Source organism: Pelophylax lessonae (assembly GCF_965119305.1).
Source record: "Pelophylax lessonae genome assembly, chromosome: 3".
NCBI lineage: Eukaryota > Metazoa > Chordata > Amphibia > Anura > Ranidae > Pelophylax > Pelophylax lessonae.
The window spans coordinates 415057568-415129656 of record NC_138770.1 but is presented as its reverse complement, the minus strand read 5'-3'; positions in this window follow the sequence as shown (position 1 = coordinate 415129656).

Below are 72089 nucleotides of genomic sequence, written 5' to 3'. Positions count from 1 at the left end.
GCTACATTTGTCATCCAATAGGAAGTGGTGGGGATGCCTACTGATTTGGAGTAATTGAGTTATGAGCAGGAGGAAGTCAGAAAAGACATGCTACAAATACACTTCCACAACCCCTGCTGCATGGTGGAGGAAGTAGAAGCTACTACATAAAATTAATAATAAATATTTTTCAGCATAATCTATAGAGATGTAGCACACTGTAGCTAGTGTGTTAGGTGTACATAGTTTAGTTATTAGTGTAGGTAAAATTGGATTGGCCCGAGAGCCAGGCCTTGGTTGAATCTAGGTCAGGGGTTATCTGGGTCAGGGGTTAATGGGAGGCTGGATGACGCATTCGGACAGCTGTTTTCTGGAACCTTGGAGAAGCTTCAGGGTTTGCCCCCCCCCCAATTTTTTGCTTGTTTATTATGTATTCGGTCTGACCAGACTTTTGAGGTTGAGCATCCCACCCCCCACACACACCTGTACTCTATCAGTGTCCGCTATCAAGTAGATATAGGAGGAGTCCTTTGTAGTGCATTAGCACATTTATCCCAGCAAGGAGTGTTGTCCCTAAGGGTTAGAGAGGCTGGATTCACCCCTTTTTTATTGATAGTGTAGGACCCACTGATAATGGGGTACTTTGACGCAGTGGTGGGCTGGAGCACGATATGGCCATATGGTGGAACTAAATCCCCATTTTTATTTATGGATTGTCTCCATATTTGATATTCATTTCTTTTGCATGTGTGCGCTATTCTTTTTTAATATACATGTTGCTTGGTCCATAGCTGCACCGGCTTTAGATATACATGTTCAGGGTTTGCTCCCCCAATTTTTTGCTTGTTTATTATGTATTCGGTCTGACCAGACTTTTGAGGTTGAGCATCCTACCCCCCACACACACCTGTACTCTATCAGAGTCCACTATCAAGTAGATATAGGAGGAGTCCTTTGTAGTGCATTAGCACATCTATCCCAGCAAGGAGTGTTGTCTCCAAGGGTTAGAGAGGCTGGATTCACCCCTTTTTTATGGATAGTGTAGGACCCACTGATAATGGGGTACTTTGACGCAGTGGTGGGCTTGAGCACGATATGGACATATGGTGGGACTAAATCCCCATTTTTATTTATGGATTGTCTCCATATTTGATAGTCATTTCTTTTGCATGTGTGCGCTATTCTTTTTTAATATACATGTTGCTTGGTCCATAGCTGCACCGGCTTTAGATATACATGTTCAGGATTTGCTCCCCCAATTTTTTGCTTCTTTATTAAGCTTCCAGATGTAGTGGGTGGAGGTTAGGAGGGGCTGTTTGTAATAAATATGAGTGCCCCAGCCAATCACCAGCAAATGGGCTGGCAGAGGGCAGACCACCTCATAAATAGAAATGAGTCATGCCAGCAGGGGCAGTCGGGTGGCAGATGCACAAGTGAGCGGACAGCACGAGCAGGTCAGCACATCCAGAAGATCTACTGAGAGTCAGTCGGGTGGGCTAGTTAATGTCAATCTGCAGGACTGTGGAGAGAGTGTCAGTCTGAAGCACTGTGGGGAGAAGTTAACCTGGAGGGCTAGTGAAAGGGGCAACTGCAGCCAGGTGGGTTGGCAGTGCCTAGTGCTTGGATCAGTGACCACAGAGAGGAAGTGCTGTGTCGTCCTTCCAATTTTCAAGTATAGGGGCTGAGAGTCCTTGCCGGTAATGGGCCTTTGCTACCAAATTGCAACAGGGTGACAGAGCTGGGTTCTGCAAGCAAGAGTGTGCTGGAGCAAGAAGAGGAGTTGTATAAAGTACTATATAGAGTGGTGATCGAAAGTTTGGGCACCCCAGGTAAAAATTTGTATTAATGGGCATAAAGAAGCCAAGGAAAGATGGAAAAATCTCCAAAAGGCATCAAATTACAGATTAGACATTCTTATAATATGTCAACAAAAGTTAGATTTTATTTCCATCATTGACACTTTCAAAATTTCAGAAAACAAAAAAATGGCATCTGCAAAAGTTTGGGCACCCTGCAGAATTTATAGCATGCACTGACCCTTTGCGAGGCTGAGACCTGACAGTGTCATGGATTGTTCTCAATCATCGTCTGGTAAGACCAGGTGATGTCAATCTCAAAGGTTTTAAATCTCATCTGACCTTGCCCCAACAATCAGCACCATGGGATCTTCTAAGCAGTTGTCTAGAAAACTGAAACTGAAAATAGTTGACGCTCACAAAGCTGGAGAAGGAAAAGCGTTTTCAGATGTCAATATCCTCTGTTTGGAATGTAATTAAGAAATGGCAGTCATCAGGAACAGTGGAAGTTAAAGCAAGATCTGGAAGACCAAGAAAAATATCAGACTGAACAGCTCGCAGGATTGTGAGAAAAACAATTCAAAACCCACGTTTGAGTGCACAATCCCTCCAGAAAGATCTGGAAGACACTGGAGTCATGGTACACTATTCCACTATAACTAGATACTTGTACAAATATGGTCTTCATGGAAGAGTAATCAGAAGAATACCTCTTCTACGTCCTCACCACAAAAATCAGCATTTGAACTTTGCAAATGAACATATAGACAAGCCTGATGCATTTTGGAAACAAGTTCTGTGGACCGATGAGGTTAAAATTGAACTTTTTGGCCAGAATGAGCAAAGGTACGTTTGGAGAAGAAGGGGCACATAATTTAATGAAAAGAACCTCTGTCCAACTGTGAAGCATGGGGGTGGATCAATCATGCTTTGAGGTTGTATTGCAGCCAGTGGCACAGGCAACATCTCATGAGTAGAAGGAAAAATGGATTCAATAATATTTCAGCAAATTTTGGATGCAAACTTGATACCATCTGTGAAAAAGCTGAACTTAAAGAGAGGATGACTTCTACAAATGGATAATGATCCTAAACACACCTCGAAATCCACGGGGGAATACATCAAGATGCGTAAACTGAAGGTTTTGCCATGGCCTTCACAATCTCCTGACCTCAACATTATTGAAAATCTATGGATAGACCTTAAAAGAGCAGTGCGTGACAGACAGCCCAGAAATCTCAAAGAACTGGAAGACTTTTGTAAGGAAGAATGGGCAAAGATGCCTCAAACAAGAATTGAAAGACTCTTGGCTGGCTACAAAAAGTGTTTACAAGATGTGATACTTGCCAAAGGGGGCAGTACAAGATATTAACTCTGCAGGGTGCCCAAACTTTTGCATACGCAATTTTTTGGTTTTCTGTTATTTTGAAAGTGTAAATGATGGAAATAAAATCTAACTTTTGTTGACATATTATAAGAATGTCTAATCTGTAATTTGATGCCTTTTGGAGATTTTTCCATCTTTCCTTGGCTTCTTTATGCACATTAATACATATTTTTACCTGGGGTGCCCAAACTTTCGATCACCCCTCTATATAGTACTATATACAACTCCTCTTCTTGCTCCAGCACACTCTTGCTTGCAGAACCAAGCTCTGTCACCCTGTGTATGTGTTGTGTATAGGGGAAGTAGACATAGGTTTTATTAAACCATGCCCCTTTAATCTCCTCCCACTGCACAATTTGGCACAATGCACTGCGAAAGCTGCTTTATTGCTTTGGATATGCTAAGTATGCCACTACTCTGATGGCATAACAGTCTTCAGTGGCAGTCTTTTTGGCAGAGCTACTGAGGTTCAGCCTTCAAACCCAGCTAATGCTCCCTGAATGATGGACAAAAGATCTGAATTCAGCACCTCATATCTACCCCTTCATATTTTTACACATGGCAGTCTCTGGTAACAAACTTCCATGGCAGTCTGTAGGGTAACATAAGATTCTGAAACTTTTAACATAACGGTAACCGTAACAATAGCTTCGGCAGTTTTAATACAATATTAATACAATTAACATAATACAATTAAATACAGTTATTGGTAATGAGAATTTAAATACAGTGTTTAGTAATGAGCATGAGTAAAACAATAAGACATTTTTACTACAGCATTTTGCAAACATTTACTGACTTGGAAACACAACTGTTTATCCTTAGTGATGGACAATAAACTTTTCTCCTACTGTTTCGTAAACTGGTAGTAAGTCAGCCTTTGTTCGTACGTGCTTGCTTCCTACCGGGAAGGTCCGAGAATTGTTAAATCAGCTCATTTCAAGGCAGGTCATTGTCAGATAGGGAATGAATCATGGCAGAGTTATAGTCATCATTACGTGGCATGTGACGTGACCTTTTTCAAATTTATTTCATGCAAGGCAGCTAATCAAGAGTAATATTTCCTGAAATACTTTAAGATAGTACACTCACGTGCAGTGTTTTTACTGAAAAAGACGTGCAATTATACATATCTGTTTTTATCTAGCAGTTGCAAAATAACAGGACAAGAGGTAACAGCATTTCTATGTAATCCCACAGTCATTTCTAAGCACTTATTCCACAGAACAAAAGTGTCAACTGCTACAAAAGTTTAAAATTTACTAATACATTTTTTAAACAGTCAGGACATGATTTTTAGATTGAGCTTTGTGTTAGAGAAAAGCCTGTTTGTAAAAACCCATCACCTTCTGTGAATTCCTATTGTGGGCTGTACATATTTGAATTTTCTTCTGGTGTTTTCTAACATCTAGAATTTTGGATCATCCATGAAATGATTCTGAAATGGAAGACAACAAACCACAATTTGCTAGGGATAAATGGGTTATGTCATGGTTCCTTCAACTCTGTTGGCAAGGAGAAGAAAACTTCATGATTTATTTTCAATTCTGCTTACTAAGAAGGTCCAAAATTGGTCAGAGAAGTACCCTGTGGTCAAACGGTTGTCCCAAATTGCTCAGATAAGTTCCCTAGGAGAATGGTGCCATCAATATGGTGGAGCAATTCTATGTTAAGTTATATCAGTAGAGAGAAATTAACCCCCCTTTCTTTGACAGCTCCTCCTTAAATAACTAGCCCCCCCCCCCCCCCCAAAGCATACAAAGGTTGAATATGAATTGGTCATATAATAAAGCAGTTACTAAATAAACTGTTTCTACAGGTAGATAGTAGATGATCCAGTGTAAAATTGCCTATTAGTTTCTTATATCTCTGAGGAACTCTAGTGGCAAAATCTCTGCACTTTGGTTCCCAGTTCTGCCAAGACAAAACAAATCCTACTTTCCCTGATGGAATTTTAAAACATTTTGTGGTATGCAAATGTGACAGAGCAATGTACATAATTGAATGAAAAAAGCCAAAATTTCAGCAACATCACTAGAACTATGATAGGGATATCTCACCATATCTCACCACTGGAGTCTGCAAGAGAAGACCCAAAACTCCAAGAAGAGCAATGGGACTTTGACAGTGATATCTCAAAATGGGTTATGGGTAAATTATCTTCCATCTTGAATTATGTGTATATGTTTGCTTAATTCTAGCTCCTGCTGGTTTCTCCCACTAGTGGTATTGTCAAGTCTGTCCCCCTTAAAAACCTGAGTGAGGGGATGGGCTGCTGCATATAAAGGTGAAAAGGCACCATTGGGGGCCTCCGAAACGCGTAGTCATAGATTTCAAGAAGTGTGATGTAATGTCGGGAGGTTTCCCTCTCTGAAGTCCGCCTGCCTGTGGTCTCCGATAGCCTTCCCATCATCTGGCGCATGCACAGTGCAGGCTGGTCCGGGCGCAGGTGCCCTCCGAGCTGCTGACCCTGAGTCGGATGTCATCATCTCCAGGATTCTTGGTTCGCAGGAGATTGAGAGTGAACGGAAGGTGAGCGGGAGTGCGGTCATTCACAGGAGATGTTTTTAACATTCATCTTCCATATGCAAGTGTATCATCTACAGCTTTTATTTTCATCTGCAATAAACGGTGTTATGCTAGGGCGGTCGTGCGCTCTTTTCCTTTTTTTCTTTATATCTCAAAATGGGATAGGCCAAGGGAACTAAGTTGATTGCTTTTGGCTGCTCTGGTTTCTGCTGGTTGCTTCCCATAGGTGAGTGACCAGAGTGTCACAGTAAACCAACAACCGTGCACCCCCTTGTGAATGGGTGCTCACCTTAGAGTATATACGATAGAGCGTATATACAGGAGAACTTAATATATATCCATCCGGATCCCAATGACTCCTCTCATCCGAGACAACTTTGGCTGGTAAAACTCGTCCCTCAATGCAGCATCATATATGAATAGAAAGCTCACAATAGTGCATGAAATCCTTAAGAACTTTTATTAAATGAAAAAGTAAACAATCACAGTCACATGTGTAGGTGCATACATGCACCTTCAACAGGCCATAACAGCAAACAGTCCAAATGGAACAGAGATGAAATCGTGGTGGTATAGTGAGAGACGCCGTGCGCGTCTGCCTGCTAGTGTATAACAGCAGCCGACAGTGTCACCGAATACTGGCGAAGCGTTCTGTCTGTCCTTGCCCCTCCCCTACGCGTGACGACACAAGGGACCACATGACTTCCTCAGGGGGATATCCTATGGGAAGCACTAGCCACTTTCAGTTGGCCAGCTCACTGTCATAGGACTGCTATTTCAGCACTACTATTCACAGGAATTATTTATCACTGGACTCTCTTTGCATTTTTATACATATTACTATTTTGCACTTTTATATATTTGTATTTGATTGATTTATTATTGGAACTTTTTCAGCATTTGCACTCCATTATTTTGCACCTTTGTATTTATATGAATTTTTGCATGTTTTCACTTTATATATGTTATATTTATTTCATTGATCTTCTTCATTGTTTGGCAGTATATTATTTCTCTATTTATTTAGTTAATTGTGCAACACTATTTGTCTAAGTATTATAAGAAGTTTAGAAGAGGCCATCTAGGTCCAAACTCCAGTTAGAACTAGGGGACCCACATCCAAAGCTCCTGGGACCAGTTGCAAAAAGTTCACAGAGGATCTGAGCTGGAGGCATACAGTACAGGAGATGTCTGGTACTACAGGAAAGCATTAAAGTGCCCAGGGCACAGTGAGTACAAGCCTGAAAAGTTTGCAGAGAATGTCTTTTGTCTTTAGGGAAAGCTTTTTCAAGTTTACTGGCTCAGGTTTTAATTTCGCAATGGAGTCCATTGAGCTTTAGTCCACTAACTACTAACTTCAAGATAGTAGCTGTACCCTGAAGAGACAGAACAGTTAGATGTGTCCTCTGTTATCTTTTCTGCTAATCTTGGAGTATCCCAAAGTTCACCCCGCACCCTACCCCAGTTAAATCAGCATTAAACTACAAAATACATGCATTGCTTGTTTCTTGAGTTGAGAGACTGAGAATTGCTGTGTGCCTGGCTGCCATGTGCTTTACAGGGAAAAAAATCTGGGACAAAACAGCCAGCCCGGTCTGGGGTCTGTGCTACACCTAAAGACTAGAGTCCCCCAAGAAAATACCTAACACTCCAGAGAGAGAATCAGGACTAGGAGGATAAGCAAAAAAACATCCAAAACTCCAGGAACATCAATAGGACAATGATAGAGGTATCTCTTTTCGGAAGTCTCTAACAGAACACTAAAAACTCCAGGAACAGTACTAGGATTGTGACAGTGATATCTCACCTCTAGATTCTACAAGAGAAAAGGTAAATCTCCAAGATCAAAACACCAGGACTGTAACCGACATAACGGGTTGCTGGAGTCTCCAATAGAACAGCCAAACCTCCAGAAATAACACTAGCACTACGACATAGATATTTTACCACTGGGGATTCAACGCGGGTGCCTATTTTTACAGACAAACCTTTGGCACATCCTAATAGTGTTGAAGCTTTCTCATCTCTTCCTACCTTCTGTGCATTTCTAGTAGCTATTAACACTGCCCATCATAATGATGGAGCAAAAGCAATTTCTGGGATAGTGGCACGCCTAAAACTACTCAGATGTGTCAGAGCTTTACCTTTAAAAACAGGCTAGTGAAGTGTCTGTGTGAGTGTGTGGGGTGTTTCTATAGGTACCCCTTGGTGTCTACACTATATGCCTAAAGCTTATAGTGACAGAAGGCTCAATTCACAAATGTTTAACACAAGGATTAGGCATGTGTATTTTAGCTATGTGACGGTGAGGAGGAATGCAGTAGATATCTCATGCCCTGCCAGTTTAGAATGTTGATGCAGGGATATATATAGTTGGTGGCAGGAAAATTTTCGTTGACTGAGATGCATCCCCCCCTTTTTTTTTTATCTAGAACATGCCGGATAGGAATGATGTTTTCAGGACCTGGATCACCTGCTGGGGGTGGGGTGCTTCCCAGAGCGGAAGTCTGTAGTTCTGGTGTCCACCAGCGGGTGTCTACCAGCAGCCAGCAGATCCCAGTAATCAGTTTTCACCTGAGGCTGGCTGCTGGGAGGGTATTTAGATCCTCTCCTACCAGTGCCTCTCACTCCAGTGTTTTGTTCTGCTGCCAGAGACTGCATGCCATTTATTATGATCCTGACTCTGATCTTACTCCTACCCTGCATCCTGTGCCCTACTGACTCGTTTCTGCTCCTCTTGTTCCTGATTCCCAGTTTTGGTTCCCCCTTCTCATCTGTTCCCTGCATCTCCTGTTTACTGAGTTGAGCTGTGTTCCCCATGTTGTGTATATATTAAATATAGTCACTTTGTTAGTTAGCATGTCTGTTACTCTCTTAGGTTGCTAGTTCGATTTTTTTGTCATTGGGGTATGGTTCACTTATATCTTTATGTTTGTTATGTTTTCTGTTTGCTGGATGAGTTATAAATCCCACCTAAAGCATACACAGCCTGATCTCAGTCTCCTAAATGTAACTACACAGATTTGGTCATCCCTGCTACTGATTCTTGACAGAGGTAACCAGGATGCCATTAAACATGTGCTCCTTCTTTGGGGAGAACTTATGAAATTCTTCTACAGGGGAGGCTAGTTGCATCCCTTCTTTGGAGGAATAGCAGGACTTTTCAAAACCCACTGCCAGGACTTTACAAGTCTTTCTCCTCCAGACATCTCCCTCTATGTGCTACTAAGAATGTTTGCTATTTGTTTGTGTGGTACTGCCAAATACCTCATATGGCTGTTTGTACATATGAACTTTGTCAGTAAAGACTGTTTGCTGCATTGAAAGAGCTTGATGTAGACTGTTATTCTTGCTATTATACCATAAGGGATTCTCAGTTTGGTCAATACTATGGAAGAGGCAAAACGGGCTTAGAATTCTCTGGCTAGGCCAGACTGGTGTATCCCTAGAATTTCTTAAAGAGTGTTGTCACTATGTTCTGCTTTGGTGTCCATAGTGGGGATCTTGGGGGACTCCACGCTAAAAGGACTACCAGTTACCATATGTGTGCCTGAGATAGACTAAAATGATACCTGGATACTGCCTCATGAGGACAACTATACAAAAATTAAAATTCATTAAAACTAATTGGACCCAACCAAAAATACCTGGCACTTATCCTAGCATAGTAGACACATACCCAAATCACCAACACAGCTCCAAACCTCCTCATTGTTCAAGAGCAGTTAGAAAGCTAGCTCCTATAGCCCAGCCATAAAATTTTAAAAAAAGGTAAGAGTTGCACTCCATCCTAAATTCTTCATGTTGTTTTTTCCATGAAAACCAAAGTGAATGCATACATTCTGTCTTCACCCAAGATACCAACATATCATACTTCCCAGGTGTATTTCACCTCTAAGGGCTTGCTCACAGCGATTAGATTAGGTACCCAACCTGTTGTTACTGTTATCGCTGTTAGCAAGCACTTAGGGCTAAAACCATCTGGGAAGTGTGGAATGTTGGATGGAGACAAAATGTATGCATTCACTTCGGGTTTAATGGAAAAAAAAACAATATGAAGATTTAAGATGGAGTGTGACTCTCACCTTCTCTTACACTTATTCTAGCATGTTAGTTTTGTAAATTGAGGTATTTTTAAAGAAACTACTAAAGGAAGCACTCTACTTTTTACTATAGCACTCCAGGAAAGATCTATGTTTAAAATGCACATTAAGCCAGCTTGGCTACCTGCAATTATCAATATTTCACATTTGAAGGGCTCCAGAAGAGTTTCAAAATTACTGTAGTAGTTTGTACTGCATACACAGAGATGTATAGTAACTAAGTAGAACTACTTCACTACTGTACTTAAGTACCGAAAGGCGGTATCTGTACTTTCCTGGAGTAGAATTTTTTTCTCCTACTTCCACTTTTACTTCACTACATTTTTTCGATGATTTCAATACTTCTACTCCAATATTTTTTTTTGTGCTGCATAGTTACTCGTTACAATTATAAAAATTACCACTGCCAGAACAGTAGATGGCAGGTTTCATGAAGCTCAAAAAAATGTGTATAATGTGTAAATCAGCGCATACGAAAATAAATGCTACTGTATGTATAAATAAAATGGTCTACATATCTGCTGTTAAGGGGAAAGAGAACCTCCCCCAACCAAGGAGAGTCACAAGCGTACATAGACCTTTTTTCTGGTAAAAGGCTGATTTTGCTTTTTTCACTGGAAGTTGAGAGCACAGGTTTTGCAGTTTTGTTTCACTGGAAGAGTCTATTTGGATATTATTTTGCACTTATGTTCATCCGCCGGGTAAGGGGGAAATCCACAAGGTGGTGGGATTCTGCACCTATTATTTGGAATAGCACCTGTTTGATTCCTGCACCTTTGAAAATATATTCATCTTGTTTTGTCACATATATATGGTATTATGGCATTATGGCATTATATATATGGACTTTTTATTGACTTTGATTTCATACACTCTTCCTTTATTTCATTATTGGAATATATTGTTGTATATCACATTGGTTTATATATGATTTTGCGCACCAATAAGCTGTGGGGAAAAAAAAACATGCAGGGAAGAGAAGGAGGGATGCTTTAAAGGGGGAAGGGAGGGACATACTTTATCTGTTTTTGTTTACAAAAAGTTACAGCCAAAGGAATTGTGATTGTCCTTTAGGTTAATCATTTGAAATAATAAAAAACAATATGATGTTCAAACTTTTGACTTCTTTCTTTAATAACTACATAACGCAGTACTTGTACTTTTACTTTCAGTACTTGAGTAGCAAATTTTTTTCCCCAAAACTACTGGTACTTTTACTTTCAGTACTTGAGTAGCAAAATGTAAAAAAAAAACTACTTGCAATACTTAAGTACAAAAAATGTTGAATACCTTAGTACTTCTACTCAAGTCACTTTTTGATAGAGCACTTCCACTTCTACTCAAGTCACTTTTTGATCGAGCACTTGTACTTTTACTCAAGTATGGGTTTTGAGTACTTTATACAAGTGTGTGCATACAGGAAACACTTGCATGAGTGATTTCTCTTCAGGGGTTGCTTGCTGGGCACCTCCTCCATTCAGAAAAAATATTTTATTATTTTAAGTGAATATAGGGTATTCACTTACTGGACAAGAGAAGATCATGATGTCAATAACCCCTCCTTATTTTCTGACAAAGAACATCTTGTACTTATTGAAAAGAATACAACAGCTTTACTGAATGGTGGAGGTGATGAGCAAGCGACTCACTATCTTCAGAAGGGAAGACTCTCTAGCACCAGCTTAACAGGAAAGTAGTTCCTGTATGTTGCATAGACTACGCCAGTGATTTTGAGACTCCCATGCAGCCCTCAACATATAACACACTAATATTTACAGGTAAATATCGATTTAGCGTGTACTATTGATTCAGCATAACATCTGAGTTCCGCATTGGGAGCCTACGCATTTCTCACAGCACAGATTTCCCTTAAAAATACAATCTCTGTCTATTGCCATTTATAATTCTACTAGCAGGTGTCTGTTGTTTGTCTGCCATCTAGGATGGCAGTTATAAAAACAGCAGATGAATGGTATGGGAAGCTGGGTGCTTGTTTGTTCACTGCTTTTGTTCTGATTCAGGATGTGTGTGTTAGAACAAGAAGAGTGCACCGAATGCAAAAAAGAGTGCTAAATTACCAGCAATGACCTTAGTCAGTCACGTCCTCAGGCTATTTATATAACTTGGAAGTGCATTTCAAATTACCTTGCTGTTTATTTTAAGGACAGGAAGAGTGAATCCACTAAAACAACTAAGATAAAAATGACTAAAAGTGTCAAAAGTGTCAAACATTTATATTTAGGCATTTTTCTTTAATTTAAAACATATATGGGCGTATTATTTAAATGTATTTTATTCTAAATTACATATTTTGTCTTTTTAGCCAAAAAATCCAAGACTCCGTTTTTTAAACATATTTTACTATGTGATCTTTATTCGATGATGTTAGTTGTAGGTAGAAAGAAAACTAAGCTATTCCCTTTTGCAAATTTTCCAAACAGATTCGTTAGATTTCACTTGTCATGTATAATGCGCAAACATCAGGTCTGGTTTCTATGGAAATGAATCTATGCTCAAGGTTTTGTGCTAATGTCCTTGTGCCAGTGTGTTGTCAAACTCTTCTCGATAAGGATTCTGCCGTCATTTGGCTCTAAGCCTTCACATTATGTCCATATTATATACAGTATATACACTGCTCAAAAAAATGAAATGAACACTTTTTAATCAGAGTATAGCATCAATTCAAGTAAATTCCTGGGATATCGATCTGGTCAGTTAAGAGGGGGTCATTAAGCAGTTTCAGCAGCTTTGGTGTTAATAAAATTATCAACAGGTGCACTAGATGAGCAACAATGAGACAATGTCCAAAAACAGGAATGGTTTTACAAATTGGGGCCACTGACATTTTTTTCCCTAATCATCTTTTCTGACTGTTTTAACTAGTTTTTGGCTAGGGTTAGTGTCACTACTGGAAGCATGAGGCGATACCTGGACCCTATAGAGGTTGCACAGGCAGTCCAACTCCTCCAGGATGGCACATCAATACGTGCCATTGCCAGAAGATTGGCTCTGTCTGTCAGCAGAGCATGGAGGAGATTCCAGGAGACAGGCAGTTACTCTAGGAAAGCTAAACATGGCAATAGAAGGTCCTTAACCCATCAGCAGGACCGGTATCTGCTCCTTTATGCAGGCCACAGATGTGAATGTCTCTGACCAAACAATCAGAAACAAACTTCATGAGGGTGACCTGAGGACTCAACAACCTCTAGTGGGCCCTGTGCTCACTGCTCGTCACCATGAAGCTCGATTGGCATTTACCATTGAACACCAGTGCCACCAGTTCATTTGCCACTGGAGCCCTGTGCTTTTAACAGATGAGTGCAAGTTCACACTGAGCACATGTGACAGATGTGAAAGGGTCTATAGAAGCTGTGGAGAATGTTATGCTGCCTGTAACACCATTCAGCATTACCTGTTTGGTGGTGGGTCAGTGATGGTCTGAGGAGACATATCCATGGAGGGATGCACATACCTCTACAGGCTAGACAATGGCACCATGAATGCTATTAGGTATTGGGTATTAATCCTTGGACCCATTGTCAGACCCTATGTTGGGTTCCTACTGGTGCATGACAATGCCTGGCCTCATGTGGTGAGAGTATGAAGCTAGTTCCTGGAAGATGGAGGAATTTATACCATTGAATAGCCTCCATGCTCGCTTGACCTAAATCCAATGAAACACCTCTGGGACATTATGTTTCAGTCCATTCAATGAGGCCAGGTTGCACCTCAGTCTGTTCAGGAAATCAGTGATGCTCTTGTCCAGATCTGGGAGGAAATACCCCAGGACACCACCTGTCGTCTCATTAGGAGCATGCCCCAACATTGTCAGGCCTGCATACAAGAGCATGAATGCCATACAAACTACTGAGTACCATTTTGAGTTGCTGCAATGAAATTTCAGCAAAATGGACTAGCCTGCTGTATCATTTTTTCACTTTGATTTTCGGGTGTCTTTAAATTCAGCCCTCTGTAGGATGATTATTTTCATTTCCATCAAATGATGTGGCATCCTTTCGTTTCTAACACATTACCCAGTCTGTATGAGTATAGATATCCAGCATACTATTTTCCCCATTGAGATCTGATGTGTTTTCAAAATATTCCTTTAATTTTTTTGAGCAGTATAGTAGATTATGCTTCTATCTTCTATGTAGAATTACTGATCTAATACATATTACTGATACTGTATCTGAGACATATGCTTGAAGTATATAAAAAAAAAACTTTTTCTGTGAAGTGTGATCATGAAATACAAAACTGTTAATAATAAGAACTGTTTCAGACAACTCTTAGCAACTTATCAGATTCATTCGTTTACTTTAAAATGACAACTGAAAAATGAGAGTTTGAAGCAAATTGGTTTATGTGAGTAACATTTTGTTCTATATAAAGATTTATACAATAGCCCCAGTATACAAGTATCTTAAAGTCTGTTTGGCCTGCAGTAGTTTCACATAACTCTTTTAGGAAAGAGAGTACTATTAATTTTAATGAATACTATACAAGTAATTTGTACACAGACAAACCACAAACATTTCCAAATTATTTTGGTATTGTTGGGATTTGGGCAGAACTGGCACTATGGAGAGGCATTAGGACCCAATGCTTCCCCAAAATAAATGATGTCTCTCCCATGCCTACTAGTGGCGCTACTGTTAGATGTAGTTCTTGCACTGCCCAGTTGGGGAAGGGTTAATGTTCTGCATTTTTCCAAAGCTTTTCTGGGTTCTGCCCTCCACCCTGTGCTGCATTAAAATAGGGGGGTGGCTAGGCTCAGAGGTGGGAAAAGGGCCTGCATGGGAAAGAAGCAAGAAGTCAACCAGTGAAGATATAATCACAAGCAACCTGCTAGCTCCCCGCACAGGAACCTACCTCATGAGGACTACCTGGGACTAGATAGTTAGAGAAATATTGTATGCACTTTGGAGTATATTGTTGCATAAGTAAAATTGTTAAATGTTTAAAAGCCTGGTCTGAAGCTATTGTAAAGGGGTGCATGGAGGTAAATGGCATATTAAAGAACAGGACCTGTAAACACATACAGGGTACAGAGGAAATAAAGGAAGGCCATCACAAAGGGTTAACTCAGCAAAGGTGTTGGAGAAAGTGTGTAGTTGCTACAGGTTACAATGAACTGGTGGGAGTATAATTGCAGCCAGACAGCGAAGAGTGGTACCATTCTGAAGTCTGACCACAAAAAAACTGCTGAACGCTCATAAAGGTGCATAAACTCTAAGCACATTTAGCACTTTAGCATTTTTTTTTTCAATGGCCAGAATAAATTACAATTCTGACCAATGAAATAAACTTCCAAACTCCAAACTCTGTTAAACTCTCCTAAAATCACCTAAACTCATTACAAAAAAATGCTACTTAGATGAGTTTACAACGCTGATTTTCTCCTGTCAGAAAAAAAAACAATGTTTACAAGACAGCAGTGTGCATGAGGCCTAAATGCTACATTCTGAAAGGTAAAAATTCAAAACAAAAGACTACATGATGTATACTTATACTGTAAGATAGGTTTTTACGTGGGAAATAATAATAGAAAAACATCAGCAGGGGGGCGCTGTACCCATGTACCAAACCCACTATGACCTAAAACTTCACTTTTATTTATAACTGTCTAAAAATCTATAATGTAGAAACTGAAAGGAAGTCAAAAGAATGCCAGGTGTATAACCTTATATGGCAATGCAGAATTAGTGCAAAAATACAAAATATTGTAACAAATATACAACTGCCCTCATTATAGCGAGATAACAACCAGACAGAAAATATGTCTTTAGCTCCTATTGGTCAATCTTTCTGTCTGAGTGGAGATGTGTATAGGGTAGGGTCAGTATCCTGGCCACATAACACAACTACAAGGCATGGATTTATAATAAGGGTTGCTGCAGTTACTAAATGGCTCAGATGCCCATCAAGATCAAATATTCCCCAGTACCCTTCCAGCCTGGGAAAATAATGTACTACTATCGATCCACTATCTCCACCAGTCCACACAAATTGTCATGTGCTTTTTTTTTTAAACACACTTTATGCACTGTACACCACTGATGAAGCCTTGCTTTTAGGCGAAACATGTTGGATTAACCACTTGCCGACTGCCGCACGACTATTTACGTCGGCAGTCAGCCCCTCACAGGCAGAGCGATGTAGGGCTATGTCGCTAGCCTGTAGGAGTTTTGGGAGCGCGCGTGCCGCCGGAGGCGCGCTACCGCTCCCGCTCGGTCACGGACCCCCCCCCCCGCGCGTGTGCCCGGCGGACCCGATGTCCGCGGGCACTCGCGATCGTCTGTGACAGCGGGAGAAAGGCAGGCGGCTAGTGTAAACAAAGCCGCCTGTCAGTTCTCCCTGTGTAAGAATGATAATCAAACGGTTCTACTATGTAGGACCGTTGATCACTGTCCTTACACATCAAGCCACAGCCAATCACAGTTAGAAGCACGCCCCTAGGACACACTTAACCCCTTCCTCTCCAATACAGTTAACTCCTTCACTGCCAGTGTCATTTTTACAGTAACAGTGCACATATATAGCACTGATTACTGTAGTAATGTCACTGGTAACCCCAAAAGTTTAAAAAATGTCAGTCAAGGGTCCGATCTGTCTGCCCCAATGTCGCAGTCCCGCAAAAAAATCGCAGATCGCCGCCATTACGTGTTAAAAAAACAAAAAACAAAAATGACATAAATCTTTCCCTTTGTTAGTAAACGCAATAACTTTTGCGCAAACCAATCAAAATACGCTTTTTGCGATTTTTTTTAAGAAACATATGGTAAAAAAAAATTGGCCTAAAATGTTAAAAAATGTTAATTTTTACATTTTTTTTCTTTGGGAATTTCATATAAAAAAATGTGAAAAATATTGTTATTTTTGCAAAATTTACGCTCTTTTTTTGTTTATAGCGCATGATCAAAAAATCGCACAGGTGATCAAATACCACCAAAAGAAAGCTCTGTTTGTGGGAAAAAAAGGACGCCAAATTCGTTTAGGTACAGCGCCGCACGACCGCGCAATTGTCTGTTAAAGGCACGCAGTGCCGATTCGCAAAATAGGCCCTGGTCAGGAAGGGGGTAAAATCTTCCGGGGCTTAAGTGGTTAAGAGATTTTTTTTTGTGGTTTTTAATTTTTTTCTTTACATTTCACTATGGGCACTTAAAATTTATTTGGGCAATGTGTATTTACTGTAATTGTAGGAGGAAAAGGGAGATTTTTGTGGACTGGTGGAGATAGTAGATTAATAGAAGTGCCTTATTTTCCCAGGCCGGAAGGGTACTGTGGAATATTTAAATTTGATAGGCATCTGAGCCTTTTAGACATGCAGCGAAATGGGATGGAGTGTTACACAGAAGGTATCTGTATGTTGCTTCACAGCTGCATGAGGTGTACAGCTCACTTCTAATCCAGGGGTCCGCTATAATGTTGACTTTCACATGGGTGCAGCCTGGTCTGGTCTAGGGCATTAGTGAGCATGTGCACAAGACAGGTACCCCTGTGTGCAGGACAAGTAGACCCCTCCAACAAACGCACACCCATTGGAGCCCATTCAGTCTATGCTTACCTTATTCCCCATGGTAGTTGTGCTTTACTCCCCCTTCCTACAATGCAAGTAGGCTGACTCAGTGCAACCCCTGCCTAGGTAATATTTCAGTTGTGGACTGTAAGTTGCACTGAGCTAGTAAGAGCCCCTGTAATGGCTAATCAACAAATCCCCACATTTAATAAAAAAGGGAAAGCAAAATAAGTAAAAGGCTAAAAAAAAGTTGTAAAAACTGCTATATAAACTCAAAATATGCAAGATAAAAAAATAAAAACTATACTGTAATTTATGTAGTAACATTTAAAAAATAGCAATTCAATTTCTTATTCCTAACCTTTCACAGCCAATCAGGACACAACTTCTCTATAAATGTATTACAGGAGCACAATTATCACTATTTTCTAAATGTTGTGGATTTGGACACTTCCTCTGAGTGTTGCTCAATTCTCCATTAGTCACTGTCATATACATGCTGCATTAAGGCTGCTCCTTCTTAGCTCAATAAAGTTATCATCATTATCATTTTTACCCTAAATTTAGTATGTATTACTATGCTGTGAGTGCTTCTTCTTGTGTCTTAGTTCTTCTCATTAAGTTACACATGGCATTTACACTGTTATTGTTTAACAAACACAACCAACGGGCATTGGGTGAGTCAGTTTTAAAGCTGTTAGCAAGCAGGAAAGAGCGGCGCCAGCTTAGTGTAGCATAAATTTATTTAGCAATAATTAATGTAGCAACTTACTCTGAGGTAAGGTTAGACAGGTACGATGGGTGCATGGGGCTCATCCATCTTCTTCTCCTGGGGAAGTGCCGTAGAGAACGGTGGTTTAGTGTCGGTGGGGTGGGGAGACTGTTGTTCGGCAGCCTGTCCGTAGGATTCAGCAGCAGCGGTGGAGCGTTCGCAGCAGGGCTCCGGCTACCTGCTTCTGGTCTGGCCAACGTCACTTCCTGGTGGGAAGAAGATAGGGGTTGCACGCATTCGGAGCATCCGTGCTCCTTCGTCAGGCAGTCACCCACATCCATTAAAGCTGTTAGCGACTGCAGGTGAGGTCAATATTGAGGGCTAAAACTAGAATTTATCGGGACAAAGTTAGTAGATGCACAGGGTCACTGTAGTAGTGGATCCTATGCTTCACTAGGCAAATAAAAGCGCTAAACACATCTGAGGCACAGAATCCAAGAAGCTGCCTGGTGGTCACCAGAAAACCCCAACAAGGAGTGATGGGTTTTGCTGCACCCTGGGTTTGGCTCCCAGATTGTGGTCCTTGGATACACCCAAACTGGCAACAACTAACAGGTGGCAGAAACTAGAAGGTAAGATCAAGATCAAACAAGTCAGAGGTCAGGACATGCAGATAATACAGATCATTGAAAAACAGGCAAAGGCAGAACATGGGTAACTGAGGTCACAGAAACAGGAGACTATGAATATAGTTTAATTGCAGTGAGCTAGTTTAAAGTGAACATTTGCCACAAATTGAGGAACCTGCAAGTAGGAAGATTTTTTATTGCAGAAGACATAAACTTTCCTCCTTGCATGATGCATGCGCCTCTCAGTGTACAATCTTAACTACTTCCGGCCCGCGTTATAGCCGAACGACGGCTACAGCGCGGGCTCTAATTTCCGGGAGGCCGTCTTTAAATGGCCTCCCAGTAACAGGCTCCCTGCACGCTCCCGGGAGCGCGCATCGGGGAAAATCTGTGTCGGCCGTGTCCCTTGGACACAGCCAATCACAGATCGTGGTGAATGGCCAATCACAGTGGCCATTTACCACGTGATCGTGCCGTGCAATGAGAGATGATCTCATATGTAAACATATGAGATCATCTCTCATCGCCAGCTCTCTTCCTCAGTCCTCACACGGAGACTGCAGTGTGAGGAAGAGGAGAGCAGATCACCGGTAAGGGGACACAAAGGAATGTAATCAGGGCACTGATCACCAGTGCCCTGATTACAGAAGAGGGGGAAAAAATGCCACAACTGCCCACAGTGCCCTCCATCAGTGCCCCCCATCAGTGCTGCCAGTCAGTGCCCATAGTTCTGCCAGTCAGTGCCCATCAGTGCCTGCTCATCTAGGCACTGATGGGCACTGACTAGCAGCACTATGGGCGCTGAATGTGGGCACTGATGGTTCTGCCTATCAGTGCCACCCGTCAGTATCCATCAGTGCCACCCATCAGTGTCCATCAGTGCCACCCATCAGTATCCATCAGTGCCGCCTCTCAGTGCCCATCAGTGCCGCCTCTCAGTGCCCAGCAGTGCCAGCTCTCAGTGCCCAGCAGTGCCACCTATCAGTGCTCATCAGTGCCGCCTATCAGTGCTCATCAGTGCCGCCTATCAGTGCTCATCAGTGCGGCATATTAGTACTTCCTCATCAGTAAGACCTCATCAGTGCCCATAAGTGCCACCTCATCAGTGCCCATCAGTGCAGCCTATCAGTGCCCATCAGTGCTGCCTCATCAGTGCACATCAGTGAAGGAGAAAAATTTATTTATTTTGTTGTATATACTCACAGAAAAATAAGAAAATCTTTTTTTTTTTAATTTTCTGTCTTTTTTTTTGTAAGAAATAAAAAAGCCAGAGGTGATTAAATACCACCAAAAGAAAGCTCTATTTGTGTGAAAAAAATGATAAAAATTTCATATGGGTACAGTGTTGCATAACCGCGCAATTGTCATTCAAAGCGTGAGAGCGCTGAAAGCTGAAAATTGGCCTGGGCAGGAAGGGGGTATAAGTGCCCAGTAGGCAAGTGGTTAACTCACCTCAAGAACTAAGCATGCAGCCCAAGAGAAAAACTGCAGACTGTTTTTGCAAGAACTCACTTGCAACAGGAACAGCTGTGGACAGCAGCACAGGTCAGTTCTGAAGACAGCGTACTATAGCCCATGGTTAGTTTCCTGCTTGTTGTGTGCATAGTACAGCAACCCTGAAAGCTGAAGTACAATAGCTCACAAAAGTGACTACACCCCCTCACATTTTTTGTAAATAGTTTATTATATCTTTTAATCTGACAGCACTGAAGAAATTATACTTTGCTTCAATGTAAAGTAGTGAGTGTTCAGCTTGTATAACAGTGTAAATTGGCTGTCCCCTCAAAATAACTCAACAAACAGCCATTAATGTCTAAACCTCTGGCAACAAAAGTCAGCACACCCCTAAGTGACAATGTCCAAATTGGGCTCAATTACCCATTTTCCCTCCTCTGTGTCATGTGACTGGTTAGTGTTGCAAGGTCTCAGGTGTGAATGGGGAGCAGGTATGGTAGATTTGGCGTTATCGCTCTCACTCTCTCATACTGGTCACTGGAAGTTCAACATGTCTCCTCACGGCAATGAACTCTGAGGATCTGAAAAAAAGAATTGTTTTTCTACATAAAGATGGCCTAGGCTATAGGAAGATTGCTAAGACCCTGAAACTGAGCTTCCGCATGGGGGCCAAGACCATACAGCAGTTTCATTTTTTAACTACCTGCTTTCATATCACCCTTACCCCATCTTGACTACTCACTGTCACATTCCCATTCTAAAATTTGCACACCTCATCTTTTCAACCACAATAAATTTTTACTCGTATACACCTGTACTACTATATATACTTAATTTTTACATATATACTCATTATACTCCTCTTACAAATATATGTATACGGTGGTATACTTATGGCTCATGTCATCTCTACTACTCAGCCCACACGTGCCGTGTGTGCGACATGTTCCACCTGGCTTACCTGCCTATGTTCCCTCAGCTCCCGTGGGAGGCATTTGGGGCCAGTTCCAGTCTCCATGCCATTCTGCATGCCGCTATGCAAGTCCCTTTTTCTCCTCCCCATTTTTTACATTTTTTTTTTTTTATATTTTTCATCTCTTGCATTATCCTCATATTTGCCTAATTTTCCCATTTTTATAGATTACTAAAATACATACATCTACTCCTGACGAAGTGGCGATTTGGGTCCACGAAACGCGTTGAGGCAATGATGATTGTAAAATATTGAATTACTCCATTACTTGGAACTTCAAGTTCTGTTATATCCTGCATATGTTTATTACTCTATATTATTGGAAATTAGCTTTGTCGGACATCATTCATTGTATTTGGGGAGTGTTCATCTGTATTGTATTATTTGATGTTATCCTTTTTGATCTGCCATGTATGTTTTATTTACATGTATCATTAAATGCTGCTGACATTTTCCCTGCCGACCCATTTATGTCTCTCATGTAAAGTCCCAACCTCTTTTTCTTTGCAACAAATATTAGGGATGGAGACGCACGGCAAATCCCACCGTGCGCCTCATGTAAAGTCCCACCACTCCCCCCTTCTTTCTACAGCAGTTTAACAGGACAGGTTCCACTCAGAACAGGCCTCGCCATGGTCCATCAAAGCAGTTAAGTGCACATGCTCAGTGTAATATCCAGAGGTTGTCTTTGGGAAGGAGACCTATGAGTGCTGCCAGCATTGCTGCAGAGGTTGATGGGGTGGGGAATCAGCCTGTCAGTGCTCAGACCATATGCCGCACACTAGATCAAAGTGAAGGAAGCCTCTTCTAAAGATGATGCACAAGAAAGCCTGCAAACAGTTTGCTGAAGACAAACAGACTAAGGACATGGATTACTTAACCATGTCCTAGGGTCTAATGAGACCAAGATAAACTTTTTTGGTTCAGATGGTGTCTAGCGTGTGGTGGCAACCAGGTGAGGAGTACAAATAAAAGAGTGTCTTGCCTACATTCAAGCAGGGTGGTGGCAGTGTCATGGTCTGGGGCTGCATGAGTGCTGCCGGCACTGGAGAGCTACAGTTCATTGAAGGAACCATGAACGCCAACATGTACTGTGACATACTGAAGCAGAGCATGATCCCTTCCCTTCGGATGACTGGGCTGCAGGGCAATATTCCAACATGATAACTACCCCAAACACACCTCCAAGACTACCACTGCCTTGCTAAAAAAGCTGAGGGTAAAGGTGATAGACTGGCTAAGCATGTCTCCAGACCTAAACTCTATTGAGCATCTGTGCGGCATCCTAAAATGGAAGGTGGAGGAGCGCAAGGTCTCTTAACATCCAGTGGCAACCTTTGAAGCTCTGGTCAACTCCATGCCCTAGAGGGTTAAGGCAGTGCTGGAAAATAATGGTGGCCACTCAAAATATTGACACTTTGGGGCCAATTTAGACATTGTCACTTAGGGGTGTACTCACTTCTGTTGCCAGCGGTTTAGACATTAATGGCTGTATGTTGAGTTATTTTGAGGGGACAGCAAATTTATACAAGCTGTACACTCACTACTTTACATTGTAGCAAAGTGTAATTTCTTCAATGTTGTTGTTGTCACATGAAAAGATATAATTAAATGATTTATAAAAATGTGAGGGGTGTACCCACATTTGTGAGATACTGTATCTATCTGCTGATGACTGGCATCTACTAGCTAGCAAATTAATTTATTTTGCAGTACGATCTGTACAACACACTTTAGTTTTCTTAGTAATTCAGACATTGGGCCCAATTAACTATGCATGGCACAGTGCTCTATATTTGTGCACACAAATATGCACACAGTGACACTATTAAGCAGAGGGACCTCTGTTTATTAGTTGCATATTGTACATTGACAGCACACACCTGGGGGGCTGTTATGGTGCAGGGAGCAATACAGCGGGTTAAAGCAGCTTGTAGGCAGGTGCAGTCTACTTTCTCCCCTGCAGCTGGTGCTCATCCACAGTGACCTTGTAGCTGGAGAAGTCAGGAGGAGCATGGTTCCTCTATGGTTTCTTGGGTCCCTGGGGAAGCAATCCGGTTGGATGCTGCTTCCCCATGTGACTTTGTCAGCCACTTGGGTCAGGCAGAGCCTATTTAAGGCATTGGCTCACCCGCTTGATGTGCTTTATACGAGTGGGTAGTGTAGGGAAAGGTGATCAGATGATCAGCGGATGCCGGCAGATATCGCTCCTGCTGTGTAGAATACACAGTAAAACAGCTATGGTGCAGTCAGCAATGTCATCCTTCACTGAATTCTGTATGAGGCTTGCTCTCAAAATGCATGCACGGACTGAGAAAGAAGGCAGGGAGCAGGGTTGAGTGTATTCTGTATGGGTATTTTTAATGACACCAACGATCTTTAAACATGGGTAAGGTTGTGTTGCCATTCATTTTATTATACAAACAAATTACTGAAGAATGTATATAACCACTACAATATCTCATATCAAGTATTGCTATAAAAATAACATTTGAGATTTCACAGGAAAAGTGAAGCACTTAAGGGATCCTCCTATTAACTTAGAAACAATTGAGGGGAAATGGTAGCACTTGAATGTCACATGCCTAAACCCAAGGACCACTGTGTGGTCGAATGAGAGTTGCTTTCCGATTCTGTAAAATGGACACAAAGCAAGGGTGGTCTGTGCTCTAGCCAGTTGCGTCGGCTTTAGAATGCCATCAGAAAAATAAATTGGTTGATTAAAAAAAGAAACAAACATGGCAGTGATAAATGAAAATAAGGACATTTTTGATTTTGAGAGTATTAATTACTAACAAAAATTTCCACCTATAAACAATCCACACCCTTTTGCAACACACACACATTAAACATTTCTAGCAATTTATGCAGTGTCTAAAAAAAAATCATTCTAAAAGCATTTTTACTCTATAAAAAAAACATATAGCATGTTCATTCTGTTAACGCATAAAGATTAAGGCCACACCTACTCAAATAAACAGAAAAATGCTAATGAAGCTCATTTAGAAATTTGACATTATAATGCTATTATTGCCATAAAACCTAGTGTACATATTCTACAGCAAAAGAGTTTACAGTCAGGTGTCCCTAACATAGTAAACATAAACACCCTAGGTCCAAATTACGTAGAAGCCAATAGACCTCTTGACCTATTTTGTATAGCTGAAAATAAGAACACCTAAAGAAAAGCACAATAACAAAGAGAACAAACAAACTATACACAGAAATGTCCTTCAGAAAAATAAAGCACTGGACTTTATGCAAGGCAGAAATGCTAACCACTTAGGCACCATGATAATTGGTTACATATGCTTAAAAAACTCAAAAAGTAAACATTGGCTATGTCATTTGGAACATATTATAGGAAACATTTAGAAATGTTAATTGTGTTTAGGTATTACCCTGAAAGATTTATTTTCTTCTGGAATTTTTCCTGAAAATTAGTAATGCACTTCCTGGTATGTGAGTGTGCCTAGGCACTTCTGTGTCTGCAACCTCATAGCTGTTTATCTGTAGTGTAAGACATAAGGCACTGCTGCCCTGACTGCTAGTCTCAGTAGATTTAGGTTGAGATTTGGTGATGTCACTACTGTGCTGCTCACCATTTTCATTGCTGGAAGCTCTGACATTAAGCAGCAAAATGCTATGGAAATACCCTAAACTGTTCAGGTACTGGCGCAACTTAGTGAACAATATTAATCATGTCTATCAAATACACATTGAGTAAGACCCTAAGATACAGTATCTCACGAAAGTGAGTACACCCTTCACATTTTTGTAAATATTTTATTATATCTTTTCATGTGACAACACTGAAGAAATGACACTTTGCTACAATGTAAAGTAGTGAGTGTACAGCTTGTATAACAGTGTGAATTTGATGTCCCCTCAAAATAACTCAACACAGCCAATAATGTCTAAACCACTGGCAACAAAAGTGAGTACACCCCTAAGTTAAAATGTCGAAATTGGGCCCAATTAGCCAAGGTCTCAGGTGTGAATGGGGAGCAGGTGTGTTAAATTTGGTGTTATCGCTCTCACTCTCACTTTCTCATACTGGTCACTGGAAGTTCAACATAGAACCTCATGGCAAAGAACTCTTTGAGGATCTGAAAAAAATGAATTGTTGCTCCACATAAAGATGGCCTATGCTATAAGTAGATTGCCAAGACTGAGCTGCAGCACGGTGGCCAAGACCATACAGTGGTTCCACTCAGAACAGGCCTCGCCATGGTTGGCCAAAGAAGTTCAGTGCACGTTCTCAGCATCATATCCAGAGGTTGTCTTTGGGAAATAGATGTACAAGTGCAGCCAGCATTGCTGCAGAGGTTGAAGGGGTGAGGGGTCAGTCTGTCAGCGCTCAGACCATGCACCGCACACTGCGTCAAATTGGTCCCCATGGTTGTTGTCCCAGAAGGAAGCCTCTTCTAAAGATGATGCACAAGAAACCCCGCAAACAGTTTGAGGAAGACAAGCAGACTAAGGACATGGATAACTGGAACCATGTCCTGTAGTCTGATGAGACTAAGATAAACTTATTTGGTTCAGATGGTGTTAAGCGTGTGTGGCAGCAACCAGGTGAGGAGTACAAAGACAAGTGTGCCTTGCCTACAGTCAAGCATGCTGGTGCCAGATACAGCTCTGTATCTGGCAAGTCCTCAGCTCCACTTCCAGAAGTTACAACTGGTGGATACAGCGCTGCAGCGGAACAGTCAATACTTCCTAATGTCATCATGCCACTACACTCTTCTAAACACCCCACCAATGGACAGCTAGTAAAAAGTCTCCTTGTATGAGGCAGTCCAAAAATAAAGTGCAGCGCCTATAAAACACACATTTAAGGTGATGAAAGAGTTAATGCAGGCATGCAAATGGCTGATACATAAAGTTGACAAAAATCAGTCTTGGCATATATAAATCTCTGGGATGAGAAGAAATAGTGATGATAGGAAGCCGCTCCCCACTGCAAGAGGATAATCAACCACCGTGTTGTAAACGAGCTAGGTACTCTTACCAACTGCAGTGGACCCTCAACTTAATGATGGGTCAATCAGGCATGCAAGACAGGGATCAGTTCAAAGGATCATCATCACCCATCGACTCTCCATACCGGATCAGATGTACTAGATTGTATATGAAAAAACTTCCCCAATTCCTCCACAGGCAGATCCAAGATCAGTGTTCAAATTCGAAAGCAGCTGTCTGAATTTTTCAAGACGTGTCTTTTCCCTTAATGTCATAGAAGGGGCTCCAGAAGCATTCTGATCAGAAATTCTAGCAACAAGTGGAATAATAGGCCAGAAAGGATGTGGTTGCAGTTTTTTCAGTGGTTTTCTAATTAAAGTGACATCTCTTATCTAGTGGTGGCTGCTGGGCACCATATACAGGCAGTATACGGTTGGCTGACATTTACACGACACACAGCTCACTGTAAACAAACCTTCCCGGTACTTTGGAACTCCTCTTCCAGAACTGCCACCTATTCTCTGACAGGGGAGCTTCCTATCATCACTAATTTATTGCATTAACTCTTTCATCACCTTAAATGTGTGTTTTATAGGCGCTGCACTTTATTTTTGGTTTGCATTTTCAGATTGGGTTTCTGTTGTGCTGGCTGCCTTGTTTGCTGAGCTTATCTAATTTATAGATTGCTTTTCTTCATTTATCTGATGTTTGGCTAGCGCAGTTTTTTTCTTGTGTTTGTATGAGGCAGTAAAGTGGGCATTCAAAGACAGACCTTCTTCCTTTGCAGGAAAGGAGGTACTACTACACAGCAATACTGTGATATTGATTTTAACATTAAAGGGGATTTATATACATGACATATGCTTTGATTTTTATAACATCAGCATTGTAATAGAAGTACAATAAATAGGTATTGTTGACATTCCAAAAAAGGTTTACGTTTTCTTACATTTCTTTGCTATGTGGGTAATATTGGGGGGACACACTGGACACCTTTGCTGCCATTGTGATATGTGCTGGGTGTCCATGGGGCCCTTCCCCTTTAAGCAGGACTGGGCTACCTTCAGGCCCACCTGCCCCTTATCTATCCATTAAAATGCATGTGCTTCCCTTGTGGAGACTCTCATTAGTAGGGATAGGACTGCAAGTAATACAGGGTGCCGTGAAGGGGCCTTGCAGCTTATGCATGCATTTGTAAATGTGTACTAACTAAACCCCCTGCTTTTAACACATACTCTTGGACAGGTTAATTGGGTTGGTAAGCAGACTGGTTGGTGAGTTGAGCTGGGAATTTTCTCTGTATTTGTCTTTTATGCGTTTGCCTTTCCATGTGCTCCTTGCTGTGAAGGCAAGTCATAGATGGGGGCAGGGGCCATTTCTTTGTTACTGGAGTAATATTGGTGAGGGGATACACTGGTCACCTTTGCTGCCATTGTGGTATGTGCTGGTTGCCCATGGTGCCCCTCCCCCTTTAAAGGAGGACTGGGCTACATCCAGGCCCACCTGCCCCTTATCTATCCATTAGAATGCATGTGCTTCCATTGTGGAGACTCCCATAAATTAGTAGGGCTAGGACTGCAAGTAAAACAGAGTTCCGTGAAGGGACCTTGCAGCTTACGCATGCATTTGCAAATATGTGCTAACTAAACCCCTGTTTTTAATGCAATCTGTTGGACAGGGTAATTCGATTGGTAAGTAGACTGGTTGGTGAGTTGAGCTGTGAATTTTATCTGTTTTTGTCTTTAATAATACAAGTCTCCAGTAGCTCATATTGTATAAGGAGCAAGGTCATGGTGGGAAACCCATTCAGGGATAGAGCTATGAGCGGCATATGTGAATGGTCCGATAGGTATATTTCTATAAACAAAACCCGGTCAGAACTTTAGTAAGTCAAAGAAAAACAATAAGAGAAAAATAAACCAAATAGGGCCAACAGGGCCACAAGCCATTACAGCATGGTAACAATCAGTCCACATGGGGCCTCCTTAAGGGGGGAAACAGTGGAAACTTTAGAAGATGGTATAAAGTTTCACTTTAGCAGTAGATTTAGTAAATACTACAGTGTGAATGGAAATAGTATCCTCTGAAATCTGCCTTGGCATAGTAAGAAGACAAAATGGGGTCAAAACCGAGACAGTTAAAAATCAGGGGATCAACAAGGCATCCCTGTTCAGGTTGCGGCAGAACGATGTGGCAAAGCTGCACGAAGAATCCTCTCCTCCCGATCCAACCATTGCGCAGCAGAGGCAGGATGGTCAAAAAAATTAACTTTTCCCTGGGCAACCACATGTAAACGAGCGGCATACCACATGGCATATTTCAGATTCAAATCTTGAAGTCTCTTCTTGACATATGTGAAATTTGCTCATTGCATTTGAAGCTCTGCAGAAAAGTCCAAAAATAAGGAAACTTTCGAGTTGGCAATTGCTAGGGTGCTGCCCATGCCTCTAGCTTTAGAAAGTATGGTATCTCTATCCTTGTAGTTCAGTAGCTAGAACGTGGTTGATTGTCCAGTGGTAAAAGGCATGCTGGAACTCTGTGTGCCCACTTTACTGCAAACATGTGTGAGAAGGTATCCTTGCCAAAAACAGAAAGAAGCCACTAGAGCACACACATTATTGCAACATAATCTATTCTCCAAGTCATCCAAGCAAATAGCATACTGAGCTACAAGATGGCTGTTTTATTTAACATCTCTTTGTACGGGCACCATGTTATCTTCTATAGTGCTTACTCGACCCTCCAGCGCTGCAGTGCGGTCCCGCAAACTTTTGCATGTCTCTGCCTCACAAATTAAATGTCTGTGTTAACTCCCTTAAGTTCATCTGTAAAGGCAGAGATGGACAAGTTGCATGAGGTAACAGCAGATAATATACCCGCAGAGGGAGCAGAGGGCATGGCAAAAATATCCCAAGGGGTACTCAATGTGTTCCACTTAATCGGGGATCCAGTTGCATCTTCCAAGTGGGCCATATTATCTGCCTCAGATTGACCCTCTGATGTATCCTCTGGGGCAGGGAAAGGTGTTTTATGTGCTTTGGAAACTGCCAGAGGAAAGAGTTTCTGAGCAGCCTCTTTGTACTTATCTTTTGAGAAGTGCTGTGGCAGGGCACCATCCTGACCTATGTCCTCCATGGGAGCTCGATGTTCCTTGAGCCATCATGGTAATGAAAGCTGAGTAGCAGGGGTGACAGCCGGGGAGTGTGGGAAGCCTGTGATATGTTTCTGGAGCCAGTCAGGTACTTAAAACAGATGCCCACAGGATAATTGCACAGAGTCTTGGCGGAGAGGAAGGTAGAAGCGTCCGGCTACATCTGCTGCTCAGCCACGCCCCCACCTTTTTGTACTTTGGAAAGAGGCCCTGGTGTACTGCTAAGACTTACTGAGGCTAAACAGTTTTACTTGTTGCACAAAGCAAATGAGGCAAGATTTTGACAGGCAGCAATTCTTAAGACTCCTGTGTGTCTGATGTCATCCCCTCTTGGGTTCAAAGTCAACTGCAACCTCTTTGACCCTCTATAATACTGTACTGCAGTCTTTTTTTAATCATATTTAACAATAACAATAACACCTGAAATACCTTTCAAGCCTAAAAGAACCCCCTATAAGAATTACTATAGCTACAAATCACAGATCATTAGTGTGAACAGAACATAGAGATAAAGGAATAATACAATGAGAAATTGAGAAATGTGGTATACTCAGTGTATTTGAAACCCGGGGTTGTTTTTAAGATTAGATCATTTTGAAATTAAACAATAAAAAATGAAAGGCCAGTAAAAAACACAGGGGATTAAAATTACAGTGTTTTACTCCACATCAGTAGTCATTCTAGTGCCCTCTTACATTGGTGGTCAGTGCTATGCACTCTTACATTGCAGGGTAATGGAGAAGTGCCCCCTTGGATTGTGATTAGTATTAGCAGGGTTCCATTACACTGGTGGTCAGTAGGAAGAATGCATCTTACATTGGTGCTCAGGGTGAAGAATGCCTCCCTTACACAAAAAGATCATTAGTGGCAATGCTCACTTATCTGAGAGGCAGAAATTGCTCATTGGTTAAAGAGGTAGTAAAGGTTAAAAAAAAAAAAACCCTGCAAAATAAAGGCAATGCATACTAGCACATTATGAAAGACTTACCTTGAAATTAAGCCCTCCTGCGGCACTCTGTCACCGCTGACAGGGCTTTTATCTTCATCCAGTCTTTCTTCCGACTTTGCAGGCCATTTGTATGGCCGAGCCGTGCGCGTGGGACTGACGGCTATAGAAAAGAGCTCTGAAGGAACAGGACAGAAATACCATTCCTTCAGAGTGCATACACTGGTGACGTCACCGGCTGCTGCTCCCTAGAATATCTACTAAACAGTTCACATTTAGGAGATATTCATTTACCTACAGGTAAAGTTTAATACAACCTTACCTGTAGGTAAAAATCAAAATACAGACTTTACTACTACTTTAAGGAACCCCTGGAAACTACTAGAGGAATCCTGGTTAGGAAAGGTTGCTCTATTTGATTTTTTTTTTTCTGTTTATTTTAACAGCCTCCAAGAAGGTAAGTAAAGCTAGGAAACATTTTTCCTCTTTCCTCACGTTTCTTTTTTTTTTTAAACCAAAGATTCATTTTAGCAGCTATAATTTAGAATTCTGAGAGATTCCCATGCTCTAGTAGGAAACATTGTAGCAAGCCCAAATTAAAAAAAGAAAAAGTGAGAAAATACCTATTGTTTGTGAACTTGGTGAAAGGAATTGTCCATTTCTCTCTACAGAGAGAATAAAGCAAAATTTATCTTTGACACAATGAACTGTTCTGCCTGAATTAGTTGTATGGTTTTGGACATTCTGCCATCATCACATAGGACTAAATGCTGCCGTGTGACGCATGCTAATAGGTGCTGCATAACTACAGATTTATACAATTCTATGGGACAGTGAATTCACATTTCTGTGCCTTTTTTCTTTCTTACCTTTTTTTTAAAACAGCAGTTTGCCTATTAGCTCTACAAACGGCCAGAATTGAACAACAAGATTCTCCACCACTTCAATGGGTTTGCCTCTAACTTCAGTTTTGCTGAATTTAGCATAAGATTTTCAAACTCTTGGCGAATCAAACCCCAGGCAAATTCACCCATCACTATATATAATAATCCAGCAGCAGATTGAAGAGGCTCTAACATCATCAATGTGTAACTTGTGGTGAGTTCGTAAGCCTAAATGTCAGAGCTTTTTTCAGTGGGAACACAGGGGAATGCAGTTCCGGGACCTCCAGCACTGAATGTATATAATGGTAAGGGGTGCTGGGATGTGCTGGAAGGTCTGTTGTTGCTGGCTGCTAGAGATCTATTTTTGCTTGGGGGGATCTATTTTTGCTGAAGTAGTCTATTGTTGTTGGGTAGGTCTATTGTTTCTGCTGGAGGATCTATTGTCGCTGAGAGGGTCATTTGTTGCTGGGGCATTGATTGTTGCGGTGGTGGATCTATTGTTGCTGGGGGAGATAGTATTTTGCAGGGGTCTATTACTGATGGGTGGGTATGTTGTTGATGGGGGGGGGGTCTATTTTTGATGGGGGGGGGTCTATTTTTGATGAGGGAATCCATTGTTGCAGGGGATCTATTTTACAGTTTTTCTTGCTATCATTAACACATTCCATACAAATTGCATAGCACCACAAAATTATACTTGGTTCTGTATTCTCTAGAAGGGGCAGTACTGGGAGGTGAAGACAAGGGGTGACTTGGAAGGGGGGAATACCTGCACCAATACTTTGAGGAAAAAAAGCCCTGCTAAATGATAACTATAATCAAGAGGTTTGCAGGCTTAAAATAATTATTACTAAGGGTTGAGGTAGACAGATTTGTTTTTCTGCATTTAATGTGGCTTTAAAGAGGTAGTAAAGCACAAAAAACAATAAAAAACAATCATTCCCCTGAAATTTAGAAGCATAATGTTCTAGTATATATCGCTAGTACATAATGAAAGACTTACCTTAAGACGAAGCCCTCCAGTGTCACCACTGGCAGGGCTTTTATCTTCATCCGGTCTTCCTCCCAGGTTCCTGGGCTCAGGCCATTTGAATGGCCGAGCCGCAATAACGTTACTCCCATACATGCACGTGGGAATGACGGCCCCGACACAGTAAAATGCACCTTCAAGTGACTAAAAATCTGATTTTGAAAAAGTACAGAAATACGATATGACACACACAAGTTCATATATATTTTAACAGAATTCCCGAAGGACTGCCCTTGGTGCAATAAATATGGGATGTGATTGTCAATAGGATAGTAAGGCCCAGGCAGTAATACAAACAATGGCTGCATTTCTAATCTGTCTTCACCCTGTTAAAATGTGGCTTTATCTGTTTCCCCCTTAGATAAATTCCCCATTTTTTCTGTCCTGAGAGGAAATGAGGGGGAATCTCCCCAAAATGGACACAGATGATGGTAAAAATCTGACAGGGGCTCTAACTCTTACCCACTCGATTCACTAATAAATGTCTGGAGTTGGGCTTTAAAAGAGAACTGAAGCAAAAAATTGATACATCATTTTTAATTTTGTCTGTAATTTTTTTGTTACCATGTGCTTAATTTTTTTAAAAAAAATATTATCCCATTGTTTTTCCCAGAACCCCGCACAAGGCTGTATCTACAGCTTAAATTATTTTTGGCAGGGTTCTATAGAGTAGAGGATAAATATATATATATATTTTTTTAATTTGCTGCTTGCGTCCCATTGGGGAGATTTCTCTTCGCTTCCTGTCCTGGAGAAACAACAAGCAGTCAAAAGAAATTTCTCCAAAGTGATGTGGTTCCTCTCTTACTCTGTCACCAAAAAAGCTGTCTCTTCACTTCCTGCTCCACAACTGTACAAATTGAAATCCCATAACTTTCTGTCCCAATGACAGTGGTCACCAGGGAAAACAGAAAGGGTGAATATGAATCTCACTAGTAAAAAAGTCCAGGCAGGAATTTTAACCCATTCCTGCTATAAAAAAAAAAAAAAAAGAAACATGTTTTTGTGAGATATGCAGTTTAATTACAGGTGACCCTTGAGTTCCCCTTGACCCACAGGTATACAGCTTTTCTCATTAAAATAATGAGGCCAGCGGCGGGGATTATTAGAGGCTGCAATTAAGACAAAATTAAACACGTATTCTAGTAAGAGTGTAATTGGCTGAATAATTACATAGCAAGCACCTGTAACTTGCAGTTTACAAAACAGGCACAGCCTTAGAGTCAATAATTCAAAACTGGGTCAGGAATAGCAAAGAGCATGCATACACTGCAAAATAATACTAAAAGTGTATGAAAGCTGTGCAAACTTCAACTCTTTACAGTCCTGTCTCTGTGGCTCAATCAGAACAGGTGACTGCATGGCAAAGTCTCTATAGGTCTCTAAAGTAACAGAGAGGCTAATGTAGAGGTACTATTTCAATAAAAAAGTTCAGAAACACAAACTGCTATTTGTGATTATCTTCCAGGAAACCCTGAAATCCAGGATAGCTCTGGTAATGCATGTGAACAGTAGGGTTGCCACCTCATCCCTATAATCCAGGACACATATTAATTACACAGGTTCTGGGGCTAATTTAATGCAGATAAGGCACTAAGTGAGTTTAATTATCACCTTAATCAGCCACAGAACCTGTGTAATTAATATGTATTCAGTTTCAAAGGGACAAAGTGGCAACCCTAGTGAACAGCTGGAGAGTAAAGTGACCTATACGTGTGACTGATAATTCAAAAATTGTGGTACACAGTGCAAAATAAGAAATACGGTATCACTTTATTCTCACCCTTGCACCCCAAGGGTTGGTTGGTGGCAGCTTACACCTAGTTTTATGGTATCTAATATCCTCTATTTATAGTAACTTCATAGCGCCGGTCACTCATCTTTGTCAACAGCTGGAGAGACCCATGGATCAAGGACACATGGGAGCACCTCACTGGAACAAGAGTACTCTGGTAGGAATTGGTGAGGTGTTCCCCATAGTAGCTGATTTCCTGGAGAAGCTGGGTGCTATTAGGCCCCTGCCTAGCTGCCTGAACATCAGTTCTGACAGTGGAGGGCTTCTCACGTGGCTGCAGATCCCTTGCCCTGCTTCCTCTGACTCATCCCCTGTGAGCTGAGGAGGAAAGCTAAGTGATTTACTCCCCTTGGGTGTGTTCAGAAACCCAGGAAGGAGGGGGGGGGGGGTAAAGGAGTTAAAAGGGCTTGCACCCGCATCTGAGCATGGTAAGGAAACTCGCACTCTAAATAAATAACAGTATTTTAGATAAAAATGCACCTGCATTTTAAATGCACTATCACTTTTTCTTCTGAACTTACCAGACTACCTCCACTAAATTAAGCTTTGGAACCTGCCTGTCCGCCAGTGTCAAGTTTAGAAAATGTAATTTTTAAAAAATCTGGCTGGCATCCCAAATCTGGTCATGACTATATTTAGTCAATTATGTCATCCAGGTTCCCTGATGCTGCTCTTCCATTCCAGCAGTACCGGGGAACTATCAATGTGAGGAAAAAGAAAGGGAAGGAAGCGCCAGCTAAGTGCAGTATCCCAGATAAAATTTTATTGGCAATGGATAAATAACACTTACAAGAAATATTAAATTAAAAGGCTTAACTGGTGAAGAGGGCAGTGGTGTTGCTTCCTCCTAGATCCGAACTGCAGGACCGTTGTGGCAGGTTCTGGCTGCTGGGAGAGACGGATGGCATGGAACGCTCAACGGAAGTGACGTCTCTGGAAGGATGGAGAACCAGATGAGAATGGCAAGGCACTAGGCTACGCGCTCCAAGCATCTAGCTCCTTCTACAGGCACTTCTTTCCCTTTGTTTTTTCAGCTATTGAATCATACATACCCTGTCACAACTCTGAGGATAGCAGCTGCAGGTGGTCCTGCGCTTCCCCTTTACCATATCTCATCCTGTACGGATCAGAGACCATCTTGGATTACGCCCAACCCTTACCATAGGTCTCATAGACACTTATTGCTGACTAGACTATATATTCTCGGTGCGCCAGATTATTTTCCCTTTATCTGGTAACTATCAGCTGTAATAGAAGTGTATTCATTTAATGTAATAAATCCATTAATGTTATAGCAAATTGGCAGCCCACAGACACTTTTGTGAAAGGATGTACAATATCAATAGCAAGCTTCTCCCAAGAAGAATCAGAAAATGACCCTGGCTGGAGTTGTAAAGTGTATGCAGCAACAGATTTGTCATGACTCTGACACATATTGCAAGGTTGAATGGCAGTTCATATTTGAGAATTAATGTCTGGCCATAAATATATTTCATATCTTTGTTTTGCTCTTACTATTTCATGGTGTCAAGTTGTATAGGCTGCTCTCCCAAGGTCTCTGGTACTTGAAAGGGATGAGACCTATGGATCATATAGCTATCAACCAAGGCCAATAATGCCTAAATCTGTAGTAAGACCATAAAACTGAGCTCAGTGAGTTTTCTGAGCTTGATTGTTTGCTTTACAGAATGTCCCGTAATTCTACTTGTTTGTTCTAGTAGTCGATCTAGTGATTTTCTAGGATCTTGAGAAACAGCTTCTTTCAAGGAGAAGTGTATGCGTCTCAATTAGTCACATACTAGTTTCACATCCAATTTGTTTTCTTTCCACAGCCCAGTAAGGTGTTGCTCAGTGGTAAATCTCTGGACACTGGTAGCATAGGGGCAAATGGAGCTGTTATGATAAAACTATCCACTAATTGTAAATTTAGTGCTATAAAAGATCTCTACTCAGCATAGCAGTGCTTTTCTTTACAATGAAAAGAAAAAGAGTGGAACATTTTTCAATAAGAAGTTACATTTTATTATATACAAAATGTTAAAATCATCTTAAAAAACATCCATTGATTATGTATCTACAATTATTCTACACAGGGCATGGATCTCATCCTGTACATTTCACCTCTCTCAGATCAGAATACAATATAAATTGTATAAATTATATTGAACCATATTTGATTTGATTTGTATATACAAGATGCATTATTGGATATGGAATATATGATACTTTCGTATATTAATATGTATGTATCTCCTAGCAGTCTAAGGTCTCCCAAAGAAGTGATCTACCGCAAAACGTGTTGGGACCTTTCTTACTTCTCACCCAGAACCTTCATCTACTGAGGATTGATATACTTTTTATACAGCTTTAAATTTTGCTGTAATATGGTTTATGCTATGATTTATATATAAATCGAGTTTTATAAATACACTCATTTTATCCATGCTACAATTACAAAACAGGATAGAGGTGATTGAGACACGCCAGGCTAGGCTAAAAAAACTCAAGTATGTGCCAATTGTCAATCATCAGCTCACACCACTACTTGGTGTCCCAATTTAGATCACTCTTTTCACACAGGTCAGGGGCGTAACTACAGAGGTTGCAGGGGTTGCAATTGCAACCGGGCCCCATGCTCCAGGGGGCCTGTGCAGCTCCCCTGTACACCTGGATAGGAAGGGCGGCGGGGGCAGCATGTAGAGAAATCACTGCCCTCCTTTTTCCTCCTGTAGCTGCAGGAGGAAAATGGAGGAAATTGGTTCCTCTGTATGCTGCCCCCGCCACTCCTCCTATCCAGTTCACTTGTGTTCTGCTGTCCCTGGGCCCCTGTGTGCCCCCCTGGTCCCCCCCACTGTGCTCCCTTCCCTCTCCTGCCAGCTGCTGCAGGGGATGTGTCACAATAGAGAACCAGAAAGGGGTTGGTAAAAATGTAATTTACAAGCTCCTTCCTTTTCTGAATGGACAGAGTCATAGTCCGTGACATTGTACAAAAATAAAATAAAATGATAAAAAATAATACAATTAAAATACCAAAAAATAAAAAGTACTGACACCAGTGGGTGAACTTCCAGGATCACAAAGGTCACACTTGCAACCGGGCACTGGCATTCCACCACCGTGGGGATGCCCTAAGATGGCAGGAAGGGGGCCCAATGCAGAACTTGTGAAAGGGTCCCCTTGAGGAACCTTAATAAAGGGCCCCGCAACCAGAGTAAAGGGCCCCAGAATCAGTGGAAAGTGCCTCAGGCTTGAAACGAAGGGCCAGTGGTCTGGGGGGCCCTTCATGGTTTCTTGCACCGGGGCCCTGAAGGTTCTTGTTACACCTCTGACACAGGTACCACCAAGCAAGCGGCTAGGGGATCCTCTACAGAGCTCTCGGGTCAGGTGGACAAGCTGGGCAGACCCATACATAACTGCTTCAGAGCGCAACCCAAATCCACCTGTCCTGTCAAGCCCTCTAGTTCTTCATGACTAAGCTGAGTTAATGTGTTCTTTCTGGGGTCTTGTTTAGAACACCATCCATCCCCTGCTTTCAGACAGTTCCTCCTGGAGGGTTTTTCCGAAGGCTTCCACACAGGCCTTTATCCCACTACCATCAGAAACCTCTAGATGTGGTAACTTGTATTTGGCAGGCAGTCACGCTCCAATTGTTGATGAGTTTTTGGAGGCAGAGTTATCTAAAGGTTTTGTAATTGGTCCTTTTGTCTCATCGCCATTGTGTATGTGGAGGGTTAGCCCTATCGGCATGGTTAAGGGAAATTTTTCAAATAAATATCATTTGATTTATAATTTGTCTGCTCCTCATTCCTCTCACATCCCAAGCCTTAATTCTCTCATTCCCTCTGAGAAATTCTCTCTGAAATATTCATCAGTGGATTTGGCTATTCAGTACATTCTGCAGTCAGGTAAGGGTACTTGGTTATCTAAAGTCTACATTTCTGATGATTTCCAACTACTCCCCATCAAACCTGCCATCTGGCAATGGCATGGTATCGAATGGCGTGAGCTTTATTACTTCACCACTAAATTGACTTTGAGGTCTAAGAGCAGTCCTTGGTTGTGTGATACCTTTGCCTCGGCACTTCATTGGATACTGTCTAACTGCAAAAATTGTCAAAGGGTCATTCCTTATTTGGACAAATTCCTGTTATTGGAAAGCCCTGGTCAACTGCCTATGGATCTTCAATCTCTTACAGAACTTTTTTCTGATTTGAACATCCTTATGGCTGCCCATAAAGATGATGGTTCTTCTAACACCATTACATTTTTAGGTATAACTCTCGATATCAATCTCATGATTGCTAGTTTGCTCCTAAAGAAACTTATTAGAATATGTCAGATTATTCATAGATTGGTTAGATCCCCAGTCTGTTCCAAAACAGATTTACAGGCACTTTTGGGTATGCAAAATTTTGCGATAAGAACCATTCCACAGGGTAGATCTTTTGTTTCTAGGTTATTGGCTCTCCTTCCCCTGTACCAGGACTCTGACTCGATGGTGAGATTGCAAGCTGATGCACGAGCAAATCAACTCACGTGGGACCAGTTTCTTTGCTGTCCCCTCAAAATAACTCAACACACAGCCATTAATGTCTAAACTTCTGGCAACAAAAGTAAGTACATCCCTAAATGGAAATGTCCAATTTGGGCCCAAAGTGTCAATATTTTGTGTGGCCACCATTATTTTGAAGCACTGCTTAACACTCTTGAGCATGGAGTTCACCAGAGCTTCACAGGTTGCCACTGGAGTCCTCTTCCACTCCTGCATGATGGCATCATGGAGCTGGTGGATGTTAGAGACCTTGAGCTCCTCCACCTTCCATTTAATGATGCTTCACAGATGCTCAATAGGGTTTAGGTCTGGAGACATGCTTGGCCAGTCCATCAACTTTACTCTCAGCTTCTTTAGCAAGGCAGTTGTCATCTTGGAGGTGTGTTTGGGGTCATTATTATGTTGGAATACTGCTCTGTGGCCCAGTGTCCGAAGAGAGGGGATCATGCTCTGCTTCAGTATGTCACAGTACATGTTGACATTCATGGTTCCCTCAATAAACTGTAGCTTCCTAGTGCCGGCAGCACTCATGCAGTCCCAGACCATGACACTCCCACCACCATGCTTGGCTGTAGGCAAGACACACTTGTCTTTGTATTCCTCACCTGGTTACCGCCACACACGCTTGACACCATCTGAACCAAATAAGTTTATCTTGGTCCCATCAGACCACAAGACATGGTTCCAGTAATCCATGTCCCTAGTCTGCTTGTCTTCAGCAAACAGTTTGTGGACTTTCTTGTGTATCATCTTTAGAAAAGGCTTCCTTCTGGGACAAAACCTATGCAGACCAATTTAATGCAGTGTGCGGCTTATGGTCTAAGCACTGACAGGCTGACCCCCCCCCCCCCCCAACCCCCCACCCCTTCAACCTCTGCAGCAATGCTGGCAGCATTCATATGTCTATTTCCCAGAGCAATAACACCAAATTTAACACACCTGCTCCTCATTCACTCCTAAGACCTTTTAACATAAATTAGTCACGTGACATCAGGGAGGAGAAATGGCTAATTGGGCCCAATTTTGACATTTGCACTTAAGGGTGTACTCACTTTTCTTCCCAGCGATTTAGACATTATTGGCTGTGTGTTGAGTTATTTTGAGGGGACAGCACATTTATTCTGTTATACAAGGTGTGCATTCACTACTTTACATTGTAGCAAAGTGAAATTTCTTCAGTGTTATCACATGAAAAGATATAATAAAAAATTACAAAAATGTGAGGGGTGTACTCACTTTTGTGAGATACTGTACATGGGGATCAGCTTGGTCTGGTAACAGTGATTTTCTTTACTAATAATTTGGCCACAGCCTAAATTATTAATAAAGGAAGGTATTGGTCCCTCCTCACTATGGCCTTGTCATATTACATGACAAGGCCATAATGTCATTTCATTATCCAGGAATATACTGTACCTAAAGCTTACAATACGGGTTACATAGTTACATAGTAGGTGAGGTTGAATAAAGACAATAGTCCATCCAGTTCAACCTGTGTAGGCATGTGTGGCTGTAATCATCTCCCATACCCCTGAATGTTCTGATCCTTGAGATGTAAGTCTAAGAGTCTTTTGAAAGCCACCATACTACCCGCAGAAACCACCTCTTGTGGTAGAGAATTCCACAATCTTGTTGCCCTAACAGTAAAGAACCCCCCGCGTTGCCTGAGGTTAAAACGCTTCTCCTCTAATCGCATTGTATGCCCTCGAGTCCTCATGCAATCCCTTCGAATGAACAGCTTTTTTTCTAAGCTGGGATCCCCATTAAGATATTTATAAATTGCTATCATGTCCCCCCTCAGACGTCTCTTCTCCAGGGAGAATAAATCGAGCGATTGTAGACGCTCTTCATAGTCAAGGTCCTCCAATCCCCTAATTAGTTTGGTTGCCCTTCTCTGGACTCTCTCCAGCTCCAACACATCCCTCCTGAGGACTGGCGACCAGAACTGGACGGAATACTCCAGATGCGGTCGGACCAGAGTTTTATAAAGTGGAAGGATTATAGTCTTATCTCTGGAATACATCCCTTTCTTTATGCATGCTAATATTCTGTTGGCTTTGGAAGCTGCCGCTTGACATTGCATGCTGTTTCCTAATCTATCATCAACCAATACTCCCAGATCCTTCTCCATTTTTGATTCCCCCAAGGGCTCCCCTCCTAACGTGTATTGTGATTTTATGTTTTTAGTCCCCAAGTGCAAAACCTTACACTTCTCCACGTTAAACCTCATTTGCCATGTCGTTGCCCACTCTGTTATTTTGTCCAGGTCATTCTGCAGGATATCTGCTTCATGTTGTGAAGTTATTGCCCTGCCCAATTTTGTGTCATCTGCAAAAACTGATATCGAACTACTGATCCCGACCTCAATGTTGTTTATGAATAAATTGAACAAGGTTGGTCCCAGGACTGAGCCTTGGGGGACCCCGCTTACCACCTCAGACCAGTCTGAGTATGCGCTGTTTATTACTACCCTTTGGACCCGCCTTTTTAGCCAGTTCCGTATCCAAGAGCAAACCCTGCTATCGATACCTGCAGACCTTATTTTATAAATTAAGCGCTTGTGGGGAACTGTATTAAACGCCTTAGCGAAATCCAAGTACACCACATCCACTGGTCTCCCCCTATCTAGCTCACAGCTCACCTCCTCGTAGAATGTAAGGAGATTGGTTTGACAAGAACGCCCATTTGTAAACCCGTGCTGATTACTGCTGATGATGTTGTTGTCCTTAGCAAACTCTACAATATAGTCCCTTATCATCCCCTCCAGAAGTTTACATACTACTGATGTCAAACTGACAGGCCTATAATTTCCCGGGATATGCCTCTGGCCCTTTTTGAATATTGGAATCACGTTAGCTTTCTTCCAATCCCCTGGTACATCTCCTGTCCTAATACTGTCAGCAAAGATCAGGAACAGTGGTCTCGATATAACTTTACTGAGTTCCTTGAGTACTCTCGGATGTATGCCATCCGGTCCTGGTGATTTGTTTGTGTTAAGTTTATCCAGCCTTTCCCTGATTTCCCGCTCTGTTAGCCATGGTGGCAAGTCCTGTTTATTACTACTAACCATACAGTCATGGTCAGTGTACCCCTCCTTTTCCTGTGTAAAGACTGACGAGAAAAAAGCATTTAGCACGGTTGCTTTTTCAGTGTCCTCTGTAACCATCCTCCCATCATTGTTAATTATGTGTGCAATATGCTCTGCCTTAGTTTTTTTGCTGTTGATATATTTAAAGAATTTCTTTGGGTTTTTTTTACTATCCTCCGCTATTTGTCTCTCAAAGTTGATTTTAGCCATCTTGATTTCTTGTTTACTTTTCTTATTTGCCTCCTTGTATTGCTCGAAAGCCGATACTGTGCCCTCTGATTTATACTTCTTGAAGGCCAATTTTTTCCCCCTAATAAGTTTTATGACGCTACAGTTTAGCCAGCCAGGTTTGGCTTTGTCTCTTCTAAATTTATTTCCCATAGGAATGCACTGCAAGATGCCTTTGCCTAATATGTTCCTAAAGCATTCCCATTTTTCCTCTGTGGTCAGGGATCCCAGGGTTTGGTCCCAGTTTACCTTTTCCATCATTGAGTACAATTTTGGAAAGTTTGCCCTTCTGAAGTTTAGGGTTCTTATGTTCCCCACTTGTCTTGTTATGTTGTTATTTACACTAAATGTGATCATCCTGTGATCGCTAGAGCCCAGGTTGTCCTGGACTCCTACCTCCGAGATTATGTCTGGGTCATTAGTGAGCAATAGATCCAGGACTGCGTTTTCTCTGGTGGGGGAATCCACCAACTGTGACATGTAATTATCCAGTAAGGTTTCCGTGAATAGGCGGGCCTTCTGTGAGTGTGCAGTCCCCTCTTCCCAGTCAATGTCGGGGTAATTGAAGTCCCCCAATACGATGACTGATCCCAATTTTGCCACTTTACCCATTAGTGCTAAAAATTCCAGCTCTACCTCCTCCCCTTGGTTAGGTGGCCTATAGCAAACCCCCACAATTACTTTCCCCTTTTCTCCTTCCCTATGGAGTTCAACCCACACAGATTCTAAATCCATGCTCATCCCATCCGTAATGTCACTCCTTTCTGTCACCTTTATATTGTTCTTGACATAGAGACATACCCCTCCCCCTCTTTTTCCTACCCTGTCCTTCCGGTACACCGAATACCCTTGGATATTGGCCAGCCAGTCATGTGAGGGGTCGAACCAAGTCTCTGTTATTCCCACAAGGTCTATGTCCTCCTCATGTACTAACATTTCCAACTCATCCATTTTATTAGCTAGGCTCCTGGCATTAGCATATACACCTCTTAGTTTTAAGGAAGTTAAGCGCAATTGGCGGTTATGTTTATTCCTGTTTGGTCTGAGGTTTTCCCGCACAGACCTGCCAATTGACCTTGTGGACCTACTGTCGCTGCTGACACTACAGCTGCCTTCAGTCCTCTGCTTCCTCCTGACTGACTCTACTTCTGAGCCCTCCCCCCCCGGTTGGAAGACTTCTGCTAGTTTCATGACCCTATACCCCTGCAGTTGCCTTGGGGATGTCAAATATGTGATGGCTTTTTACTGCCTATTGCCATAGCGAATTGTCCTTATCTTTTAACACCATCAAGTTATATCTCTCAGGTATTCAGCATTTCAGGTCCCTGCAGGATCCTGATTGTCTTTCTTCCATTTTTGCAGTCCACCCTCTAAAAGCTATTTTGAGGGGTATTCAGAAACGTCAGTGGCAGTCAAGTTTGTCGCGTTTACCAGTTACCTGGCCCGATTTTCCAAGGGATCTCAGACATGTTACCCCTTTGCCCTTTTGGTGCGGGTCCCAGTCTTGTACTCGAGGCAGCAATCTATTTGAGCTTCTTTGGTTTTCTCAGACCTGGGGAAGTGTCCCAGGCCAGCTGTCATGCACTTGTGCTACTCAAAGGCAGTCTTACTAGATTCCCCGATAACTTCTCTCTGCAAGTCCCCAACAACAAAAACAGACAGACAGGCCAGGGGTTTGTGGTTAACTATAACTAACCAATAGCAGTTGCTGTCTAGTCATTGTTTTATGACCTGTTCTCCAAAAAGTTTGCAATGGCTCTCCTTAACAGTCCATTACCCCCTTTCCCTACTCATCCCCTCACTTCCAAACATTTAATTTCTCATGTCAGAACTTTGTTCTCAAATTTAGGCTTAAAGAGGTTGTAAACTCTGCAAAAAAAAAAAAAAACCCTGTAAGACAAAGGCATAATGAGCTAGTATTTATTGTATATGTGTCACTGGTGCAAAAATTTCAAAAAGTGAATTAAAATTATATGGTTTGCTGCAGCTAAATTGACTCCATACACAGGAGTGTGAATTAATAAAAGACCTCTTGGTAGCTGCGCTAACCTCAAATGTGCAATCAACAATCTTTCGAAACATTTACTATCCCACTATAATAATGTGGAACCAAATCCCCAAAAAACTCAATCCCAAAAAAACTTTAATTGTGAACAATTATGAATCTTATGTACAAATTTGTGAATTACAAAGAAAATAGTCCATTATTCCATTCTGTTCCAGAAAGTAAGTCTTAATAATGCAGTGCTTCACCCAATTGTGTGTGAATCCACCACCTGCCAAAATACGCACTCACTAGCAGATGGTGTATTTTAGGCCTTAATATTATTATGATTATGCCTCTGTAGCTCCTTTAGGTCTTGCTTGTGATCCCAATTGCTGTGGCATACCTCCACTAGAACCCAATCTGTTCCACTTAGATCCCCTCTCATGCATTTATAAAGGAAATAATAGCCAGCATTGCGCAGCTTCCATAAAATGGTTTATTGAAACATTAACAATAAATGAATACACAAGCACATTTGATGGCACCCTTAGACCAGCTCTAAGTCTATCCAGTGGTCCCTGGGGCTGTGCAATCACCGCAATAGAGCCGGTGTGTGTTGCAAGCCTCAATTTCATTATCGCGACAGGAACTGGAAGTACGTCATCCACGCTCCACTAGCCTCAACCTGTTTCACAATTACACATGCGTTATCAGGAAGCTTCCAGAGACCGCTGGATAGACTTAGTGCTGGTCTAGGGGCATCATCAAATGTGAGTGTGTATACATGTATTTTTAACGTTTCAATAAACCATTTTATGTAACTTTCGCAACAATGGCTATTATTTACTTTATGAATGCATGAGAGGGGATATAAGTGGAACAGATTGGGATCTAGTAGAACATTGCCACAGTAATTGGGATCACAAGCAAGATCCAAAGGACCTACAGAGGCATAATATTGTTAAGGCCTAAAATACACTATCTGCTGGTGAGTGTGTTTTTTGTCAGGTGGCAGATTCACACACAATTGGGTGAAGCACTGCATGGTTAAGACTTACTTTCTGGCACGGAATGGAATAATGGACACTTGGATATTTCATATTTTGTACATGAGATTTGATATATTGGTTTGATTGTGCGGGGGACTCATTGTTCAAAACAAAACAGCGCTGTGATTGGCCGGAGCCACGATGACGTCACTCCTGCGCATTCCATTCCTTTAGAGTGCATGCGCCAGTGATGTCACTAGCTGCATGTAATGTATATATCTCCTAAACGGTACACATATAGGAGATATTTTCACTACCTAAAGGTAAGCCTTATCATAGGCTTACCTATAGGTAAATGTCTGCAGAGGAAGTTTACTTTACCTCCTTAAATCCGAAACAATTCTCAGGACATTATTTTTGAATTGGTGCAGCATCTGCAGCATCCAATCAGGGGGTCCCTTCACATGTTATCAAATATATGGGACGTTGGAATTTCTCCTTGTATAGTCGATTCGATACATACTAGAACCCTGCACTGAAGTTATTTGGGCATTTTCTACTTTACTTGAATGTGTTATGGTATCCTTCATTAAAGTTATTCCCTCTTATATCTATTGTTGTGTTTTTGCCCTCTTTTAGGCATAGTGATCTGCGTGACCATGGCACACCTCAGATCGCGGTAGATATGACAAATTGCATTTCCAGTTAAGACTCTGGCTACAAGTTAGGAGGCTGGCCATTGGCTAGCCTGTATTTGTAGGAGGAGTCTGGGGCATATATATTCCTCCTCCTTTCCAAGGCATACATTGGCTCAGACTCATGTATACTTAGAATATGCCGTCTTTTAGGCATACTGACCAGCACGACCATGTCACACCTCAGGTCCTGGTTGAAAGAGCGAATCGCATTTCCAGTTAAGACTCTGACTACTAGTTAGAAGGCTGGCTATTGGCTAGACTATATTTGTAGGAGGAGTCTGGGTAATATATATTCCTCCTCCTTTCCGAGGCATACATTGGCTCAGACTCATGTATACTTAGAATATGCCGTCTTTTAGGCATACTGACCAGCACGACCATGGCACACCTTAGGTCCTGGTAGATAGGGCAAATCACATTTCCACTTAAGACTCTGACTACAACTACAAGACAGAAGTATGAAAGCCACAGGACTGTTGCACTGTATTTGTTATTTCTTTGTATATTTGTTGTGGTTGGTATATGGCAAACTTGAATAATCAACTCACGGCTAACTCCATAATTACTTTACCATATTGTGTCTCATCATGACTGTAGGACTCTCTGAACTTCTACAGATTTTCCTGTTTACATCATGCATCCTCTTCCCACATTGTAGCTATTGTGTAACTTAGAACATCCTGTGTGGACACTCCAACATCCAGCACTATGGCTTTGTTCTGAGAACTGCTGGGAGACGTCTCTCACAAGATTGTTAACACTCTGATCCCCTTCACCTTTTATGTCCATTGATGTGTCTGACTCTCAGCCATGTCAGTTTATTAACTCAATAACATGAAAAATGTCTCTTCCTGAATTCTGAAGTGATTGTATCTCCTAGCACTTTCCCTGCCTGAGAAGCCTAATAGACGTCCTTAACTCCTTAACGTCTGTTCATCAGCTCTGCCAAAACACACTAAACAGAGAAAGAAAAACTCTACTATATTAGCAGGAGAAGCAAAATTTGAAAATCCCCTTTATATGGTTTATGGGGCATTTTCAGTGCTGGTTTGACCAGGGAGCCCTCTAGAAGTGCTATACAAGGCTAGTTTTGTTAAAGTGTTACTAAACCCGCAACAGTAAAATCAATCTGCATATGCAGTAAAGCATGCTTGTTATACTCACTGTGAAACCTAAGGGGTTAATCCTCTGCATTGTGTAAACCCTGTCTTGTCTGATCCTCCCCTTCTTCCACTGTCCCCAAACCATCTCCTGTTAAGACAGAGCCTTTGGAGTCACTCTGCACATGCTCAGTTTGGTGTGTATTGCTAGAGAGTTTTTTTCTTGGGAGGGTGCAGTGATTAGCACAGGGCCAATGAGCACTGTCCAGACATGTCCAGAGAGAGGGACAGAAGCCCTTCAGCCTCATAGGCAGTCAAAGGAGAATGAAAACTCCTCCTACAAGCTTTAACCAGACACTGATAGAAGTTACAAGACTGCTGTATACTGCTAATGAGAAAAGGTATTTAGCAGTTTTTATTTACTAAAATAATTGCATTTCCATGTCCAGTGTACTGCAAGAGACCAGATATAGTGAATGCAGACTCCTGGGTTTAGTAACACTTTAAATATAGGGTCCAAAAACCTCCTTTGTAATTAAAAAAATATATATTACCCAAAAGCCCAGGTGTGTAAAAAAAGATCCCTATTCAGAACGGAAATATATTCTTCACTATACGTACAGACAATAGCAAGCTGTCAGACATGCTTGCACAACATTTAAAAGCATATCTAGCAAAGTAAAAGTGAGAAACTAATAGTTCATTAAAGGATTTACATACATTTTAATACTTAAACTAATCCTAACATCTGACCCTCAATAAGTATCCAAATCCTAGGGAAAAAAATGAATATATTGTAGCTTTTTAGTCCTTAAATGCAGTGGCTGCATTCTTTTTCTTTTTCCAGGTTTTTATCTCTTTATTTGTTCCTGATATTTTGCCAGTGGCAAAATGTCTGGTCTAGAGCGGTGACCCCACTTATCATACAGTATCTATGGAGGAGCAGCATTACTATATGAGAGCTGAAAAGGTGTCTGGACTACAGAACACCCCCACCCTCCTTTTTTCAAAACAAAGGGGAAGTTTTGTGTAATCTACATAGAGATCTCAAGAGGGCTGTTACCTTTGCATTGTCAGCTCACTACAGGAAGTTGGTAGCTCACCAGATTTCTGGCAGGATAAAATAAAAATAAAAAATAAAAAATGTAATGTAGCATATACAATTGCGACTCAAGTCATATTGGTATTGAATGTTATTAAAAATTACCTTTCCTTTCCAATCTGCAGCTACTGTAATTTTCTGTAAAATGCAATGGCTACCTGGAGGTAGACTGTATACAAAACGCCCCCCAGAAACATAATTTCTTGCTTTCTTGCTTGTGTGATTGGCTCACCAATTTTCCCAGAAGTCTGCCTAAGATACAAGTCAGATTTCTTGCATCCCCTGTAACAAAAATGTAATTTTTGGTAAGATAGTCCCGATATCGGGCGGCACAGTGGTGTAGTGGTTAGCACTTTCACCTAGCAGCAAGAGGGTCGCTGGTTTGAATCCCAACCACGACACTACCTGCCTGGAGTTTGCATGTTCTCCCTGTGCCTGCGTGGGTTTCCTCTGGGTACTCCGCTGGTAGGTTAATTGGATCCTGTATAAAATTGGCCCTACTATGTATGTATGAATGTGAGTTATGTATGAATGTGAGTTAGGGACCTTAGATTGTATGCTCCTTGAGGGAAGGGACTGATGTGAATGTGCAATGTATATGTAAAGCGCTGCGTAAATTGACAGCGCTATATAAGTACCTGAAATAAATAAATAATAAATAGGAACATGTCTGCAGGCCCAGCAGCTTCCCTCATTAGAGGTGAATCAGCTGGTTTATAATTAACTACTTGCTGCCTGTCCACTGTCAAATGATGGCAGAGAGGAGCAGTGCGGCTCTTGTTCTGGGAGGATGTCATATGACGACGCCCCAGAACACCCACTCTGGCGTACCCGCAGGGGCACACAGCATGGCAATCGGGGCCATGCTGTGTTCCTCTAACACGGCATGAACCCAATCTTGGTAAAGAGCCAATGACGTGGCTCTTTACCCATGTGTGATCACAGCCTGTCACATGTAAATGCGGAAGTGCCGATTATTGGCTCTCCTCACTTCACACTGTCAGAGTGTGTGGTGAGGAGAGCTGATCAGTGGGTCCTCCTTAAAGGGTTGTCCAGGACAAGTTATCAGGGCATTGATTATCAGTGCCCTGATTACAGTAAAGCAAAAACAGTGCACATCAGTGACCTCAATCAGTGACCATTATTGCCTGCTAATCGGTGCTGCCCATCAGTGCCCATGAGTGCCATCCGTCAGTGTCCATCTGTGCTGCCTCATCAGCGCATATCAGTGAAGGAGAACAATTACTTATTTACAAAAATTTTTATAGCAAAAAAATAAAAAACCCAGCAATGAATAAATGCCATCAAAAGTAAGCTCTATTTGTGTGAAAAAAAAAAAATGATAAAAATTGTATTTGGGTACAGCGTTGCAATACCACGCAATTGTCATTCAAAGCGTGACAGCGCTGAAAGCTGAAAATTGGCCTGGGCAGGAAGAGGGTGAAAGTGGCCAGTATTGAAGTGGTTAAGAAACCACTCCCATTAGATCACCTTATCACTTGGACACAGACAAGCACAGAATGAATTCTTCAGAATAACAAAAGGTAGGAAACTACAACAAGGTTTGTTATAATCCTTGCAATGTACATAGATCACCCAGCTATTGAAGAGCGAGGACCACTTGAGTGATTTGGTAACCGGTTGTGGGCCACAATGAACTATGGGGCTTTACCGCCCCCCCCTCCCCTCAAAACCACAAATGTACACAGGCCATTACTTTCCTGAGCCCCCTATAAAGCTGCTTTTAACCACTTAAGCCCCGGAAGATTTTACCCCCATTCCGACCAGGGGGTATTTTGTGATTCGGCACTGCGTGATTTTAACGGACAATTGCGCGGTCGTGCGACGCTGTACCTAAACGAATTTGATGTCCTTTTTTTCCCACAAACAGAGCTTTCTTTTGGGGCTATTTGATCACCTGTGCGATTTTTTGATCATGCGCTATAAAAAAAAAATGAGCGAAAATTTTGCAAAAATAACAATATTTTTCACATTTTTTTATATGAAATTCCCCCCAAAAAAATGTAAAAATCAAAATTTTTTAACATTTTTGGCCAATTTGTTTTCTGCTACATATGCTTGGTAAAAAAAATCACAATAAACATATTTTGATTGGTTTGCGCAAAAGTTATTGCGTTTACTAACTAAGGGAAAGATTTTTGTCATTTTTGTTGTTTTTTTTTTAACGAGTAATGGCGGCGATCTGTGATTTTTTTTTGCAGGACTGCGACATTGTGGCGGACAGATCGGACCCTTGACTGACATTTTTGACACTTTTGGGGGTACCAGTGACATTACTACAGTAATCAGTGCTATAAATATGCACTGTTACTGTAAAAATGACACTGACAGGGAAGGGGTTAACTTTATTGGGGAAGGAGGGGTTAAGTATGTCCCTAGGGGCGTGCTTCTAACTGTGATTGGACATGGCTACTGGTGTAAGAACAGAGATCTACGGTCCTACATACTAGAACCGTGTGATCTCCATTTTTACATAGGGGAGAATGACAGACAGCTTTGTTTACATTAGCCGCCTGCCTTTCTCCCTTCACGGCGCACGATCGCGAGTGACCGGTGGACATCGAGTCCGCTGGTCACACGCACTGACTTCTTAGGCAATGAGCCGGGGGGCGGGCGCGCGCCTCCGCGGGCGCGCGCTCGCCCGCTATTGGCTCACAGGCTAGTGACAGGCTAGTGACGTACCGGTACGTCACTTTGCCTGGCCGGGGCTGACCGCCGCAGTATATGTACTTGTGGCGGTCGGCAACCGGTTAAACTGATCCACTGAGGTTTACCTGCTCCATGGGTGCAGTGCACTGCAGGTTCACTGAAATGAAATGTATGCCGCTCCAGGTTAGGACAATCCAACCCTCAAACAACTAGATGCAAGTCCAGTCTGTGGTCTGGATCAACTCAATGTAAATGCGACATGCCTGTGAGTTCGCTACACTGTGGGTTCACTGCACAAAACTTTTTTATTTAGTTTTGCATAAAGTAGGGAAGTTTTAAAGCCCCTGACAGTTTATCTTTCACTTCCTGTTCTAGAGACACCAGAGGAAATGAGAGAAAATCTCTATGAATTGAGGGTGATTCCTCTTTTAGACAGTAATGACTAGAACAGCCCAGGTGCCCCCATTAAAAACATTTCCCTTACCTGTTCTTCTGGAAAGTTTTTTTTTTATCCCTTTCTGTCTAAGTCCTGGTTTATACTAGTGCGGCTTTGAAATTGTGCTTCAGCGCAATTTCAAAGCCGCAGAGCAGGGCAATTTGTACCTCAGATTTCACTGTGGCTTGCAACTTTATTTAGCAGAAGTTAAATGCAAATAGCAGTGAAATCGGGAAAAAAATAGAGCAGGAACCTTTTTCAAAGTTTGAACAGTTCTATTGCTGGAAATGGGGTGCGACTGTCATGCGATTTGGAACTGTCAACTCACATGACAAGTCACACTGGTGTGAACCGGGGCTAAGTGACAATGTTTAATAGAGATTTAGAGCAGACAGAACAAAAAAAAAGCTGACAACAGGGTCTTTATCCTTCTCTGCTTTATGCAAAACTTAAAAAAAAGGTTTTGTCTTGGCTATACATACCCTTTAAGTTTATATTTTCATAATAGAGTACTCTTGGTTTTGGGATTCCTAGGGCAAAAAAGTGCATTGATGGGTACATGCTTAATATTGCTATGGCTGGTTTACCCTTTTTAGTAAAAAGGATAAAGCTGCGTTAAAACCCAAAACAAACATATATTATATTGCATCTTACTAATTCTTAGATGTAGTGGTTGCATTCGTTTTCCTTTTAGTATTTTCACCTGGTGATCTGACCAGTAAGTCTGTTATTTCTCAACTTCCTGTTCCCTTAAAGCATGTTATACAGCACAGTGCTTGTGCTGTGCAATTTGGCCCTCCATATCACCTGAAAAACCTGGCTTATCCTGCCTGGTCCCGCCCTACCCCCCTTATACTGACCACGGTATATCATGGCTGCTGAGCCCTGACACTGTGGTCAGTTTACATGCCTCTGTCATCCGCAGCTCTCCTCTGTCCTCCTCCCCCCCTCCCCTCCCTGCCTGTCAGCTCCGTCCACTCCAAGATCCTCCCCTCCTACTTCTCTCATATCTATAGTATAAGCATGCCCTCCCCTCTGTTATATAATGCTATGTGTCCCTGTGCCTGTGCAGTATAAAAAAAAATGCTGATTATACCTTATCTCAGAGTGTCTCCTGGCGCTCACGTCACTCCTCGGCTCTGTCTCCTCCCATCCTGACTTCAGCGGGAGTGCTTGGCCCGTCCGCTATAGCTGTCAGCCAGGCAGAGGAGAGAGCCAAGAAGTCACGTGAGCGCCAGGAGACACTTTGATATAAGGTATAATCAGCATTTTTTTATACAGCACAGGCATAGGAACACATAGCGTTATATAACAGAGAGGATGGCATGCTTATACAGCCAGGTCCATAAATATTGGGACATCGACAATTCTAATCTTTTTGGCTCAATAATGGATTTGAATAAAACAAACAAGGTGTGATTTAACTGCAGACTTTCAGCTTTAATTTGAGGGTATTTACATCCAAATCAGGTGAAAGGTGTAGGAATTACAACAGTTTGTATATGTGCCTCCCACTTTTTAAGGGACCAAAAGTAATGGGACAATTGGCTGCTCAGCTGTTCCATGGCCAGGTGTGTGTTATTCCCTTATTATCCCATTTACAAGGAGCAGATAACAGGTCCAGAGTTCATTTCAAGTGTGCTATTTGCATTTGGAATCTGTTGCTGTCAACCCTCAATATAAGTTTGAAAAAGCTGTCACTATCAGTGAAGCAAGCCATCATTAGGCTGAAAAAAACAAAACAAACCCATCAGAGAGATAGCAAAAACATTAGGTGTAGCCAAACCAACGGTTTGGAACATCCTTAACCACTTAAGCCCCGGAAGATTTTACCCCCTTCCTGACCAGGGCCTATTTTGCGATTCGGCACTGCGTGACTTTAACGGACAATTGCGCGGCCGTGGGACGCTGTACCCAAACTAATTTGACGTCCTATTTTCCCACAAACAGAGCTTTCTTTTGGTGGTATTTGATCACCTGTGCGATTTTTTGATCATGCGCTATAAACAAAAAAAGAGCGTAAATTTTGCAAAAATAACAATATTTTTCACATTTTTTTATATGAAATTCCCCCAAAAAAAATAAAAATACATTTTTTTTAACATTTTTGGCCAATTTGTTTTATGCTACATATGTTTGGTAAAAAAAATCGCAAAAAGCGTATTTTGATTGGTTTGCGCAAAATTTATCGCGTTTACTAACAAAGGGAAATATTTTTGCCATTTTTTTGTTGGTTTTTTTTTAACGCGTAATGGCGGCGATCTGCGATTTTTTTTGCGGTACTGCAACATTGCGGCGGACAGATTGGACCCTTGACTGACATTTTTGACACTTTTGGGGTTACCAGTGACATTTCTACAGTAATCAGTGCTATACATATGCACTATTACTGTAAAATGACACTGGCAGTGAAGGGGTTAACTTTTTTTGAGAGGGAGGGGCTATGTGTGTCCCTAGGGGCGTGATTCTAACTATGATTGGCTGTGGCTTGAGGTGTATGAACAGTGATCAACGGTCCTACATAGTAGAACCGTATGATCACCATTCATACACATGGGAGAATGGCAGGCAGCTTGTTTACATTAGCCGCCTACCTTTCTCCCTCTGCACCGACGATCGCCGAGTGACCGGCGGACATCAGGTTCTCCGGTCACACGCGCGGGGGGGGTTCGTGACCACGCGGGAGTGGGAGCGCGTCTCCGGGGTGCGCGCTCGCTCCCTAGACCCTCACAGGCCTGTGAGGGGCTGACCGCCGCAGTAAATGGTCGTGCGGCGGTCGGCAAGTGGTTAAAAAGAAAGAGCACACTGGTGAGCTCAGCAACACCAAAAGACCCGGAAGACCATGGAAAACAACTGTGGTGGATGACCGAAGAATTCTTTCCCTGGTGAAGAAAACACCCTTCACAACAGTTGGCCAGGTGTGAATACAGAGGGTTCACTACAAGATGTAAACCATTGGTGAGCCTCAAAAACAGGAAGGCCAGATTCGAGTTTGCCAAACAACATCTAAAAAAGCCTTCACAGTTCTGGAACAACATCCTATGGACATATGAGATCAACTTGTACCAGAGTGATGGGAAGAGAAGAGTATGGAGTAGGAAAGGAACTGCTCATGATCCAAAGCATACCACCTCATCAGTGAAGCATGGTGGTGGTAGTGTCATGGCGTGGGCATGTATGGCTGCCAATGGAACTGGTTCTCTTGTATTTATTGATGATGTGACTGCTGTCAAAAGCAGCAGGATGAATTCTGAAGTGTTTCGGACAATATTATCTGCTCCTATTCAGCCAAATGCTTCAGAACTCATTGGACGGCGCTTCACAGTGCAGATGGACAATGACCCGAAGCATACTGCAAAAGCAACCAAAGAGTTTTTAAGGGAAAGAAGTGGAATGTTATGCAATGGCCAAGTCAATCCCCTGACCTGAATCCGATTGAGCATGCATTTCACTTGCTACAGAGAAAACTGAATGGAAAATGCCCCAAGAACAAGCAGGAACTGAAGACAGTTGCAGTAGAGGCCTGGCAGAGCATCACCAGGGATGAAACCCAGCGTCTGGTGATATCTATGCGTTCCAGACTTCAGGCTGTAATTTACTGCAAAGGATTTGCAACCAAGTATTAAAAAGTAAAAGTTTGATTTATGATTGTTAATCTGTCCCATTACTTTTGTTCCCTTAAAAAGTGGGAGGCACATATACAAACTGTTGTAATTCCTACACCATTCACCTGATTTAGATATAAATACCCTCAAATTAAAGCTGAAAGTCTGCTGTTAACCACCTAAGCCCCGGAGAATTTGGCTGCTCAAAGGCCAGGGCCTATTTTGCGATTCGGCACTGCGTGACTTTAACGGACAATTGTGCGGTCGTGCGACGCTGTACCCAGAAATTGACGTCCTTTTCTTTTCCCACAAACAGAGCTTTCTTTTGGTGGTATTTGATCACCTGTGCGATTTTTTACTTTTTGGGCTATAAACAAAAAAAGAGCGAAAATTTTGAAAAAATAACAATATTTTTCACATTTTTTTATATGAAATTCCCCCCCAAAAAATGTAAAAATACAATTTTTTTAACATTTTAGGCCAATTTGTTTTCTGCTACATATTTTTTTATGTTAGTTATTTTTTTTTTGTTAGTTATCGCGTTTACTAACAAAGGGAAATATTTTTGTCATTTTTGTTGTTGTTTTTTTTTTAATGCGTAATGGCGGCGATCTGCGATTTTTTTTGCGGTACTGCGACATTGCGGCGGACAGATCGGACCCTTGACTGACATTTTTGACACTTTTGTGGGTACCAGTGACATTACTACAGTAATCAGCGCTATACATATGCACTGTTACTGTAAAAATTACACTGGCAGGGAAGGGGTTAACTTTATTGGTAAACAGTGGGTTAAATGTATCCCTAGGGGTGTGATTCTAACTGTGGGGGGGGTGTGGCTTGTGATGTAACCACAGAGACATACGATCCTACATAGCAGGATCGTATAGTCTCTGCAGTTACACCAGGGAGAATGACATACGGCTGTGATTACATCAGCCGTATGCTTTTCTCCCTCTCCTGCGGGAGATCGTGAGTGGCCGGCGGACATCGGAGCCGCCGGTCACTCGCTAGGGGATGCTTGTGAACGAGCGGGGCGGGAGGCGGCTGAGCGAGTGACGTGCCCATACGTCACTTTGCCCAGCAGCAGCTGCCTGCTGCAGTATATCTGCGGTGGGTGGTCGTTAAGTGGTTAAAGCATATCTTGTTTGTTTCATTTCAAATCCATTGTGGTGGTGTATAAAGCCAAAAAGATCAGAATTGTGTCGATGTCCCAATATTTATGGATCTGACTGTACAATAGTGGGTTAACAACCACTTTATCAGACTGAGCTGTCTGCCGAAAGTGTCAGTTAGAGGGTTGAGACAAACCATTTAATACTGACAGGGGTGCTTACAATGGTCACATTTTATTAATTTATGTAAAAGGAAAAAAAAAAACCTGTTTGCTGTAACTGCTTAACTGTTCGCTGGAGTTTGGCTTTGTTAGTCATGTCTATTTAAATCTGCTGGTGCGTCTAACACTATCTCACCCCCAGATTGTAAAAGCTGGATCACTAGGTGAAAATAAAGGATAAAAACCTAAAAAAGAAAATGAATGTGTTCATTACATTAATCACATAACGACCGCCCATCGCAGATATACTGCGGCAGGCAGCCGCTGCTGGGCAAAGTGACGTAGGGGTACGTCACTCGCTCAGCCGCTCGTTCACTGAGATCCCCGCGCGAGTGGCCGGCGGCTCCGATGTAGGATCGTATGTCTCTGTGGTTACATCACAAGCCACGCCCCCCCACAGTTAGAATCACGCCCCTAAGGATACATTTAACCCACTGATCACCAATAAAGTTAACCCCTTCCCTGTCAGTGTCATTTTTACAGTAACAGTGCATATTTATAGCACTGATTACTGTAGTAATGTCACTGGCACTCCCAAAAGTTTCAAAAATGTCAGTCAGGGGTCCGATCTGTCCGCCGCAATGTCGCAGTCCCGCAAAAAAAATCGCAGATCGCCACCATTACTAGTAAAAAATAAACAATAAAAATTACATAAGTCTTTCTCGTAGTTAGTAAACGCAATAACTTTTGCGCAAACCAATCAAAATACGCTTATTGCGATTTTTTTTTATACCAAACATATGTAGCAGAAAACAAATTGACCTAAAATGTTTAAAAATTTTGATTTTTACATTTTTTTTTTTGAGAATTTCATATGAAAAATTTTTAAAAATATTATTTTTTCAAAATTGTCCCTCTTTTTTTGTTTATAGCACAAAAAATAAAAATCAAATACCACCAAAAGAAAGCTCTGTTTGTGGGAAAAAAAAGGACGTCATGTTTGGGTACAGCATTGCATGACCGCGCAATTGTCCATTAAAGTCACGCAGTGCCGAATCGCAAAATAGGGCCTGGTCTTTGAGCAGCCAAATCTTCCGGGGCTTAATTGGTTAACCACTTATCTACTGAGCACTTTTACCCCTTTCCTGCCTAGGCCAATTTTAGGCTTTCAGCGCTGTCACACTTTGAATGTCATGCAACACTGTACCCATATGAAATTGTTATCATTTTTTCACATAACTAATCAAATAAAAAAAAACTGAAAAAAAAACCCAAAAAAATGTTTTTTCATATTTTAAAAACAGATCTACTCAAAAGAGAATCCAATAATACCGTAGATAGTGGCACTAAAACATAATTACCCTTGCAAAAGTGAATAAATAAAATCAAGTTCATAACAGGCAAAGTCCATGTAGAAAAACGTTTGTATGAACTTTCCACCACACCGTGTGTATCAGTGTCACCACTCCCTTTTAATTGTCCACTCACCAGATATGTATGCTAAATATTCTCATATTGGGAAACAAAAGCGAGGACCGTCTCAAGGGTTAATGATAATCCCAAAGGGTGTCCAAGCCTTACTGGAGCCCCATGGATGTATGACACGGATATAAGGAGAAAAAGGAAATGCCCATAGTGCAAAAATACAAAAACTCTTTATTAAAATGAATCCTGATGTATTGCACTCACATTTAACTAGTAAAACGATGGCACATAAAAGCAGCAAGTGGGCTCACACATCGTGGTCATGGCAGACCGAAAATGATGGACTCTGTATTTCACCTGACTCCTTGGAATGTTCCGGAAAGTCACTTCCAGTTTGCATGGGTAAACACTTCTGAAATTTTTATCATTTTTTTTCACACAACTAGAGCTTTCACCAGTGTGGTCATTTTTGCTAAACAAATAAAAAAAGAGGGAAAACTAAAAAAAAAATTTTCATAGTTTGTTATAAAATTTTGCAAACAGGTCATTTTCCTCCTTTACTGATATGCGCTGGTGAGGCTGCACTGATTGGCACTGATAGGTGACACTGATGGGCACTGGCAGGCGACACTGATAGGCAGCACTTAAAGGTGACACTGATGAGGAGGGACTCATGGGCACTGGTTGGTGGCAGTGGTGGGCACTGATTGGCAGCACTGGTGTGCATTGATTGGGAACATTAGTGAGTACTGATAGGCAGCACTGGTGGACTCTGTTGGAGCCGCACTGATAATCAGGATACTGATAATCAATGCCCTGATTATCAGTGTAGATGTCCCTTTATCATAAGCCCTTATCGGCTCTCCTCTCCTCATGCTGACAGCCTGAAGAAAGAAGTGCCGATTACCAGCTTCTGTTTACGTCATAATCAGCTGCTTTTGGACATGGTAAAGGGCCACTGTGATTGGCTCTTTACCCCTAAATGTGATCAGCACGATCATGGCAGGATGTCATATGATGGAAAAGTAAGCCCGCGCTGTAGCCGTCACTCGGCTATAGCGTGGGCAGGAAGTAGTTAAAGGACTGATAAGCTGCAATGAATGAAATTGTTCTTTTTGGGTTTCATTTAAGTTTAAAGGGCATCAATATGCATTTGATATCAACTGTAAGAATGCACTTCAGGATCTCCTAAAAGCAAGTTCAAAATGGTCCTTATCTTAAGGCGGTTGCATATACTCAGTGAAGTGACTGGCCTCAGATGATACAGAGAGATAAAACAAATCCTCCATCATAAGTTGTACTTGTTTATCAGCAGTCTTCCCTTCTCTACAGCCTTTCAAAGTCCAGAATTTATAAGGCTTGTCTGATCTGTCAGAAAAAAAGGGGTGGAGAGCTGATGTTAAAGAGCTCAGAGCTCTTCCACACAGCACACAGGAACAGAGCTAAGACTGGCAATCAGCTGGAGATCCCTCCCCTGTCACCTTTTTTCTCTTGGTGTCAGGAAAACTTGTCAGAAGTGATTCATGCTGATAGCGGAGGAAGGGAGCAGGACCAAAAATGACACTTAGGGCTCTTAATAGAGCTAAGTACACACTATACAAGGATATGCTTTGTTCATATTTTATGTTTGAGGTTTACAACCACCTTAAAGCAACTGTAAAGTTACATTTTTTTTTTTTAAAACAAACATGTCTATACTTACCTTCTCTGTGCAATGTGGCCACAAACCTTCCTTCTCATGTCCCCCGCCGTGCTCCTGGCCCCTCATCCCCACTTCCAATGGGAACAATCATGAGTGCTAGCTCTTGAGCCCCACTGCCTCCTCCATTGAGACAGACAGTGACTCTGCCCATGCCCCCTGCTCCCTTGTCACTGGCTTTGATTGAAAGCAGTGGCTCCCAGTACCCCCAGCACAGCCAGCGAGACCCAGAAGTGAGGGGAGAGAAGATCTGCAGACTGGATGGAATGAGGGCTCAGGTAATTAGAAGGAGGGTTGGGGGGATGCTGACACCTAAACATTTCTTTTTATGTAATGCAAGGAATTCATTAAGGTAAAACATGTCTAGCCTTTACAACCACTTTAAGCTGATATTGTACAATTAATATATGCCTGTTCTTCAATCCAAATGAATTGATCCCCGAATCTAATATCTAAAACATATCACGGAAAAGACGAGTATGAATTCTTTATTAGCTTTTTTCAGAGCATAGAAGATACAACAACAACACATTTTCCAGTGAATAAACATCTGCACTTATTGGCAGCCAAAATTGCATTCTTAGCAATTGAATTTAGACCCTTTCTACTCCTATAGAAAACATGATACCAGCTTTAACAAACTGATATTTATAAAAAAAACAAAAAAGACACAGGGGAATCTACCAAAACTATCATAAATTTTGTTTTTTTTCTCCAAAATATCTTTATTAATTTTTAATGTAATAAAACATTACAAACACACAAGTTGGCTTTTTTTTTAATTCACACTATATCTTATTTACAGTGACAGGAAGTATTGACTTTTTAAAGCTATATTCTTATATCAGCCCAAAAAACCTAAACCTGTTACATACATTTGGTATATCATATTTTATCTCACCAACTTTTCTTAAATATAGCCATCGGGCACTTGTTTGTTTTGTATAGAATAGCTAGTTTTGTCTTAAAAACTTTATCTATATAATCATACACTATATTTCAAAAAATATTGGGACGCCTGCCTTTACACGCACATGAACTTTATTGGCATCCCAGTCTTAGTCCGTAGGGTTCAATATTGAGTTGGCCCACCCTTTGCAGTTATAACAACTTCAACTCGTATGGGAAGGCTGTCCACAAGATTTAGGAGTGTGTCTATAGGAATGTTTGACCAATCTTCCAGAAGTTTGTGAGGTCAGGCACTAATGTTGGAGAGAAGGCCTGGCTCCCAGTCTCCGCTCTAATTCATTCCAAAGGTATTCTGTTGGGTTCAGGTCAGGACTCTGTGCAGCCCAGTCAAATTCTTCCACCCTAAACTGCTCATCCATTTCTATATGGACCTTGCGTTGTGCACTGATGCACAGTCATGTTAGAAAAGGAAGGACCATCCCTAAACTGTTCCCACAAAGTTGGAAGCATCACATTGTCCAAAATATCTTGGTATGCTGACGCCTTAAGAGTTCCCTTCACTGGAACTAAGGGGCCAAGCCCAACCCCTGAAAAACAACCCTACACCATAATCTGCCCTCCACCAAATGATTTGGACCAGTGCAAAAAGCAAGGTCCATAAAGACATGGATGAGCAAGTTTGGGGTGGAAGAATTTGACTGGCCTGCACAGAGTCCTGACCTCATCCCGATAGAACACCTTTGGGATGAATTCGAACATTGACTACGAGCCAGGCCTTCTTGTCCAACACCTTTTCCTGACCTCACAAATGCGCTTCTGGAAGAAAGGTCAAACATTTCCATAGAAAAACTCCTTAACCTTGTGGACAGCCTTCCCAGAAGAGTTGAAGCTGTTATAGCTGTAAAGGGTGGGTAACCTCAATATTGAACCCCACAAACTAAGACAGGGATGCAATTACAGTCCATGTGCGTGTAAAGGCAGGTGTCCCAATACTTTTGACAATATAGTGTAACTTTAAATTGGGTAAATTGTTCCCTTGTTCGTATTACAGGATCACACCATTATAATGTGGAAGAATACATGCCTAGAAGTTATATGTGGATGAGAACACTAGCAATTACCTTTGTTGCCTAAATGTGAAATAAAACAGACAGAAATGACTAGATCTTGAGCGTCAAGCTACTTTGTGGCTGAGAGTAAAAGGGATGTCTAGGAGTTCTTGTAAGATCACAAAAGCTTCTGTGGACTGCTCAATGTCACTACTCCCATTTTAATAAAATTTAATTTCAAAGTAGTGTGTAAATATCATTGGCTCTTGACAATGACCATTCATAAACATTATTCTCCCACAGTGCTTAGCAGTATATACACAGCTGGTGGGTTGTATACCTAGATACTAAGATACAAGGTAAATAAGCAAAAATGTAAACCTCACATAGTGTGGGCTATTCAAAACTTGATGAACTGCCCCTTTCATATACAGGGTCAGTAGAGTATTCAAAAGTATTTGCCAAGTTTGACATTCTTCTATCAAAGAAGAACCTTTATTGTGAAAAAACACAATACAGATTTTATACATTTAGAACGGCGAAATGCAATAGACTGGCTTTGTACTAACAAAACATGAAATCAGTTTGGTTGTTATGGGTTCTTACAAATTGTACGCTTGTTTCCAGCAGGTAAACAACTTCATAAAATACCAATATGCAAGATGGGGAGAATCATTTTGGCAATTATGACCCTAGGGTTAATTTACTAAAACTGGAGAGTGCAAAATCTGGTGTAGCTCTGTACAGAAACCAGTCAGCTTCCAGGTTTTTTTTTTTTATCAAAGCTGAATTAACCACTTTACCACTGGAGGATCTTGCTGTCTTACGTCCAGGCCACTTTTTGCGATTCGGCACTGTGCAATTTTAACTGACAATTGGTCATGCAACGTCGTACCCAAACTAAATATAAGTCCTTTTTTCCCACAAACAGAGCTTTCTTTTGGTGGTATTTGATCACCTCTGCGCTTTTCATTTTTTGCGATATGAATAAAAAAATGCGACAATTTTGAAAAAATAACAATATTTTTCTACTTTGACAGTTAAAAAATATCCAATATATTCAAATTTTGTGATATATTTAGGCCAAAATGTATTTAGCTACATGTCTTTGACAAAAAAATTCTCAATGAGCGAATTTTTAACCGCTTTAAGACTTTTTGCGCTATATACAAAAAAAGAGCGACAATTTTGAAAAAATAACAACATTTTTCACATTTTTTTATATGAAATTCCCCCCCAAAAAAATTTAAAAATCCAAATTTTTTAACTTTTTTTTGCCAATTTGTTTTCTGCTACATATTTTTGGTAAAAAAAATCGCAATAAGCGTATTTTGATTGGTTTGCGCAAAAGTTATCGCAGCTACTAACTACAGGAAATTTATGTCATTTTTATTGTTTTTTTTAACTAGTAATGGCGGCGATCTAGTGGCGATCTGCGATTTTTTTTTGCGGGACTACGACATTGCGGCGGACAGATCGGACCCTTGACTGACATTTTTGACACTTTTGGGGGTACCAGTGACATTACTACAGTAATCAGTGCTATAAATATGCACTGTTACTGTAAAAATGACACTGGCAGGGAAGGGGTTAATTTTTATTGGTGATCAAGGGGTTAATGTATGCCTGGTGCTTACTGACGTCTGTGGGGGGAGGGGACTATGTGACACAGGGACAGATCGCAGGTTCAGCTATGCTGAATCCTGCAATCTGACCCTGCCTGTCACTTAGGAGATCCGCCCGCTTTGTTTACACAAGCGGGCGGATCTCCACACTCGATCCCCGACGATCGGGGAAGAGCAGTGGTGATCACCGCCGCTCCTCCCCTAACCCTACTCCCGCTGTAACTGAATACAGCGGGAGCGAGCCTCCGGCGGCGCGCGCGCGCCACCCAAAAAAGGTAGGAGTCCAGCGACGTATGTCTACGTCGCTGGACGATAACGAGCCACATTGCCGCAGTAGCAGCAATGTGAGCGGTCGTAAAGTGGTTAAACAAGCTAAAGTTAGAGAGTTAGAAACTGATTGGCTGCCATGCACAGCATCACCAGATTTTGCAATCTCAATCAAAGTCAACCCCACTGCATTCTGCCTAATATATATCAGAGAACTGAGGAAAAGGGTGAGTATATCATGGGTTACAGCTGCTTCGACCCTATATCCAATTAAAAATGCGCATCTCCCATGTGACTTAATGCCGCAAAAATGCACACAAGCACATACGTTTATAGTATAAAAGTAAAAACATATTTATTGAAAAACAATGTTAAAATTCCTCTAGTCTAGACAACATGACTACTAGTCTGTTGCTTGTCTGTTGCTTGAGTCTCCTATCTAGGAATAGAAATATCATAGCACAGTGGTCCTCAACTCCGGTCCTCAGGGCCCACTAACAAGCCAGATTTTAAGTATTACCTTGGAGAGATGCAGACTATAGTACTGCAATCACTGAGCAGCAAATTATATCACCTGGGATGTATTTCAGTTATCTTGCAAACCTGGCCTGTTAGTTGGCCCTGTAGGCCAGGGTTGAGGACCACTGTCATAGCATATATTTACTTGATTATATTGATTATATAGCCATATATATGTTCCCAACGCATTTCAACTGTTAAGGCAGTCTTCTTCAGGGAGTATAGGTGGAATACATATAGATGGATAGACCAGATATAGAGTTAAAATATTACAACATGTCTTATGGGGGTCTCCAGTATGGATGGTTAGGTCATGTAGCCCACAAGATCTAACCTTGGATGGATGAACATGGAGAGTCACAAAATTTGCCAGCCGAGGAAAAATAGATCCATAAAGTGGAAATAAAATAGATGTTGGAATTAAGCCTGCCTCACTAGGATCTGCATATAAGCCACAGCATGAGTTACCCTGACGGCTGGGTCGCTCATGCTAAAGCATATTTTGTGTCTCTCCATGTTCATCCATTTATGGCTAGATCTTTGGTGGGTGGCAAGTCTGCATGAGTGATGTACATTTTTTATATTGTAGAACTGTACAATTCAAAATATATTTGTGTAGCATAAATACTGATATTTATTAACTGAGCATTGTGAATTATTATAAAGCTCTACTTTTTTCACAACAGTATGTATAGTGCTATACTCAGGGTTCTTATTATTGGGTTCTTATAAATGTAAAAAGCAAAACATGAAATCATGTGGCTGCAGCTAAAAAATATAAAATACACGGTCACAGTAAAGATGTTTTTGTTCAAACAGAATGACAACGATGAACATCTTTGATCATGGAATTACTGTTGGTGCCAGACATGGTGGCTACAGCTTCTCAGGAATCGTTGACCTCACCCATTACAGTCTCCGGAGCTTTAAAAAAAAAAAAGCATGAAAAGCCATGTAAGTGGCAGTTCTGTTGTAAAAAAAACACCTTGTTAATGATCAAGAGGTGAATGCAAATGCACAGGAAGTCCTCAACTTCTTACAAAATTCACTTTTAGAACAGTGGTATGCAAAAAGGCATCTCTAAACATTCATAAAAAAAAAATCAACCATAGTATTAAATGGAAAATGTGGATACACTGGACATGCAATCTTAAAAGTGAACAAGTGAGGACTAAATAAAATCTGGACTGATGAATCTTGATTTCTATTTCAACATGTATCAGTCCATTTCATCTTGTCTCTGTGGTGTAGGCTTGCAGCAAAATGTTGTGGAGATTGGAGAATAGTCCTTAATGGCAACACAACAATATTAAGCTACAGTTTACCTGATTTTGTTGCTAACTAGTGATGACTGATTAATGATTTGTCTAAATTTTCTGATCTACAGAAAATTATTCATTTCAGGATTACAGACACACGTGTTTAATCAACTTTATAATTCTGTGTACATGAGGCAAGTCTGTATGCCTGTACAGCAAGTAAAACCCAATTTCATTAATTTGCCTAATTCATTTAATTATTATTATTTTTGTTGCTATTGCTGGTCCTGGTCCTGGTTTGTGACCACAGATTAACCACTAATCACAATATAGCACCATGTCACTTTTAGAGATTAGTTATGATCAAGATGTACCTGGGTTCAGCTCGGAGAATGTTTGCTGGACTGCCCCTGAGTTTTAATGTTAATCCAAATCCAACTGAAGTCAATGAGAGCTGAATTGATTTTCTAATCAATTTTAGCCATTTGTAAGAGCATGGGGAACTGGGCACTGCCCTGGGGGATATGCATCAATGCTGAATAATTCCTAGAGTTATACATTAAAATGCAAAAATCGTTTAAAAAACATGCCTGGAGGATGTCCTGAACCTGTGCGTGAAAATGTGGAGCATCTGTAGGATGTTCTACAGCAAAAGTGACATTTTCCTCCCCAAAAAATCCTGTTCCTGGTAACTTTCATTTCCCGATTTTTTGTTGTTATTGTTGTAAAAAAATGGTATGGGGGCCCTCCAAATCAAAAAATGTCATGGGGGAGTGGGCACTGCTATAGGTAACAATGCAAAAAAAAGAAAAAATTAACCTACTTGCGATGTGGCTCATCCGTATGACACATACAGTGTACTGCAGCAAAAGTTTACAAAGAAAACTTTAAAACTCGATTCACACCAGCGCGACTTGCCAGGCGACTTGTCAGCCTGACAAGTCGCGGTCCCTTGTGGTCCATTGACTGCTACAGGACCCGTTCTAATAGGAGTGACACAAGTCGCTCCGACTTAGAAAAAGGGTCCTGTACTACTTCGGGGCGACCTCGGAGTGACTTGCATAGACATTCATTATATAAAGTCCGTGCAAGTCGCGCCGAAGTCGCGGTGCACTGGACTTCACAAGTCGCCCCCGAAGTAGTACAGAGTCGTGTCACCATAGTGTGAATCGACTCTAAAGTTTAAGTTGCCAATTTCCCAGTGACTTTGTTTAGTTTATAAACAATGTGATTGGGGATTCCCTTCATTTATACCTGGGTCTCCCCTCCCAAAATCCATACCATACTTTATCTGAGCATTCAGCCTAGCAGGCCAAAAAGAAGGGCAGCGAGTGTGTATCCACCCACCTGAACAATACCAGTTTACATGACCTCAACATAGGGAGGGTACTTTTTACAAGGATGAGGAGGTGGAACTCTGGCAAAAATGTTTGTCCCCATGTTCATAAAGATAAGGGCCTCTTCCCACATTCCTGGTCCTTTCGATGTAGGGGTCTTTAGGAGAAGACTTATTATAATATGAAAGCCCCTCCTAAGACAAGGGGGCCCCCAGATATTCTCCGCCTCCTCTACATGAATAAATGGTACATAGTATCCCTTACTTGTTCTAAAAAAAATGACAATGTAAATAAGCATACACATTTGCCACCTTCTGGTGGCCCTCAAAGTGGGTTTTAATGCCTGGGAGGTGGTATAGCTTCCCTCTCATGTAACTTCTGTGATTGTCTTTCACAGAAAATGATTGGGAGCTTGTCTTGCTGACTCCCAATCAGAAGCCATGACTAAGAGCTGTTAGTGTCAGCTCAACCAGTGTACTGGGAGTGTGCCATGAGTAGGACACAATCACAAGCCAACATGCACACATATGTGTGGCAGCTTGGGATTAAAGCCCAATTTCTCTGCCTCTGCATATATGCATTACAAGGTTGGCAAGATGTTAAAGAAAGTCCCACAGTGTAAATCAATCAGCAATCATGTCCAGTGATGTAGATCCATCATCAATTGTGGTGAACAGTGCCTGCCAACCCATCAAAACAAAAACACTGTCCACTCCTGTTGCACTCCCTGCTGCAACAGACAAATCCCTAGCCAGTAACCTTATTGTAAAAAAAAAGTGGTTAGGATCCTGAAATCGTCATATTTGGTCAGTGATATCAGCTAGCATCCAACTTTTTTGTTTACATTCAGCTGCTGGGGATGTGTCACTGTTTGCTAGGACACCATCTGCAGCTGGCTTCCTAGCAACCAAGAGCTCTGAGCAGGAAGCTGCCACATTTAGAAGCAGTAGCAATACAGCTGCTACATGTATGACTTTCTTCTGCAGCCAGGGGTTCTGGTCAGCAGGCGGGCAAGCACCCTATTTATTTTGACTATTACTTGAATGCCAATGAGCCTTATTGGTTCAAACCTAAACATTCCTCTTAGTTACTACATACACTTATTTATAGGCTGATTTTATTAGCATGAATATTAGTTTACTGTACTTCAATAGGCTGCACAAATTGTATTCCAACAGAACATCTTCGGGGGGAATTGCAATAGGAGTAGCTTGAAGATTATAATCAGCAAATTGCTAAAGTCATACCATAACCACATTAATAATAAGATAATGACTCACAGTCACCCACTTCCAATGTAATACAAATCTGCTTAGATTGCCTGGTATTGCAACAATATATGTATTAATAAGAAAAATATTTGCACATGATCATGGTGCACAGTCATGACACCACAAACTTAATGACCAGCACAGTTTTACTGTAGGTTAAGCAGATTAAACATTGAGGGCTGACTATATACAGTATCTCACAAAAGTGAGTACACACCCAAAGTGTCAATATTTTGTGTGGCCACCATTATTTTCCAGCACTGCCTTAACCCTCTTGGGCATAGAGTTTACCAAAGCTTCACAGGTTGCCACTGGAGTCCTCTTCCACTCCTCCATGATGACATCATGGAGCTGGTGGACATTAGAGATCTTGAGCTCCTCCACCTTCTGTAGTATGAGGATGCCCCACAGATGCTCAATAGGGTTTAAGTCTGGAGATAAGCTTGGCCAGTCCATCACCTTTACCCTCATCTTCTTCTTCAAGGCAGTGGTCGTCTTGGAGGTATTTTTGGGTTTGTATTCATGTTGGAATACTGCCCTGCATCCCAGTCCCTGAAGAGAGGAGATCATGCTCTGCTTCAGTATGTCACAGTACATGTTGGCATTCATGGTTCCCTCAATGAACTGTAGCTCCCCAGTGCCGACAGCACTCATGCTGCCCCAGACCATGACACTCCCACCACCATGCTTCACTGTAGGCAAGACACACTTGTCTTTGTACTCCTCACCTGGTTGCCGCCACACACGCTTGACATTATCTGAGTAATAAATAAGTAGTAAATAAATTTATCTTGGTCTCATCAGACCACAGAACATGATTCCTTTAATCCATGTCCTTAGTCTGCTTTTCTTTAGCAAACAGTTTTGCGGGCTTTTTTGTGCATCATCTTTAGACAAGGCTGCCTTCTGGGATGACAGCCATGCAGACCAATTTGATGCAGTGTGTGTGTATGGTCTGAGCACTGACAAGCTGACCCCCCACCCCTTCAACCTCTGCAGCAATGCTGGCAGCACCCATACGTCTATTTCCCAAAGACAACCTCTGGATACGACGCTGAGCATGTGCACTCAACTTCTTTGATCGACCATGCTGAGGCCTGTTCTGAGTGGAACCTGTCCTGTTAAACCGCTGTATGGTCTTGGCCACTGTGCTGCAGCTCAGTTTTAGGGTCTTGGCAATCTTCTTATAGTCTAGGCCATCTTTATGTAGAGCAAGAATTTTTTTTTTCAGATACTCAGAGAGTTCTTTGCCATGAGGTGCCATGTTGAACTTCCAGTGACCAGTATGAGAGAGTGAGAGCGATAACACCAAATTTAAAACCCCTGCTCCCTGTTCACACCTGAGACCTTGTAACACTAATGAGTCAAATGACACTGGGGAGGGAAAATGGGTAATTGGGCCCAATTTGGACATTTTCACTCAGGGGTGTACTCACTTTTGTTTCCAGAGGTTTAGACATTAAAGCGGAGTTCCACCCTGGATTTTTTTTTTTTTTTTAATACCCCCGGGACAGTCAGGGCTAGTGCATTCCACAATGGCTAGCCTCTGATCTGTCCCGGGTTGCACTTACCTGTTAGGACAAATACTTACCTTGCAAACGTCTTGTCCAGCGCTGCCATCTCAGATGTGGGCAGCTTGAAGCCAGTGCGTCCTCTTCGGCGTCTTCTTCCGCCTTCTTTGGTCCCACGATGCTCTGCGCCGGCCCCGACGTCACTTCCGGGTCGCGCGCGTCATCCCTCCACAGCTTCTGGGCATGCCCAGAAGCTGTTTAGAAGGGGATGACGCGCGCGACCCGGAACTGACGTCGGGGCCGGTGCAGGCGCAATGATTCCTGGGAGCTATGACGTCCAGCTCCCAGGAATCATTGCAGAGCCAGGAAGTGACGACGGGCCGCGGCCGAGGAAGGAGGAAGAAGGAAGTAAGGTAAGTATATTTTCTTCGCTACGAGGTAAGTAAAAAAAAAAAAATATGCGATTATCCATTTCTTTTTCAGGTGACCCGGAGCGAGAAGATGGAGGTAAGTATAAAAATAGGGTGGAACTCCACTTTAATGGCTGTATGTTGAGTTATTTTGAGTGGACAGCAAATTTACACTGCTATACAAGCTGTGCATTCACTACTTTACATTGTAGCAAAGTGTAATTTCTCCAGTGTTGTCACATGAAAATATATAATAAAATATTTACAAAAATGTGAGGGGTGTACTCACTTTTGCAAGATACTGTAGATTCTCTTCACCAATCTACTTCAGTAAATTCTGCAATAAGCCTGTATAAGAAAGAAAATAAAACATTAAACCTTTCCCACTCCAATGCTTGGAAGAGATACACAGATTGATCTTTTCCCTTGTCCCCTAACAATAGTATTGCAAAAAGATCCTGTAACTGTGCCTATTTGCAGCCCACCCCCCACCCGCTTATACTTGTAACACCCTCTAGCTAGTGTTCTCAATGTGCATAGTTCAGTTAATGTAGGTAAATTGGTTTGGTTGAGAGCCAGGCCTGGATTGTGAATCTGGGTCAGGAATGAGTGACTCAGGGGCTTGATGACTCAGCAAGCAGCCTCTCTGGTGCCTCCCTATGTTCTCTGGAACATTGGAGAATGTTCTAAACATAGGGGTGGAAGTTAGGAGGAGCCGTTTGGCATATTTATGAGGTCCTCAACCAATCCCCAGCAAAAAGGGTCTGAAAGGGGGTAGGCATGTTATAAATAGGCATTGGTCATGCCAGCAAAGGGGGTTAGGTGGCAGATGGAATGCTGAGGAAACTACCAGTGGCCCTTGAGAGTGCCCCTTAGTCTGGGGGAGTTACTTCAGGCTTGGGGCTAGGGTGTTGAAGGTACCCTCTACAACACCCGAAGGAACACTTTCCTGGAGGCATGGAAGCAAGTTAGAGGACAGCAGGAGCAGGTCAGGACATCCGGGAGATCTCCGGAGAATCAGCTGGGTGGGCTGGTGAGTTTCAGTCTAGAGGAATGTGGAGAAAGTGTCAGTCTGGAGGACTGTGGGAGAAGTTAGCCTGGAGGGCTATTGGAATTGGATGCTGCAGCAAAGTGGACCTGGCAGGGCCTGAAGAGGTGATGCTGGGAGCAGTGATCACAGAGAGGAAGTGCTGGGAAAGTGTGAGCTGTGTCAATCTGTACGTCAAGTAGGGGTCTTCAAACTATGGCCCTCCAGTTGTTCAAGAACTACAATCCCCATCATGCCTAGTTATGTCTGTGAATGTCAGAGTTTCACAATGCCTCTTTGGATGTGTAGTTCCACAACAGCTGGAGGGCCAAGTATAGGGACCACGAGTCCCTGCCTGTAATGGACCTTCGCTACAAATCCACAACATGGTAATGAGTCGTGCAAGCAAGAATTTGATGGAGAAAGAAGAGGAGCTGTATATAGAGGTTGTATATAGGTCTGTATATAGGAGAAGGTGTCCCTGAAGTTTGTTTGAAGTCAAGTGGGCATCCCATTAACACCCATCCCTATCCAAGTTTATTACCCTTAAAAAAAAACAAAAAATAAACAAAGTCACAGACTGTTCTCTGACTTTGGAGTGACTGGAAATTTGGTGTGCCTGGCAGTGCAGGGTGGGGAATCTCATTCTACTTATGACTTCTTAGGGGGTGGGCCACATGCTCTAAGTAGTTGACATATAGCATTATAGTTTTGTTAGTATATTATGTGCTGGCTATCTTGAAAGTGCTCTAGCAACCACTTTTGTATTGCTTACACATATATATATATATATATATATATATATATATATATATATATATATATATATATATATATATATATATATATATATAGCACTGAAAGATATGCAGGTGGATTTAAAGTGATTGACTTTGACCCTGCAAAACAACTATATGACTGAACCATATAGTAATCTCTAGACCAGCCTTTCAGAAACCTTTTACCCTAGAGAAACCTTAAAAATCATTTTCAGATCTCAGGGAACCCCTGAAAAAAATAATTAATCAGGAATCATTTAAAAATGCCCCCTACATTGGTGGTCATTGGGAAGAATGTCTCGTTTTCAGGTAGCTAAAAACTAATTGGTGTCATGCTGCTGTCTCTGCCAAATGGAATTGGCCTTGGAACTTTGCAGGAACTATCAATATGGAGTTTGATCAGTCACAGATTACGGAACCCGTAGCATCCTCTGGAGGAACCCTGGTTGAAAATGCTTGCTCTAGGCACTCTCCCTTTTCACTCAGAAAGATTAAACACCCTGTGCTGCAAAACTTCCCAATAGAATTCTGAAAAAAGTACATGAGAACTGCCACAGATATTTTAATCTCATATTTGCCTTTTCTAGGGTCATCATCCTTATAACAGCCTAGAGCATGTATGATAAAAAAACGTAAATCAGTAATGGAAAATCTATTTCTATTTTAATGGGTTCTTTAATATGTGTATTGCACTATCATTTGGATGGTTGCTAGTAAAATGAATCACTTGTTTTAATACTCAGGGACTTTAATGGCAAGATATCCCCAGTGGAACTTACAGTTACACCCAAATATTCTTTCAGTGGAACTCACAGTTACACCCAAATTTTCTCCCATTAACTAGCCAAAGAATAATGTCACTATACCCCATAGCATTTCATGATATAGAATTAAAAAATAAAAAAAGGATCCCAGCTGTAAAAGAGCAATTCGTTTTTTGTGGCATTGTGGCAGGGAGCTATACACTGCTGCTGGGAAATCTTGGCAGAAGGATATTCAACTCACTGGTTTCCATCCAAAACTGAAATCTTAGTTGTTGACTGAGTTGAACTTTTCACATAAACATTACGATAATGACCTAGTCACCCACTCTCAATATCAAGCAAATATAATATTCTGCTCAGATTGCATTATATTGTGTTAACATACAATGTATCCGGAAACTATTCACAGCTCTTCACTTTTTCCACATTGTTATGTTACAGCCTTATTCCAAAATGGATTAAATTGATTATTTTCTTTAAAATTCTACAAACAATACCCCATAATGACAACGTAAATAAATTTGAAATCTTTGCAAATTTATTAAAAATAAAAAAACAAAAAGATCCCATGTGCATACAGTAGGTATTCACAGCCTTTGCCATGACACTCAAAATTGAGCTCAGGTGCATCCTGCTTCCACTGATCATCCT